This window comes from Desmodus rotundus, unplaced genomic scaffold (genome assembly GCF_022682495.2).
Source record: "Desmodus rotundus isolate HL8 unplaced genomic scaffold, HLdesRot8A.1 manual_scaffold_63, whole genome shotgun sequence".
In the NCBI taxonomy this organism is placed as follows: Eukaryota; Metazoa; Chordata; class Mammalia; order Chiroptera; family Phyllostomidae; genus Desmodus; species Desmodus rotundus.
The window spans coordinates 2,439-74,527 of NW_026527674.1; the positions used below are offsets into that span (position 1 = coordinate 2,439).

The following is a 72,089-nucleotide window of genomic DNA, read 5'->3' on the forward strand; positions in this document are numbered from 1 at the left end:
CTGGAGCTTCCACAAGACCCATGCTCTGTCCTGAAAGAGCTGACTCTACTGTGTAAGAAGTTTACATTCAGGCCCAATACCTCCCAAGGGTGCAGAATAATGCAGGAAACTTCAACTCTCTGCTCTACTTTTGGCCAGACAGGTCTGGCAAAATAACTGAATTTTCCTTCCCAGATTGTCTAAAGTCATTTGCCACTTAGGGAAGATGCCACCCTAGCTCTGACTCCCAGTTGTGAGAAACCACCAGAACTTTGGCCTGTGGGCTCCATGTGCATCCCAGGTCCCCAGGCAGTCCATGAATGGAGTGTCCTGCTGTCTCTTGTCCATGCCCACCTGCCGCTGCCTCTGCTTCTTCAAGAGGGCTGTCAGCTCCTCCTGAGTTGATGTCAGCTGGGCCCGCAGGTCTCGTACCACCTGCTGCATAGACTTTTCCTGCTCCTGTGTCTCTGTGGGGACCATGCAAGCAGAGGATGACCGGTTTAGGGGAAAAAGTCACTGGAGTGTAGTCCCTTGCCTATGTTACCAATCACACACCTCGGCCTCACACCCGCTTTTCCACTTACCGTGTACATTGACCTTGGGAAACAACTTCACCTATTGGACCCCCACTTTCCCAACTGGAAGATGGACATAATAATAGCACCTAACTGGGAGGGTTGTTTGATAATGAAACATGATCAAGCAAAGTGCTGAGCATAGTGCCTGTCGTGATGCTGAATAAATGTGAGCTCTCACTGTCATTTAACATAACGCCTTTGACAGTGCTCACACAGAGAAATGGGAGTAGAAAGGTACTAGAGCAAGAGCAGCAGAACTCCCAATAGAGCGCACACACTGACTGTGAATGGAGCGAACATGTCCATGGGTGCTGACAGCAGTCAGAGAGGAGTGTGAAGCGATGGAAGTAACTGTAGTTGTAAGTCCACTTTTTCCAATAATGGCATTTAAACCGATAGTTTGAAATTGCAAGTGAAAGAAAAGCACCATGCATTATGAATGAACATTTTAGACAAGGTTGATTTAAGTATGTACTTGAAGTTTTTTTGACTTAGAAAAGAGATTTAGAATGAATTATAACAGAACATTCTAACTAAACCACATAGTGATAAAGCAATGGGGGTTGCGGGTTAGTGAAAAAGACACCAACTGTACCTTTGTTACTTTTCAAAGTACATTTAGTAATTTTTCTTTTTTTAATTTAATTCAATTTAATTTAATTTAATTTTAATTTTTATTGTTATTCAATTACAGTTGTATGCCTTTTCTCCGCATCCCTCCACCCCACCCCAGCTGAACCCACCTCCCTCCCTCACCTCCACCCTCCCCCTTGATTTTGTCCATGTGTCCTTTATAGTAGTTCCTGTAATCCCCTCTTCCCACTGTCCCCCACCCCACCCCCGCCCCGGGGTATTGTTAGATTGTTCTTAACTTCAATGTCTCTGGTTATATTTTGTTTGCTTTTTTCTTCTATTGATTATGTTCCAGTTAAAGGTGAGATCGTATGGTATTTGTCCCTCACCGCCTGGCTTATTTCACTTAGCATAATGCTCTCCAGTTCCATCCATGGCACTGTTATGAGAACTCTAAGCCGTTCTTTGAAGAGAGAGATGGCTTTTCTTAGATTGGAGTTTTTGGAAAGAAGCACTTTTCAGATGCAATATAAATTGATTTGGGTTAATAGGTGACATGGAATGAGTGTAGAATGGGAGAGCTAAGAAGCTAATGAAAAGGTCATGAACATTAGTATAGCAAAGTTGCCTGAGGAACTTGTTTTCCCTCTACTTATTGCAATTTACGTTAAGGAAATGAGAAGGAATATGCACAAAGATTTACATACATTAATGGTCTTCATCATGTGGTTTATGACAGGGAAATCTTGGAGTAACCCATATAAATTAGGAAATAATTCCCTTGTGAAATAAATTACTGTAGCCATTTGATGAGATACTATTCAGCCATTAACAATGGTGTTTACAAAGATGATTTCATGGCATTGGAAAACACGATATATTCTTTATTGAAGATAAACGAGGTCAAAACTGCAACCTGTGCAATTATGTATGTAGAGAGAAAAATAGTAACAGAGAATGCACCAAAATAGTAACTGCAGGTATATTGTCCATGATTTTTATTTTCTCCCTTCTACCTCCTGTATTTAAGTTTTCTATATCTATTGCACTTTATTCAATTTTTTTGATTGTGGTAAAATACATGTAACACAAAAGTCACCATTCTCAACCGTTTCTAGGTGTTCAGTTCAGTGCATTAAATACTTTCATAATCTTGTGCAACCATCACCACCATCCATGCCCATGACATTTCTCCTCTTGGAAAAGGAAATTCTATAATGAGTTAACAATAACTTCTCATTCCCCCTCCCACCAGCCCATGACAACCACCATTCTACTCCTTGTTTCTATGAGGTTGATGACACTATGTACCTCATATAACTAAAACCATGACAGTATTTGTCCTTTTGTGACTGACTTGTTTCACCTAGCATAATGTCCTCAAGGCTCATCCATGTTGCAGTGTATGTCAGAAGTTCCTTTCTCTTTAAGGCTGAATAATATTTCACTATATATATATATATATATATATATATATATATATATATATACACACACACACACACACACACACAGACATACCATCTTTTGTAGATCCACTCATCTTTCAGTGGACATCTGGCTTACTTCCACATCTTAGCTACTGCCAATAATTGTGCTATAAGGATGGGCATTCAATCATTCTTTAAAGAAACATCTTTTAATGAAAACATATTGAGAAGTGGAAAACCCATTTTTCTTTAGCAGTCTCCAATGCAGAACCAAGAAGAGTTACATACATAACAACCACACAGTGATCCGGTAAATGGTGCTATTTTTAAACTCCAAGTCTATTCTTTAAAAAGGGAATTAAAGTGGGGGAAAAGTAAGAAAAAGTTTTATTATGGGATTTTTATATTTTTGTTTCCAAGTTTATATTTTATGATTTAACAGTTATTTCATATTAAATTAAAAACCATGGATATAAAACATGCAAACCTCTCCATGGGGAAAACATACAGCTTGGTACTCTTTAGGAATGTGACACAGTAAAATTAAAGTGATTTTGTCATAATCAGATTATGTAATAATCAAGTCCAAGAACTGGCCTGACTGGTCATTAACCCCATGGAAGCTCATTCATAGTTAGCATCAGAGAACAGCACATTGGCAGAAGGCAGGAGGGAAGGGCCCTTCTAATTCACTCAGGCTAACTGCCCCATTCATACTGAAAGCCACTGAGAGACTCAGAGGGGGAAGCATTGACCATAGTCACAGAACTGAAAGGGACAAAGCTAAGACTGAACCTACCTGTGTCACTCCCAGCCCTTTAGCTCTACACCCATGGTCAGAGACCCTCCCAGCCCCAAATAGGATCTCCAGGATGGATGGTGGGATCATCCCATCCTCCAATGTATGATGAGGTTCTGAGGGCACCTTAGGTGATGTATGTGCCGCCACCCACTGAATTCCAGTCAAGGTCCTTCCACAAGCCCAGGAGGGCCACCTGGACTCACCGCCTTGCGCCGTGCCCTCATGGCTCTGTTGAAGGTGGCTCCAGAGATAGGAGGCACTCAGGAACGTCTTCTCACACAGATGGCACTACACAGAGAGCAAGTAGTGGGAAGTGTAGGATTAAGTCACCTGAATCAGCCTGGGATTCTCCCTCTGTCAAAACTCCCATTACCTTGGGACTCCTGGGACACCAAAAAATTCATTTTCTGAGTAAGGCAGTCATGTCAACCCCCCACATACACATAACTGAGCTTATAACTACTACCAGTATCCTAGGGAACTGTGAACACTGACTATCCATTTGACGTACCAAGAACTTTGTGTTGTTTTTTTATGGTGTGATGATGACATTGTATTTACGTTCAAAAGTGGGGATCCTTGTCTGTTGGACATATGCACTGAAATATTTATAGAGAAAATCATATGACTAATAGACTTCAAAAACAACTCAGGAGTGGAGGGAAGTGGGTAGGGGAATAAATGCAACAACACTGCCATGAGTTGGTAACTATCGGGCTGGTTATTGTGGAGATGAAGGTTCATTATGATACTCTCTCTTTTGGTGTATATGTGTGAAATTTTCCACAATGTAAAGTTTTTAAAAGACACACTTGTCCAGGACCCACCCCAGGGTTGACAATCACCAGAGCAAGGACACTAACAACAGCATCTCTGAGTCTACCTCACTTTCTTCACGGTTTTCAGACACTGCCAATCTACCCCATCATCCTTTTCACTGTGAAATTTCAAACTTCTTCCAACACTGCACTGCGGGCTGCCATTGCCAGCCAGTAGAGGAAGGGGAAAGATTATCTGCAGTCTTTACACAAGAGCAAATATGACTGAAGTGGCCAGTGGTCTCCTAGTACCCATTTCCCTGTTTCCTTAGCAACAGAAACCGTGAGTTTTAGCTGGTCCTAAAGCTGATGAGAGTAAACACTGTATGTCCCGTCCTCCCTTGCCTACAGGTGTGGCCATGAGACTCAATCTTGTCTAATGACATGCAAGCAGAAGCGGTATATGCAACTTCTGGGAAGTGTCATTGAAGAAAGAGACACGACATTCCTCCCCCTGCCCCACCCTGCTGAATTGAATGTGGACTTGGACTTGAGAGGTGGAACATAGCCAGCTATCACGGACCATGAGGCAGAAGTCACATGATGAGGCTGGCAAAGAAACCCACAAAGAACAGGGTCCGTGATGGTTGTGTCCTTCCGCACCAGCCCCAGAATACCTCTCTCTACACTGTGCTCATAAGACGGAAAAATAGACTTAGGTCTGATTCATACAACTGAGATTTAAGGTTTTTACAACCCAAAGTCAAATGTAAGCCCCCCCCCCACCCCCCCACCCTGGGTTGACAGACTTTGCTCACTCTGGAGTTCTAAAATAACACAAATGAGTTTCTAGTTGTCAGAAGGAATGTGAGGTGGGTGGGTTGCGGAAGAGTTTAGAAAGCATCTTATGCCACATTTCAAGTCCTTCCCCTCATCGCACCCTTACCTGCTTCCCCAATTCCACCTCAAGCAGCCCACTGAAAAGACAGGTCCCTGAAGTTGGACAGCCACCGCTGCCTTCAGACTCAAATGCACTCTCTTACACAATGTTTGAGGCCACTGTGACCTGGCTCTGCTCTCCTCTCCTGCCACACCTCTCACCAGTCTCCTGCCCAAACCCACCTCAGGCCACCCAGAATCATTACCCTGAGTGTCCTTCTCACTGTGGCACCTTGGTTGCCCCTGCCCATAACATTCCTTTACAAAACTGTGCTCAACATTCAAGGCTTGTTGAAACACCACCTCAGGAAGACTCCTCCTCTCCCACCTCTGTGCTCCCACAGCTCCTCAGCCATTTACCTTAACACTTTCTCCACCTACAAAGGACATCTGTTCATTTCTGGCAGTATATTAGCCATACCCTCTTCCTCTGATAAGAGCACCCAGCTTTCTTCTGGGGAGTTACCCTTATCTTACACTCAAGGAATGGCCTTCAGTCCACCCCAGCTCCATGAAACACGTGACCGATACCAAAGCCAATCAGAGCCCTGCATTTCCAGGGCCCTGTGACTGGCTGAGGCACTGAGAGCATGAAATACTAGCTGGGGTTCTGGGAACAACTTTGGCCCTCTGGCAGAGCAACCTTAAATCCTGAAAAATGAGAAGTTGGCATTACTGTGGCCCAACTTCCTACCACAGGTAAGGATCTCTCTGAGAGTGGAATCTACCCTGAGGAAGAATTGCCAAGAGCTTCAGAGAAAGAAACGAGATTCTGGTGCCATCTTGTTCCTGGGACAAAGCCATACTTTTGTGCCACTGTAACCCTGGATTTTTCAGTTAAGTCAACCAATAAATTCCTTCTTGGCCTAACCCAACTTAGATCATTGTTTGGTCACTTAGTAGTGAAAGGGTTCTGACCCTTATGTCATAATTAGCAATTCACCAATTTTGTCAACTACCACTCTATTTTAATGATTCCTTCTGTCCCACCTACTCTCAAACTATGAATTTCTTGAAAATCTGAACCAGCATGACTTGGGACTATATCCTCAGTGTGTGGCAACAGGCCTGGCCAACATGACAATTTATTACAGGGCAACTGTCCCCAAACCACACTTTCCATGCAAATACATCCTAGTGCTCAAATGCCACTCAGGCTCATGAACTGTCACTTGATTCAATAATGGAGATCGTTTTCCACAATGGGCCTCACTCTATCAGTCCCTTGGCACACAATCATCTCTCTCACACACACACAAACACTTCTTACATACACCCTTACATGGCACTCTCTAAGTGCACACACAAAGTCCTCATGTACACACAAACATATATACTCACACCTACCACAAATACACACACCCTTAGACATACCTACACCCTGACTCATGCACACAACCATAAATACATCTTTATATGTACACTTCCACACACTCAGGGGCACACATTACACACCACACACTACACACACATACCACATACAAACGGACCTTCCAAATATTCACATATACACATTAGACACACGTAATTACACCTTCCATAAGCACACACACAAACACCCTTCATACAAACATGCCTTAGAAACAATCTCTCCATAAACACACACTCGATGCACACACATCCTTCATACACACATCAGCTACACCTGTATGATCTACACACACACACACAGTAGATATAACCTAACCAGCCATTCAGGCTCTCTGGCCATGAGCAGCATCTCTAAAATCTGCTCCTAATCAATGGCTATGGCCCATAGCAGCCTTAGGGCCCAGGGCAAGGTGTGGCCCAGGTGGACCAGTGGCTGGGCACCCAGGCCTTCCACTCCCCTTGCCTTGTTGATATTCCTCACCATATAGTAGCTCTGGCCACCTGACCATTGCAGAAGCTGCTGCAAGTGTTCTATCATCTCCCGTTGCTGGCGCCTTTCCTCCCGCAAATTTCTGATCTCTTCAGCCTGGCATTCCAGCTGCTGCTGACTCTGTGACAGCTGGCTCAGGATGGCTTGCAGGTGCACCTCCAGCATGGTCACTCTGGTAGTCAGGAAGTCCTGGCAGTGCAGCAGGTACTCGATGGAGAGCTGCGCTAGGCGCAGCACATTGAGCAGCGCCTGGTCCAAAGGCTGCGAACAGTGGCTGCACACCTCCTGGTCCAAGGTGCAGAAGGTGATGTCAATGAGGTTCTCCTGCAGGGTGGCCACATCCGTTTCCTGTGTCACACGGCCCACATCCAGGACACTCATGCGCCTCCAGTCCATGCTTCTAGTGCGAGGCTGGAACCTGAAGGGAGGGATTGTGTAGGCCCCAAAGGTGGAATAATGGGAACCCTCAACAGCTGTAAGAATGAACTGCATGGTCAGGGAAGCCCTGGGATGACCCCCTTGGGAGGGTGCCACCAAGGCCACTGCAGTCAGGGAAGGAGCTCAGATGGGATCTGAAAAACAAGAAGAGAGTCCAAGTTAGGCAAGGTGTGTGGGCTGCATGTATCAGACACCTGGCCATCAAGAGCCTAAGAGAGGCGAGGGGAAGGATTTGAACAATAGCTGCAGAATGCATGCTATGCACTGACATGGCCAGAGCCATGGAGAGCAAGGGTATGGATTTATAGTCACTCAGCTGTGGAGTCAGATCCTCCCCCTTGGGCAAGTCCCTTCGCATCTTCAAGCCTTCTTGGTCTATGGGGACTTATGGGTTCACTGTGCATGTTTGGGGTTAGGAATGAGGCAGGTGAGGTACCTAGCCTAGTGCCTGGCGCCTAGTAGGTCCTCAGTGAATCCCCCATGCCCGAGCCCACTGCCAGAGGTCTTTTTTGGGGGAAAACTGTCAATTGTAGGTGTTGGTCATATGCAACCAACCCTACACTAACCTCAGGATAAAGTCCTACAACTTGCTATGGGTGGCAGAGTCACCTAAGGTCTACCACACTCCCCAAGCTCCTTCCCCTTTTCTCCTTCAATTACTAGAACACAGTGGACAGGGCCAGGCTACAAATCCCATTTTCCCTGGCTGTAAGGTATGATCACATGACTATATGCTGTCTAAGGGCATGTAAGTGAGATGGTGTCCACCACTGCCGTGCTGGGGAGGGCATTGGGACTTAAGACAGTGACTGTGTCTCTGCACTCAGACTGAACTCAATCCTCATGGTCTTTTTTTTTTTCACACCTGATGGTTTCCTGAATATAGTTCCATTTTTGTCAAAGACTCAGATTCTAATCTCCACTTTCTAGGTAGACATGGAGATTGTTCTCTCTCTTTGAAACGTAATTTGGCAGGAGTAACAGGCATTTTAACTCAACATTGTCCTATAGATATACACATACAAGTGTGTAAACGTGCTCGTGTAAAAGTTGGCAATGTAGTGTTGTTTGTAATGGCAAAGTATAAGAAGAAGTATGAGAAAGCAAAGTACAAAGTGCAATAGAGGACACAGATGGTATCTCTATACTATGAAACACTATGAATCTCCAGATGAGAATAATGCAGCTTTACTTGTACTGATAGGGAATAATGGGATTATGTACACATGTGTGTTCACATATATATGGATATACATGTATACGGTTCTGTTTAACTGATCCATTATTATGATTTCTTTAATAACTTATTAAATAGATATGTATGTAAATATATCTCTATATGGTTATATAGAGATGTATTTGAATAGGTATAGGCATTACAATAGTGGGAAGAGGTAAATGGAAATGTGAAATGAGAATACATAAATGATTAGAAGGAGGGTCCAGACATAGGAGATGGGTAAATAGTTAGATAGATAAACAGATAGATAGATAGCCAGGCCTTACACACACAAATGATGATCATTTGTATATGAATTCTTCATATTTGCCATTCAGGTATAATAAAATTGAATACAACAAGCAACAATAAAATAATCTTAAAAATTCAATAAAATATATGAATTTGTGATTTTTGATATATTATTTCAAAAGCATAGACTATTTCTAGAAACATAGATAAATCATTATCTCTGGGCATGAGAATGGAAGTTAGGAGAACGTTGTTTTCCATTTTCCACCTCGCCATACTATTTAAAGTTCTATGCATCTACATCTATTACTTTTATAATGTTTAGGGAAAAATAGAATTTCTTCCCTGGAGGCTCTTAGAATTGGGGCCCGAAGAAGTACATATGATTATACTTAGGTTCTTTCTAGATCATGTGATTCAGACTTTTAAGTACAATAGAAAGAGAAGGGAAAGGTCACCGAGGAAGGAGAAAGGACTGGAGGAAATGGTAGTGGTGAGTTTGCAAAGAGGGCAAGGGCCTCCAGGGAAAGCCCTGACCTGCCTAAGCCTCTGTCTTCTTTTAGAAAAAAGGGGGTTGGAGCCCTGCCCTCCAGACCCCCAGGGTGCTGCGGGAACGGAGGACAGGCAAAGGGAATGCACTCTGTACTAACACCAGCTGCAGTGCAGCCAGTCCCAGCCTTGGTGCCACGTACCAGCTTTAAATACAAAACTACAAACAGCCCTTGCTATGACCGTTTTACAGACAAAGAAATTGATTTCTGGACAGCTAAGTGGTTTGTCCCAGGTGGCAAACCCGGAATGGAAGAAAGCTGGAGATGCATCTGCTTCTAACGCTTGTGACCTCTGCAACACCCAACATGATTTTTAAAACCAATTGTTCTAAAAATTTGCTTTGTTCAGATCATCATCCTTATCCCTCAAACTCATTCATTCATTCACTCACTCCCCTGCATTTATAGCATGCCTTCTTGGGCCAATCCTCCCCTGGGAGATGGCCCTCAGGTGGCCCACTGACCCACCTTTTCCATTTTGGCTCCCATGCTTCTTTCTCGGACACTCTTCCCCAAGGCACACTCAAAAAACAAAACCCTTAGCCACGAGCACCTCTAACCATGGCCATGAGGAGAAGACTGGCATATTTCTACCTAATGTGTCACAATATTTGAAAAGAAAAAAGGAAATAAAAGTCAAGGCAAGGCAAGAGAGCATAACAGAAGTGGGCAAGATGATTCCATGTTCAGCTCCAAGCTACCACGATGTCAGCCGAACCTGACACAACTGTCACAACAAGCTGCACCTTGGAGCAATAGCAGGTTACCAAGCATGCTCATGCTGTGGCCCAGGCAGGGTAACAGGACACCTGGTTTCTATCCTTCAGATCGGGAAACTCGCCTGAGAACTCACTATTCACCTAATAAAGCTTTATCCTTCAGATGTTTGCTCACAGTTCTCTCTCTAACAATGAGGCCTAGAATGATCCCTCATCAGGTCTCTCAGCTGTTCCCCGCAACTTGCTCCTTCCAGCCTCTTTCTTAAAGAGTTACCACCGTTTCACTCCTCCTTTAAGACTCAGTGTCCCAATGTCCCTGTCATATTCTGCTTCACCCACACCCATCTCTCCTTGCACTGTCTCTCCGGGGATGAGCTCACACTACCCACAGCTTCAGCTACCATAGGCCTGCTCAAAATACTCAGACACTCCCAAATCTCTTTCTTGCTGGTCAACCTGTCTCTTGGGACCATTAGAACAAACCTTCCAATACTGATTATACCACAAATTGCAAATCCAAATTCTACCAGGCCCAGGAAGGTTGCATTAAATGGAGGAAACACCAGGTATAAGAGAAACCACAGCACAAATTTGATGATAAACGGCAACTGATGCTCCATTTTGATGTCCAAGGTACAATTAGGCACCAGATTCAGCTGGGACCTGGTGAGAAGTACAGTTCTCCAGACTTATTAATTCGGAACCACTGCAGTAGGGAGTGTTGGGACAGGGAGTACTGGGCACTGTGGCAAAACGGGAGTGCATGCCCTGTTTAAAAGAGGCATCCACCACTGAGCCTCATCCACATGGGAATGGATTTTATGGGTTCCTCATGGGCTCATTCCAGATTCCTTAAGGAGACATTCACAGATTTCTTGGAACTCTTTCCAGATCAGCTTCCTAGCTGAATCTCCCACTTACCATATTCCTTGCTGTCTACCTTCTTTTTCAGGACTCGGTATTTCTTATCAAAGTCATATTCAATGTCAACAAGTGCTGCTGAATTAGTAAGTCTGGAGATCTGTATTTCTCACCAGGTCCCAGTTGAATCTGGTGCTGCTGGTCCTGGGACCACACTTGGAGAACTGCTGCCTGATTGCGTCTTGGACATGAAGATAGAGAATCAGTTGCCATTTCTCATCAAGCTTACACTGTGCTTTCCCTTTTACCTGGCACACTTCCTGCATTTCATGCCACTTCCCTGGGCCTGCTAGAACAAGAGGCCACAACTACCAAAAAAATTGCACACATTACACTCTCAATGCAAACAGTCAAATGGAACCCCACTGATGAAAACAGTAATTCAAATTACCTCAACAACAACTGAATTTTTAAAATATCTTCATACATCCACCCCCAAATTTAAATGGTTGCCAAGAAAAATACCAATTCAGAGGTCGGGCATTGATGTTTTAAAAAGGCAACCACTTAGGCATCTCTATCAATTTGAACATCAGTCACTGGGCCACTCGGCTTCCTCCCATTCATCATCCACCAGGCTTGTTCAGCCATCTCTGGTGACTCCAACTTAACCACATGGCATTCCTTGGATTTCCATTCTCCATCTTCCTGTCAGCATGTAACACATGGCCATGTTCCTTCAATTTGTCTTTTAGCATCTTCCATGCACAATCAAATGGGAGAATTCTTTCAAATATTTGGCAGGCCTTCTTGACCACCCCAGGAGCATGGGATCCAGCTTGACCCTAGGAACCTGTGAGGCTTGCTCCAGAGGTGCCATGGTCCACCTAGAGGGCAAGGTCAAAGCTGGCACTACCACCACTAACCATGGCCAGGCCCTTGCCGTCAATGCCAGCATTCAGCACCAAGCCTATGGTGGGAACCCTGCACTCCAAGCATGTGGCACCCACACACTCAAGATCCAGGTACTCCAGGTCATTGGCACCCATGTGTTCCAGGCTCATGTACTCCAGGTTGTTGGTGTCCACCTCCTCCAAGCTGGTGGCCATGTCATCCAACACTGGACCCATGTGCTTCATGCTCAAGCCCATGTACTCATGGTCTGGGTGGCCCACAAGGTCAGTGGATGACCCATGAGCTCAACGCCACAGACCATGTGGTTCGTGACCAGGTCCATGCGCTGCATCTCAGAGCCCATGTGATCCATGCTATAGTCCAAGCCTGTGTCCATGCCCTCCATACTGGCACCCCTAACGCAATCAATGCTGTGCCCAATCTCCTCCTTGCTTTGTAATGATCTCTCCTCTTTTCAGTGCATCACTTAGGATTTCCTTTATGCTGCCCATGTTCATCCCAGATACAAAGTGACCCAAATTTTCCATACCACCACCAAGGGTCCCTTCATGCCTCCTGTTTTATTTATTCCAAATCCTATGCTTTCCCTTCCCATTCCTGTGGACCCTGTGTTTCCCATGCCAATGCCTTTATTCACGCGATTGGCATTGACATGCCGCCCCCCCTGTCCTCACCACCAAATCCATGGGAAGTTGCTGTGGACGCGCAGGAAGGACAAAAATCTCCCTTTGGTAAGGCCCTCTTACCCATTTCATGTGCATTGGTCTATCCAAATACCAGTTGGTCATTAAAAATACATTTAGCTAGTACAGCTTCAGTGGACGGTTCACAAGTAACAGTGCCTATTCCATGACTTTTTCCACCTTTATCCTTAGACCACCTGCCACCAGCACCACCACACCAGCCATACTAAAAACCTCCTTCACTCTTATCAGCCGACTTCATAACCCAGATTTGCTGCACACACCGAGCTTCCAAGGCTTCCAGCCTTCCGCCCTGCTCTCCTGGCGTCTTCACCCTCAGGATCTTCTGTGGCTTCCAGCGTTCTTCCACTCACAGGAGGCTCGTTCAGCATTTTGGCAGCTTCTTTCATGCTCTCTTCCATCTAGAAACCAACAACCGCCCACCCCCCGATGTTCTTCAGCGTCCATTCAGAGCTCCACCTCCGTTACCGCACCAACCGCTTCTCCAACCAGGGCTTTGAGTGCCTGCCGTTCCACATCAAAAGGTATGTTTGTAATGAAGGCTCTGTGTCTTTTGGTTGGGTTGGCATGTGACTCAGAGCAACTGCCTCCTCTTTTTTGTTTGCTCCTTTCCCTCCTCATCGGGAGCAGGAAGTCACCGGCTCCCCGCTTTCCGGCTGAAGCCAGGTTGGCGCAGGCGCACTGTGCGCGCCGCGCTCCGCCTCCATTTTGAGTGCGGTCGCTGCCCCCTCGGCCGCGCCGGGAGCCGCACCGCCATTTTCTCCCCGTCGGGGTTTGTGTCGCTTCCTAGACTGTCTTAACTCTGGACTATTCTTTGACAGGCACTGTTTTTAGTGCTTTATAAAGAATATCGTGTCATTTCCCAACACTCCCGGAAGAGGGAGATTATTGTCTAAGCCACACAGAAGGAAGAAGCTTGTCGGAGGGGTAGAAGACGGGACCCAAACCCAATCAGCCTGGTTACAGACTCTGAGCTCCTCGCCGCTCGGAGAGGCTGCCTGTTGCTGTAGCTGGCGCTCTCCACATCCTTCTGCCCACACTGAAGGTGAGTGCACGCTTCAAGGCCTTGCTCACACGTGATCGCCATCATAAATCCGTCCCAGGCCCACAGTCAGCAACTCCTGGCCCACCTCCGGGCGCCCAGAGCACAGAGCACGCTCTCCGGGGGTCGCCCTCATCACATCCTGTCCTGTGCTGAGGTGGCTGTGCAGGGTCCCTCATCCGTCCCGTCAACAAATGACTCCTGAGCCCTGACAATGTGCCCGTTACCTTGATTCGTACTGAGGATTAATGGGGACCTCGGCGACAGGCTCAGCCATTGTCGACAGAAATAGTTAGAAGTCCTCCATGCAGAGATAATAAAGCTTTACAGGTATCATCCCCTTTAATTCCCACAACAACCCAGGATACTGGTGAAGGAACAGAAAGAGACAACAAGAAGGCAAATGACTTTCCCACAGTCATACCACTAGTAGGTGATGGTGTCTGACTCCAGAGTTTGTTCTCCAGGAAGAGGGAAAACTACACAGAAATTATTGTACAGAGTGGTGTGGGGGTAGGAGCTAGGACAGGGTGTTGTGGAAGAACCAAGAGGGGACCCAGCAGATGTTTCTGTCTCATTTCTCCCCCCACCCGACCTCCACCTCCTGCAGCTCTGAGGCCCACAAGGGCTGACGCCTTGTCTTATTCACATCTGTTGGACTCCAGCCCCTGCAATATTACCTGCAGCCCAGATGGCTATTAAACTAAAACAAAGTTGTCAAAATCTTAGACTATCTGCCTCAAAATTCTATATTCTTGGGGTCTTGCTGAAGTGAGGCTATGGACCAGCATGAATTAGGAGAAAGGATAAGAATGGAGTTTGGAATCCTTAATTTGGGCTCCTCAGAGTCAAAGGCTGTTCACACTTCGTAAAGTGATTGATTTGTTGGCCATCTGTGTCCATAGCTTAATCCTACTGACCACTAATGAAAGCTCAGGAGGCCTTGTGGGTGGGCTGAGGCTCACCAGCGAGAAGCCCCAAAGCCCACACTCACTGTCAAGATGTGAGTACAGTGTTGTCGCTTGCCTCCCGAGCAGCCCTAAATCCCTCACGTTGACACTCTGAGTGCAATCTCTAAAACTGATGGTGGCAGCCCCGATGCCCAGTTATGCAGGATTCTAAATTAGTGGTCCTAGTTCATGAGGTTTTACTAACCCCAAACGTCTCCCTCTTGTCTTCCACTGAAATCCCTACAGTGCAATTCTCAGTTGTCCTAAGGCCCTGACATCAGTGGGTGAGGAAAACTGTGGGGATTGAGGATTATGATGATGATAGCAGCCACCCTTTGCCCCGCACTTATCTATGTGCCAGGCACTGTGCCAGCCTTTCAGACTACTCTTTCTAGCCATCCTACAGCCCTGTATGTAGCTGTGATTTGCCTCAACAGATAAACATAAACACTGAGGCTCAAAACGCTGTGGGATCTCCCCGAAATCGCACAGCTTCTGAGTAATAAAGTTCTGTTTGACTCTGTTTGACTCTGAAGCTTTTGGTGTATGGTAAACGACCTCCCGATGATGGTGGTGGTGATATGTAAATAATTTCTCACGATGGAAATTACAGTACCTGAGGTTTCTTCACTGACAGCAAGCACTGAAAGGTTATAGCAAATCTCAATACAGTAAGCGCTGGAGACCTTCAATTCTCCCTGGATCTCCACAGACTCAACTTCACAGCTGAGTCCAGCCCACAAAGTCAAATGAGAATGTTTCTGGTTACCTGGAAACCACATTCCCTGTGGGGGAGGGGATGGAACCCCTAGTTTCTCCTCATGAAATTAGCAAGGACTGCTTCTCCCACATCTGGGAACAGGAACACAGGCAGACATGACTGTCATTAAAAAATCTGAAGCTTTGTCATCCATCTCTCAATGTTTTGTTGGGTCCCAAGAAACATCCCAATCCCAGACCTATGTCATCAATCAGTGAGACCCAAAAGAATGGTGCTTATGCTAGCATTTCAAAACTCATTGCCTTGTTCAAAGATTGTTTCCACCTGGGGCAGTCCACAACAAGGAAGGGAGCCCTTGCTTCGCACATTGCCAGTGAGTGGGGTTCACCACCACGCAAGGCAGCAATCCCTCTGGGAGATAATTCCTGGAGGCTTTGCAGTTCTTTGAAACCCGTCCACGAACTTCTATAAAACTGACCAAACAGCTGATTGTTAAATGGAACTCTGGCTGATTCCTAAACATCAATGGGCAGCCGTCGGGGGCATCTGGCCCTGCTAATGTTTAGCTCCAGCCACCTGAGGAACTGATCACTGGAACTGCACAGATGCTTGTCAGCTGCACCTGCCAGGGGCCTGATTCCTGTCAGTTTTCCTGAATTGCCTGGCTCACCTGTTTCTGGATCCAAGAGAGTGGGCAGAGTTCCCCATCTCCTGGCTCCCCAGCTCACCCTGGTGCCAGGTCTGGGCTGACTCAGCTGTGCTGAACAAGTCAACAGCACCCAGTAGTCTCCAACTGCCCTAGGCCATTACCCAAATCAACGTGGTAGCTCTGGCTGCTCCAAGTGTGGATGCTTCCCCAGTCTGGGAAACCACCTACTCTCGAGGGTGGAAACAGAGCTGTGTGCCACCTCATTGCTGCCAATGGGACAGGGACAAGAGAACCTCTCAGCATCAGTAGCTTGAGGCCTGAGGTGTCCTAGGAATCCCTCTCTCCAGGCAGGCGCCCCAACCCACCATCAGGAGAAGTAGAGCCTCTCCCTGCATTCCTCTGGGATGAGCTATTTTTAGATCCAACAGGAGGAGAAAGGAGAGAATGCCACGTTTAATCCCTTAGGAAAATCCAGGATCCATGTGAATGGCACTAAAGGAGGGGCATCTGCAGACTCTTAGGCAGACAACCCAGGCCACCAGCCCTAAACTAAAGGGACCTTCCTGTTTTCTGATCCGGCTCCACTCTAGTCTTTTGGGTGAGCCCTAGGCTTGGTGAGATGTCAACTATACCCCTCCCCTAACCTGCTGGCCTGTCTTGTGCATCTGGCTGTGAAGCCCAGGACCAAAGAGCCCTGTCTCTCCAATATCATCCTTGATCCTGTCCCATAGCCAGCCTTGGCTTTACTGAGACTCACATTTCTGGGAATTTTTTAAAGGCCTTTCTCCCACCTGAGCCTCAATCTGCCAAGACTGTGTCTGGGGGCAGCCAAAGCATAATCCTGTGGGAGCATGTGTTGGCAAGTGTGCAGAGACCTTGGAAGCCCGTGCATTGCTCATGGGAGTAAAAATTGGTACAGCTGCTGTGGAAAAGAGAACGGTGGTTCCTCAAAAAATTAAACATAGCATTGCAATGAGGTCCAGCAGGTCCCTTTCTGGCTGGGTATTCAAAAGCATTGAAAGAAGAAACTCTGGTATTTGCACTTACAAGTTTATAACAGCATTATTCACAATAGCAAAGGGTGAAAGCAACGCAAGTGTCCATCGACATACAAATGGATTAAAAATTGTGGTACATACATACAGAAGAATATCATTTAGCTTGAAAAAGGAATGGAATTCAGAGATAGGATGAGAGAAGATGGTGGTGAGATAGATGGGAGCGGAGTTAACTTCCCCCTGCACCTGGGTGAAACACCTACCCATTCTACTGAGAAACAAAGCGAACAGCCAAAAGCAGCCTAGCGTTTATAAAGATGAGAGACCAAAAAGTACAGAGGACACTGAGAAAACAGAAGGTAAGGGGATTGCTTCAGGACAGAAAGGTCCCTGGGACCAGCGTGGGGACCAGGGCAGCTGCAGCCCCAGGCCCTCCCGTGCGGGGCCTGCTGCAGGACTCCTGGGGGAGAGCCGGGTTAACGGCTCTGTCCCCTGCCAAACAAGGCCTGAGCAACACTGTGAGAGACCCGGTTGCCTGAAGTCGCAGGGAGGGGAATCAGGACGAAGTGGAAAACCCAGGGAGACTGTGGGCACTGGCTGAGGAGAGTTGAAAGTTGGGCTACGTGCGATCCTGACCCGGACAGCCCCCGGCCTAGCTGGAGAGGTGGGCTGTGTGAGAGGACAGGCCCTTCCTTGTAAGGAGGGAGCCACAGGATTGAGCAGGGGGATTTTTCCCAAAAAGAAAACGACCCTCTGGGGCACTTTGGGGAATTCCCCTGCAGCAACAGCTCCAGTCTCCTCTCCACCCTGCCACCTGTCGGAGGACTGTGTGCACCTCATCTCAGAGGGAGCTGAGACTACAGGCACCACCCAGGGCAGGGTGCCCAGCGACCAGGAGTGCCCCCAGCAACCGGGGACTGTGCCCATCCACCAGGGAGTGTCTGCACCTCATTTCAGAGGGAGCTTAGACTACAGGCACCACCCGGGGGAGGGTGTCCCGTGACCGGGAGTGTGTCCAGCAACCAGGGAGTGCCCACACCTCATCTCAGAGGGAGCTGAGACTACAGGCACCACCTGCGGGAGGGTGCCCAGCTACCAGGAGTGCACCCAGCGAACGGGGAGTGTGCTCATCCACCGGGGAGTGTTTGTACCTCATTTCACAGGGAGCTGACACTACAGGCACCACCCGGGGTAGGGTGCCCAGTGACAGAGAGTGTGCCCAGTGACCAGGAGTGTGCCCACCCACCGGGGAATGTCTGCACCTCATCTCGAAGGGAACTGAGACCACAGGCACCAGGGAGAGTGCAAATCAAGGAAGGCTCTGCACGCATACCCATAGCCTGGAGAAGGCCTACCATAAAAAAAAAAAAAAAGAGTGGGTAGAAGCTGGGAACACCAGGATTCCTCCTGGAAGAGGAAACCCACCAACAAAGGAAACACCAACAGATAAAAAGAGAAGAAGGTGAGGGATGGGAAGCCACATGAAGTCAACCCAGGACCTATCTGAAAATAGAAATAAATAGTGAAGAAATTACTAAAAACAAACAACGGAACAAGAGCAAGAGAAAAGCCTCATAAACTTGTACACATGGAAGAACCAGCTCCAACACAACCTGCCCACACCTGCACAGCAGAAGACAAGAGGTGGGGGACAGACTGACCCTCAGATAACCAGCTGGTGGGAAAGACCCAGCAAAGAAAGACCCAAAACCAAAGACATACATAGAGCCAACATAAACCACAGCCCAAGATCAGTAAGATCGGGAGATCAAGGAGACTGTACACTAAATCTCACAGGTATTCTATCACAGAAGTTTACACCAAAAACCCAGGGGGTCAGAACAGAGCAACTTAAGAAGCAGAGGCTAACGGGAAGAGTCTCACAAACAATGGGAAGACAAAGAAACAATCCCCAAATGAAAGGAAAGGGGGAAGTCTCAGAAACAATGCTAAATGAAAAAGAGGCAAGTCAACTACCAGATACTGAGTTCAAGGATTGGTTATGAGGAAGCTGCATGAGCTCACACAGAATTACCAAAAACTACAGGGAAACTACAATGAACTCACTGGAAACTATGTCAACATGAAAAAGGAAGTAGAAACTATCAACAAGGGCCAAGAGGAAATGAAGAATACAATTTCAGAACTGAAGAACACAGTAGAAGGAATCAAAAGCAGGCTCGATGAAGCAGAGGACCAGATCAGCGAACTGGAGGACAAGGTGGAAAAAAACACCCAGAATGAGCAAGAAAAAAAAAAAAAAGCTCAGAAAGAATGAAGAGGGATTAAGGGAAATGCAGGACAACATGAAACACAATAATATCTGTATAATAGGGATACCAGAAGGAGAAGAGGAAGAGCAAGGGATTACTCTTACTCAAATTACTGTTTGAAAAAGTAATGATGGAAAATTTCCCTAATTTGTTGAGAGAAAAAGTCACCCAAATCCAGGAATCACAGAATCCCAATCAAGAGGAAACCAAAGAGGCCTACTGTAAGACACATCATAATTAAAATGGCAAAATTCCAAGATAAAGAAAGAATCTTAAAGGCAGCAAGGGAAAAAAAGGAAGTAACATACAAGGGAGCACTGATAAGGTCACCAACTGACTTCTCAATGGAAACGTTCCAAGCCAGAAGAGAATGGCGAAAATTATTCCAAGTAATGAGAACCGGAGGACTGCAACCAAGACTACTTTATCCAGCACGGCTCTCAATCAAGATAGAAGGCCAAATAAGGAGTTTCCCTGACAAAAGAAGTCTAAAAGAATATACCTCCACCAAACCAGCTCTGCAAGAGATGCTAAAGGGGCTGCTGTAAGGAAAGGAAGGAAAAGAGAGAAAGAGGGAAGAACACAGGTACAAAGAATCATCAATGCATAAATACCTATCAATAATAACCTTAAATGTAAGTGTATTAAGTGCTCCAATCAAAAGACATAGAATAGCTGAATGGATACAAAGCATGACCTACACATGTGCTCCCTACAAGAGACCCACCTCAGGACAAAAGACCTACACAGACTGAAACTGAAGGGCTGGAAACACATGTTCCAAGCAAATGGACAGGAAAAAAAAAAAAGCTGGGGTACCAATACTCTTATCAGACAAAATAGACTTCAAAAAAAGGGCCATAAAGAGAGACCCAGATGGTCACTTCATAATACTCAAAGGAAGAATCCACCAAGAAGACATAAACATTATAAGTATATATGCTCCCAACATAGGAGCACCCAAATACATAAAGAAAATCTTGGAGGACTTTAAGAAAGATATTGACAGCAACACAATTATAGTAGGGGTTTTAGTGCCCCACTGTCAAAAACGGACAGATCTAAACAAAATATCAAGAAAGATATTGTGGCATTGAACAAGGCCTTGGATGAAATGGACTTAACTGATATATATATAGAGCCTTTCATCCCAAAGAAGCAAAATACACATTCTTTTCAAATGCACATGGACCATTTTCAAAGATAGACCACATGATAGGACACAAAACAAGCCTCAACAAATTCAAGAAAATTGAAATCATATCAGCATTTTCTCTGACCATAAGGGACTGAAACTAGAAACAAATCTCAAGGAAAAAAACCCCAAGCACTCAAAAACATGGAGATTGAATAGCATGCTATTAAACAATGAATGGGTGAAAAATGAGATTAGAGAAGAAATCAAAAAGTTTCTGGAAACAAATGAAAATGAACTCACAACAATCCAAAACCTATGGGACACAGCAAAGGCAGTCCTGAGAGGGAAGTTAATAGTGATACGGGCCTACCTAAAAAGAATAGAAACAGCTCAAATAAACAACCTAACCATACACCTACAAGAACTCGAGGAACAACAACAAAGACAACCCAGAGCAAGTAGAAGGAAGGAAATAACCAAGATCAGAGCAGAATTAAATGACATAGAGACTGAAAGCACAATTGTAAGGATCAAGGAATCCAGGAGCTGGTTCTTTGAAAAGATAAACAAAATTGACAAGCCCTTAAGCAGGCTCATCAAGAAAAAAAGAGAGAGGACCCAAATAAACACAATCAGAAATGAAAGCAGAGAGACTACAACCGATACCACCGAAATACAAAGGATTGTAAGAAATTACTATGAAGAACTGTATGCCAAAAAATTTGAAAACCTAGATGAAATGGGCAAGTTTCTAGAAAAATATAACCTTCCAAAACTCAATGAGGAAGAAGCAGAAAGCCTGAACAGGCCAGTAATGCCTGATGAAATAGAAACAGTAATCAAAAAGCTTCCGACACGCAAAAGCCCTGGACCAGACAGTTTCACAGAATTCTACAGAGCATTAAAGGGGGAGCTAACCCCCATCCTCCACAGATTATTTCAAAAAATTCAAGAAGATGGAAGACTCCCAAACTCGTTTTACGAAGCCAACATTATCCTAATCCCCAAACCAGATAAAGACATGACAAAGAAAGGGAACTTCAGGCCAATATCACTGAAGAACATAGATGCTAAAATCCTCAACAAAATATTGGCAAACCGCATCCAGCAATACATTAAAAAGAGCATACACCATGGTCAAGTGGGATTCATCCCAGGGATGCAAGGATGGTACAATATTCGTAAGTCAATAAACATAATACACCACGTAAACAAAAGCAAAGACAAAAACCACTTGATCATATCAATAGATGCAGAAAAAGCATTTGATAAGGTACAGCACCCATTTATGATAAAAACCCTCAACAAAGTGGGAATAGAGGGAGCATTCCTCAACATAGTAAAGGCCATATATGAGAGACCTACAGCCAACATCATACTCAATGGACAAAAACTTAGAGCTTTCCCACTAAGATCAGGAACAAGACAAGGATGCCCTCTCTCACCACTCCTATTCAACATAGTATTGGAAGTCCTAGCCACACTAATCAGACAGACAAGAAAAAGAAATAAAAGGCATCGAAATTGGAAAGGAGGAAATGAAACTGTCACTGTTTGCAGATGACATGATAGTGTACATGGAAAATCCTATAGACTCGACCAATAAAGTACTTGACCTAATAGATGAATTTGGCAAAACAGCTGGATACAAAGTTAATACTAAGAAATCAAAGGCATTCCTGTATACCAACAATGAAACATCAGAAACAGAAATCAGGAAAAAAAATCCCATTTGAAATAGCAACAAGAAAAATAAAGTACCTTGGAATAAACCTAACCAAGGAGGTAAAAGACCTATACTCAGAAAACTACACAACACTGAAGAAAGAAATTAAGGAAGGCACAAACAAATGGAAACATGTACCGTGCTCATGGATTGGAAGAATTAACATCATCAAAATGGCCATACTACCCAAAGCGATTTATAGATTCAATGCAATCCTTATTAAAGTACCTGTGACATATTTCACAGATATAGAACAAACATTTCAGAAATTCATATGGAACCATAAACGACCCCGAATAGCTGCAGCAATTTTGAGAAAGAAGAACAAAGCAGGAGGGATCACAATACCTGATATGAAACTGTACTACAAGGCCACTGTAATCCAAACAGCCTGGTACTGGCATAAAAACAGGCACATAGACCAATGGAACAGATCAGAGAGCCCAGAAATAAACCCAAGTCTTTACGGTCAATTAATATTTGACAAAGGAGGCAGGAGCATAAAATGGAGCAAAAATAGCCTCTTCAACAAATGGTGTTGGGAGATCTGGACAGCTATGTGCAAAAAAATGAAACTCGATCACCAATTTACACCATACACAAAAATAAATTCAAGGTGGGTAAAAGACTTAAATATAAGGCGTAACACCATAGAAGTCCTCGAGGAAAACATTGGCAGGAAGATCTCAGACATTCCACGCAGCAACATCCTCACAGACATGTCCCCTAAAGCAGGGGACATAAAGGAAAGAATAAAAAAATGGGACCTCATCAAAATTAAAAGCTTCTGCATGTCTAAAGAAGACAGCATTAAAATGAAAAGAGAACCAACAGTATGGGAAAACATATTTGCAAATGATACCTCAGACAAGGGCCTGATCTCCAAAATATATAAAGAACTCACACGACTCCACCCCAGGAAGACAAACAACCCAATTAAAAAATGGGCAAAGGACTTGAACAGACACTTCTCCAAGGAAGACATACAGAGGGCCCAGAGACATATGAGAAGATGCTCAGCACCACTAGCCATCAGACAAATGCAAATTCAAACCACAATGAGGTACCATCTCACACCGTTAAGAGTGGTCAACATAAACAAATCAACAAACAAATGTTGGAGAGGATGCGGAGAAAAGGGAACCCTAGTACATTGTTGGTGGGAATGCAGACTGGTGAGGCCACTGTGGAAAACAGTATAGAATTTCCTCAGAAAACTAAAAATGGAACGGCTCCTTGACCCAGCAATTCTGCTACTGGGACTATACCCTAAGAACCCTGAAACACCAATCCAAAAGAACCTATGAACCCCAAAGTTCATAGCAGCACAATTTACAATGGCCAAGTACTGGAAGCAACCTAAGTGCCCATCAGCAAATGAGTGGATCCAAAAACTATGGTACCTTTACACAATGGAATTCTACGCAGCAGAGAGAAAGAAGGAGCTTCTACCCTTTGCAATGGCATAGATGGAACTGGAGAGCATTATGCTAAGTGAAATAAGCCAGGTGGTGAGGGACAAATACCATATGATCTCACCTTTAAGTGGAATATAATCAACAAAAGAAAAAAGCAAACAAAATGTAAGAGACATTGAAATTAAGAACAAGTGACAATAGCCAGAGGGGAGTGGGGAGAGGATAGTGGGGAGAGGGTTCTATAGGAGCTACTATAGAGGACACAAGGACAGAATCGAGGGGGATGGTAGAGGTGGGGGAGTGAGGTTGGACTGGCTGGGGTGGGGTGGAGGGATGGGGAGAAAATGCAGACAATTGTAACTGAACAAAAATAAAAAACATTAAAAATTTATTTAAAAAGGAATGGAATTCTGATGCATGTTATATGAACATTGAATATTACTCTCAGTGAAAGGAGCCAGGCACCAAAGGACAAGTATAACATGATTTCACTGACACATCATACCTAAAATAGTCAAATGCATAGAGATATTGGGGAGACTACAATAGTGGTTACCAGGGCTGAAAGGGGATGAGTAGGGAGTGGGGCGTTAGTGTTTAATGGCACAGAATTTCTCTTTGGGATGACGGAAAAGTTCTAGAGGTTGATGGTGGTGTTTGCACAACAGTGTGAATGTAGTTAATGCCACTGATATACTCATTTTAAAATCGTTAGAATGGCAAGCATAATGGTGTGTACATTATATCACACGTTTTAAAATATTTATTTAAAACTGTGGAGGTGCACGGACCAGGACAAAGTAGGAATGTCTATGAGCATCTGGACTGGTGGGGCATGTTGCTCCACCTCCTTTCTTGGTCAGGGCAGGCTTTTCTCCCCAGGAAGTCCTCCTGCTCACTGCAGGGGAGGGAAAAGCCTGGGCTCTGGAGTGAAAGATTCATTTACATTCCGCATTCCCAGGCTGTGCAACCCTGGGAAAGTCACTTAACCTCTCTGGAAAGTGGGAAAAATGAACTCTAGTGTGCAGGGTCATTCTGAGAACCAACTTAGCTAAAGCATGTGTAGGCTCAGCCCAGGCTCTGGCCGTCAGGGAGTGTCCTTCAAGTTTAGTCCAGTTGAAATCTGTGGGGAGCATTTGCTTCCCAGATCTCTTCCCAACATATCCCTGAAGTGTGCAGAAAGTAGCTGTGAGGATGCCTGTTTGTGTTTGCCATTTCCACCAGCCTTTATCTGCCCATGTGTAAGTGTGGTGCCCACTGTGCAGGGCTCTTGTGAGAAAGAGGACTTGACATGTGCCCCAGTCCTCCTTGTCAGCGAGACCAAAGAGTAAGACTCTAGCCTCAGCTGCCACACACCTGGCACGTACTACGCTCGAGAGTTCTGGAGTGCTGCTGTGTGCCAGGCTTGTTCCATGTCCCAAGGAGACCAAGAGGTGATACAGGACTAGATCACGTTGCCCTGGGAAGCCATCACCATCTGCAGTGCCACCTCTACCATAGCACACACACATGATTTGGCGGCGCCAGGGTCAGTGCCTGACACAGAATGAGGCCAAAAGTCTTTGGGACTTGTCTATGTCAGACAGGGGAAGCTCACCCTAACTGACGTGTGGGTAAGGTCCCACACCCCTGGGGACAGAGGCCATCAAGGGAAAGTGTGGCTCTCCAGGCAGTGTGTAGTTTCCTGATGTAGCAGCAACAAACCAGCATTGGCTCTATTTGTTCCCTGGACCCAAGTCCCTAGTCACCAAGCCCACTGGGCCTTGAATCAGATCCCTGTACGTCTGGGACAGTGCTTGTGGCAGAGATTCTCCACCAGCGTGTTGGTGCCTCTAACCATGCCTCCCCCTTCCTGGTTCATGTAGTTCCACAGATGCAGGGCTTAGGAGTGGTTGAAGCTGGGGTCTGTGTCCCAGACTTCATAGCACGGCCTCTACTCTGGACAGGAGAAAGGGTGAACTCTCTGTGGGTGGAGAAAGGACAAGTTTGAACACCTGAGGTCACTAACCCCCTGGAAGTCTTCAAGTTTGCACCACAGTCTCAACATCCTCGTCATCAACTCAGGTCCCTGCTTGCCCCATATGTGTGAGTTGTAGTGTTCAACAAAGTTGTCCATGCACTCTCACGCTGAGGTGTGGCAGGGGCGGAATCCAGACATGCCATCACTAGTGTACCGAGAAGCCTGTGCAGCCAAAAAGTTCTTCTCGGTGTTGGGCCTGATGGAAATGACATCGGTTTTCCTGTAGATGCCCCTGCACTTCCAGATGACTGTAAGACAGAAGGCATCTGAGGTGACGTGCAGCCAGTTTCTTTGTGCACTGGTGTTGATCTTCAGGAGCAGGTGGGCATCAGCCCCCAGCAGCAGGGAAGTGGTCTGAGGTCACAGCAGGAGGCCAGGGCCTGGGAGCTGGGGAGGGCCCAGCAAGCCAGCTTCCCAAAACTCTAGTGGCCAAAAGTCCAATTTTGAGAGTTTACTAAACTTGCCTCTTCCATCCCATAAAGGTGACTTTCAGTAAATAGTTGCAGCAATCAGTATGCATGGGAAGACTTCAGTGGCATTTAGGATTTCGTGCAATCGTTTTATAAAAAAATGAAAGCAGTGGAAGGGGCAAACTCAGTTGCCCAATCAGGGCAGCACACGTGGTGGTCACCAGCAGCTGATGACACATTGGGCCATCCCTAACAGCTGTTCCCCACAGAACCAGCTGAGACCACACAGAATAGCAGGCACATGTGTCAGGAGCATGTGTTCCTGATTGAGTCTTTCCTGGGAGTCAGCTGAGCAGCCCAGCACCAAGGAAGAGACAAGAATCACACACAGTAACTATGCTATTCACTCAAAGTAGAACATAAACATATATTAATATCATGTTCGAACTCTTTAACTATCTAAGGGAAATATAATACAAAACAATCATTGGAAATGATAATCCCAAGTTTCATAGTCTCGGTATAAGCGTCCAGGAGGCAGCATGGTGGCAAGGAAGTGGTCAGCTTCTTGTAAAGCAGATTTCTGGAGCCAGGTTGGCAGCAGGGTAGAGTGGTGAGACCAGTGGCAGTTTATTCATCCTGCTGTCCACAATGGGCACTGCCCCAGGTCCCTCCTCACCCTCACCACTGACAGTGGTCCACCCTGTCCCGGCCCAGGGCAACACTAGTGGCCATTTGTTAGGAACCCTGTGCTGGCAACTGCAGTGAAATCCCAGTCTGGTGAGCACCTCCTCCTCGCAGGTCCCGCTCTGAGACTTCTGGGCTCTTCAGAAGAAAAGGCAGGAAGACTGGCATCTAAAGTCACATGGGGGAAGAGAGACACTGATTTATTCCATACCTGCCTCCTTTCACGAGACACATACACTCGTACACTCAGCCTTGCCTCTTAGTCTAGAAAATGTCTCCAAATGACAGTGCCTAGGGACAAGTGTGACCTCCACCCAAGGAAGCCCCAGGGGAATGAGGCAGAGAGGGTGGGAGTCTCCCTTTTTTAGACATGAATACTGAGGTAGACTGAATACTGGCCATGCAAAGGGACATGAGGTCCGGAGTCCTGGAACCTACAACTGTTACCTCTGGAAAAGGGTCTTTGCATATATAATAAATTGAGGATGTGATGGAGACTTAGAGGGGGCTCCCATTCATCTTTCCTAGCTGCCTGTCCCCTCTGTCCTCTGTGCTCCCACCACCCTGTGCTTGGCTCCGTCACATCACTGAGTCCTGTATACCAATGAAGATGGCGTGACCTGGTGCAGACCAGCCTCAACAAACACTGTGTGAAACGAATGAGTGAACGAATGAACGTTTGAGGCAGAGCAGTAGGAACTGAAATGGAAGTGTGAAAGGCAAGTTAGCAGGCAGGACAAATACCCTTCCTCTGATTTCTGGGCAAGATCAACAACTGTCCTTTCCTTAGACATTTTAAGACAACAAGTTTAAACTGGACAGACTTCCCCATATTATGGACACAATTTAGCATATTCTCATACCAAGTGTTCTGTTGTCTCTTTGACATTTTGCATAATGTGAAACTTCCTTTAAACATAAAATACCCACTTCATACTTGTCCAAGAAATAATTTCCATGAGTTCATGGATGGCTGTTAGTAATATTTTCCTAATGCACACGAACAGAAAAAAAAGTATTATAAAATTATTCATCCATGTACCAATCAAAATTATCTTTCCTATTCCTATGATACATAGGGCATACTCTGGAAAACCCCTTTGCATGAAGGGCTGTGGGTGGGCCTGCCTGGACACAGGGAGACAACAGACGTGACCTCCCTCTGGCCACATGCATCCATGGCTGAGTGGATGGGGTAAAAGGAGTTGGGGTACAACCCTGTATGGGCGGACACGGACTGACTGGAAGCCCCTCCACCCCACTCCAAGATCCAATTATAGCAGGCCCGTGGATCTGGGAATCCTCTGGAACTGGGGAGGCCCCAGAACCCAGCAACACAACTACCCTTGTTCCCAAAGTTCCCTAAGGGCGGACATTGGAGGTTACTTGCCCATGTCCTTTAACCCTCCACAAGAACCACCTGCCTTCCCTTGTCATGACATGCCAGGGCAAAGCAGCAGCAATGACCTCAGACAGGGAAAAGTCTGAGCTCCACAGGAAGCTTTGTCCAGAGGCAGGACTGGCCCAGCCTTTTGCCCTCCTGCTGCTTCAGAACAGTGTTCATTGAGTTTTACCTCTGCCTGGAGCAGCAGCTCCCGGGGCTGTGGGTCTTGTGCCAGCACTGCCTGGCCTGCTTTCTAGAGCCTGAAAACTAACAAGCAGCTCTCTCTACATTAGCAAAGTTCACCTGTGGTCAAAGCAGGTAAAGCAAAGCAGAGCTAAGCTGCCCAGCAAAGAGCCAATCCTAGGAGAAGCATTTGGGCAGGCCACCTGCTGGAACTCTGGCTGCCCTCTGCTTCCTTGAAGGACCCTGGTGTTCACCCCTGCACTCTCCATCCACCCCAGACTCTGTTTGCCCCACAGAGGCTTTCAGACTCAGTCACCTGTGAGGACCCTACCACTGTGTCACCCTTTAGAACCAACCCCCGACACATGCAAACAACCCAGGGCCTTCCCAGGTCAGTGCCCCAAGCAAGCCCTCTCACCAGCTTACCTGAAGCCTTGCTGCACCATTCAGAAAACTTCCCCTCCTTCTCGCCCCTGTGCTTCACAAAGTGTCTGAAAGTCCTTGAGGGGACACCCTTTGCATCCGAGAGAGACAACAGTTCCCCTTAGGGGACAGGGGAGCCCCTCCTTCTTGCTCCCCTAAGCCTTTAAATCTGCTGCTGCCCCAAGAGCCCTTGGGACCAGTACCTGGCAGTCTGGAAGAGCAAGACAAGAGTGGCTGAGAAGGGCAGGCAGCAGCTTCACAGGCTGCCAAAAGGGTGCTGCTTGAGGGTCTGGGTGCCTCAGCAGAACACACAGAGCAAGATGGTACAGAGGGGCTGCACACAATTCCACCCACATCACAGTGTACGAGGCTCAGAGCATGCCTTTCCACAAGCTGACTGAGTCCTCGGCTGGGAGCTCACGGCTTGCTCCTCTTTGTACTTGAGGCACTATCCTTATGATGGACGAGTCGTTCTGTGCAGCTACCAATGTTTGAAACCTACTGCCCAAAACAAATGCCAGGTACCCTTCTAAGACCTCCTGGAAGTTGCTTGGACCTTTGACATGTACCCAGAGCCCATTGGGTCTTATTAGGCAACTAAATCCAGGATGTGGATTCTTTCAAGGTTAGAAAGAAATGGTTCCTTTTTATTTATTCTTTTAGAAGTACAACTTTTTCATTGTTGACACCATTATAGATGTACCCCATTCCGTCCCTGCCCCCGCCACTGCCCACCTCACCCAGCCCCAGACTTCTCTGTCCTTCACCACATTGCTGTCTGTGTCCATGAGCTAGGCATGTGTGTGTATGTAATGTTTTTCTCATCTCTTCTAGTTCACAAAAGAAATGTCTTAAACAGGCCTGAACATAGGGAGAAAGTTAGATTAAGCAGGAGTTGGAAACAAAGGGGACAGTGTCATTGCTGAAGTAACCTAGGTGTCCATCTCTCTTCTAATCTGAATCTACACCGATAGTCTTTTCAATAACATCATGTCCATCTTTGTTAATAAGACGGGGGTATTTTATTTAACAGTATTAGGAGATTTTATCAATGACTTTAATGATAATATGCATGCTCTGGTTAAAAAGGAGCATGAGGACGCAACAGCATTGAAGCCTAGTCTGTACTTCACAGGCTTTGAGTTCCTGGATTACCAACAGCTACCTGCTCAGTGTGTGTGTCCTCTGTGCACCTGTGATGGACACTTAACTCAAGGGACCAATGCAGAGGCCAGACTGAGCCAATGAAATTCCCTCGGTCAGGAGTAGAGATCCAGTAGAAAGTAACCAATGAGGAGACTGTATGGAGAAGTCAGCACACAGGGTGGCATCTGAAGCAACCATTGGAAGAAACAGAGGAAGAGACTCCCCTGCCACCAGGATGTGAGGGGAGAAGCTGCGTGGGTTTTTACTGTTAGATACCAATGGTGGCCCCATTGCAACAAATAAGATGAAGAAGCCTTCAAATTAAGAACCACAGCACCTTCGTCAGTTTGACAGCGCCCTGTGTCCCAACGGTGGCCCTGGCACTTACTCTTTTTCTGCCTGTGCTTTCCTGTCTCTCTTGCAGGTCATTCCCCAGGGTTTCGCCCACCAACTTCAGCAAGCTGATGTTCTGTCACTGAGCTTCCAGCACCTTCTGCCGTTCATCTTGCAAATCTGTTGACTCTGTAGCAGGAGCCAATCACCAAGGTCAGCCTCGGGTGCCCGAAACCTCCATCCCCAAAGCCCCACCTCACCCACCTGGCCCTCCCTTCCCCAGGGATCCTGGGTTTTGGCTCATGCCCTCAGGGCCACTGACCCAGTCCGCGTGTCCATCCTGGGTCAGAAGCTGGGGTGTTTATGTTCCTTGGCTCCTCTGCCCAGACCCCCTAGCCACATTCAGGTCTCTCATTCCCTTCCAGCCTGGACCTCTAAGATCTGGGCTCAGTCCTGCACTCAGGACAACTTGAGGATGCAGGCTTTTGCCTCACACTTGAGTGTTGGCAGCAGCTCGTTCCCTGACTCCATTCTGATACCAGATTCCAGGCCCTGTTGGCTGCCAGCACAGCCACAGCCAGCTCCTCCTGATACCCTGAACCCACTGCATCAAATTTTATCTCTTTACGTGGATAACATGGTGTACAGGATACACAGGTTCCTGCTCTCTTTACATTTATTGTCTAGGTCAGATGTTCTCCCTCCAATTCAGATGTGGTAAACATCCAAATCCAAAGAGGTTCAAAGGCACATGCATTTCCTGCCCCCACCTCCCTCCAGAGATGCTGATTCCATAAGTCTGGGGAAGGGCTCTAGAATCTGTATTTTATGTTGCCCAGATGATTCTGGTGGAGGTGAGCCATAGACCACAGCTGAAGAAATACCCACCCACAGGGTAACCAAACTAGCAATTACAATGAAATGGGGCAACTGCTATGCAGGGGCCATCTAGGCTGACTCTGCGAATCCTCCCTGAGTGCTCTTTTTGCCCAGTGTGGGGGCCACTGCAGTTAGAACTGGACCAGCCCTTGGATTCACTGAGAAGACATTTACTGACAAGCCACATGAGTGTGAACAGGCCAGTGCTGGGTGCTGGTGCCACACAAGAAGACCCTCAAACATTCACATTGAAGATGGTAATCAACCCTGGCTGTATGTCTGAACCACCTGGGCCCCATGCCAAGCTAGTTCCTTCAGAATCTCTGGGGAGGGCCCCTGCCCTTCATATTTATATTTGAAACTCCCTGGATCTTCTAAGAAACAAGCAGGCCTGAGAACCCACGGCTCAAGAGCAGTGGTTTACAAAGTGTGAGCCACAGCACTGGCCCCAGCTGCTAAGTTACGGGAAATACAGATTCTCAGAGCCCACCCCAACCCTACTACGTACAGAGTTTGGAGTGGGGATCCCTGTAGCCTGGGAGTAAGGGGACCCCCTTCTTACTGTACAGTCCTGGCTTTCATGGCTCTAGTTCCCTTCACCCCATCAGCAAATCCGTTTCAGTGTTGGTCACCAGGGAAGGAAACGAGGTCTCACCTTGATTGGAAGAATGCATTTCCATGTTCATAGCCTTCAGACCCATAGTGCCCCCTGCGGAGAAGGAAGATTAAGTGGCTCTAGTGAATTGGACCCCACCCCAGGCTGAGAGAATGTGTGGGACCGCATGCCAGAGCCAGTCAGGACAAGTAAGGCCACTGGTCATTTCTCCACCAGAGAGGGGCAGGCAGGAGCAGTGGTCACAAACAAAGAAAATGAAGGCAGAAGGTACAGACTAGACAGGCCAGCACTGCCCCCTCACTGGCTGGCTAGGCCTCCAAACTGTCTAATTCTCAGTGTCTTCTTCTAGATCATGAAGATATCTATGCCCACCCCACATTAAACCGTGGGGACAGGATAGTGAGACAATGAATCTTAAGTGCTGACAAAGCACATAGCGCTCACCTGAGCCCCAACCCTGGGAAGTTCAGACCCACAGGAATAGTGCCTCTCTAGGCTGGTTGCAAGGCTGGGAAGGAAATGTCTAGCCTCAAGGCGGGGCATTGGAGGAGACATTTGGGTGTTCAAGAAAAGGCAGATAGGAATGGGGAGGCAGGGTGGATGGAGTACAAGGGGCCAGTTTCAAAGCGGAGGCCAAGGTCTCCAAGTGAGAGCAGTGCCCTGTACGTTACTGCCTGCTTTAGATGCCAGTACCTACAGTGCATTCCACACTCACACACTCACATGCACAGACACCAGAACACCAGAGTACCCAAGAGAGGTGAGTGATACTCCAAACAGGCCACATTCACATAGATCTGGGGTAAAGTTGCTATTCACCAGGAACAAAGTAAGGGTCGATGGCCTAAACCACAGGCAAGGTGAATTAGAAGGAGCCGGTTCATGGACCCTACCCATGAAACACTGCCCCCAGGAATCTTCCCCTACCCCATGTCTCCATCCCTCTACAGGGACGAGAAGGTCCCCCAAGAAACCCAGTCACTGCAAGGAACGCCCTCAGCACAAATGCCTGGCTGGAGCCCTGTCTGTCCCAAAGCAAAGGTCTTCTCAGCATCCTTTGCCCAGCTGGAGAGCTTGGCACCGCATGCCCTCAGCCTCATCCTAGAGACTGACTGGTGAGGGACAGGAAAGAGAAAAGGCCAAGACAGCAGCCGAGACTGGGAGAAGCCACCCCGTGCAGACTTACCCTTCACCTTCCTGCGTGACGAATCTGAGTATTCAAAGAAAGAGAACACAGCAGGTTACAAGCAGCAGGGAGCTCTCCTGTGAGCAGTGGTTCTGTGTAGCACCATGAAAAACGGACAGCCTCTTTCTCCATACCACCTATTGGAAACTGGATGGAGCTCAGAGTTCACCAGCCCAAACCCCAACACATCACATGATGTCCGTATGTGAGATGGATGGCACCAAGGTTGAATGGCAGTAACCAGAATGGCACCGTGCTTTGTGTTCCCCTGGTGGGAGGCAGGAATGCCTTCTCTTCAGAAAGGGAGAGTGGTTGGAAGGTCAGAAGCCCATGACAGCAGAGTGGGATAGTCAGTACTGGTGCCACACTGGGTGGAAATCACACCGGGCAAGTTAGGTGCACCTCCTGCAATGTGGGCCCTTTGTACTTTGCTTTCTTATACTTTACTATTACAAACACCACTACAATGGCAACCTGGACACGAGCACTGAGTCTGAGATGTGGCTCCCTAGGAGGAAGGAGGCATGATGTGGACAGTCTTGAAACTGTCTACTCACAAGCCCTTTCCAGAAAGTGCTTTTTATTCCTCCTTTGTCACAGTGAAATACAAAGGTGGTATATTGTAACCTACCCCACCATTCTTTTGACATTGTTTCGGTAAAGGCTGACTCTGACTAATCTGTAGCTTGTAGATAAACACGTGCGTGCAAAATTCCTAGGAATTGGTTTCAGAAGATACAGAGTCTGACCTTCAAACATCCCAGCTCCTGAGTTGCTGACATTCATCAATGGGGCAGGATGACACGAGGCCCCATTTGTAACGGAAACATTTACTAAGAAGAGTTCTGGGTAACATAAGGAAGAATCCTCTGGACTGAGGCCTGAGCAGCCACAGCACTGAGGATCTTACTGTTTTGGGGGTGACAGTGGAAAAAACAGTAGAGGAATGGGTAGTATACGTGACTGAGTGAAGTGTGGCTTGGAGAACAGAAAAGCTTCAACAACAAGGGAGGCAAGTAGAGAAAGAGTGGAAAGGGGGGGCAGGGTGGATGGACTACAAGGGGCCAGTCTACATGAAGAGATGACTGGACAGTGACTGTGGGTTCGCAGCCCCCAGGGAGTTGTGGGGAGGGTGTTATCAGAACCAGGGCCTGGACCTGAAGCCACAGGAAGGGATCTGCTGGGGAAAGATACACTTCTCTACACACCTGGGGCTCATGTACACACACATAGATATACCCTCACACCTACCACGAATACACAAACCCTTAGACATATGTACACCCTGACTCATTCACACAACCATAAATATATCTTTATATGTACACTCCCACATACTCCCCAGCACACATTACATACCACACACTACACACACATACCATGCACAAATGGACCCTCCACATATTCACATACACATATCAGACACAAATATTTACACCTTCCATAAGCACACACACACACACCCTTCATACATTCAAACATGCTTTAGACACAACCTCTCCATAAACACACACTTGATGCACACACATCCTTCATACACACATCTGCCACACATGTATGATATACACACACACACACATAGTAGACATAACCTAACGAGACATTCAGGCCCTCTGGCCATGAGCAGCGTCTAACCAATGGCTCCTAACCAATGGCTATCGCCCATAGCAGCCTCAGGACCCAGGGCAAGGTGTTGCCCAGGTGGACCAGTGGCTGGGCACCCAGGCCTCCCAGTCTCCTTGCCTGTTGACGTTCCTCACCATATAGTAGCTCTGGCCACTGACCATTGCAGAAGCTGCTGCAAGTCTTTGATCATCTTGCGTTGCTTGTTCATTTCCTTCCTCAAATCCCTGAGCTCCTCAGCCTGGCAGTCCAGCTCCTGCTGACTCTGTGACAGCTGTCTCAGGCTGGCTTGAAGGTGCACCTCCAGCATGGTAACTCTGGTATTCAGGAAGTCCTGACAGTGCAGCAGGTACTGGATGGAGAGCTGCGCTAGGCGCAGCACATTGAGCAGCGCCTGGTCCAAAGGCTGCGAACAGTGGCTGCATACCTCCCGGTCCAAGGTGCAGAAGGTGATGCCAATGAGGTTCTCCTGCAGGGTGGCCACATCCATTTCCCGTGTCACACGGCCCACATCCAGGACACTCATGCGCCTCCAGTCTATGCTCCTATTGTGAGGCTGGAACCTGAAGGGAGGGATTGTGTAGGCCCCAAAGATGGAATGATGGGAACCCTCAACAGCTGTAACAAGAAACTGCAGGATCAGGGAAGCCCTGGGATATAGGGCTCCTTCACTGGCACCAAGGCCACTATAGTCAGTGAAAGAGCTGAGATAGGATCTGAAAAATGAGAAGAGAGTCCAAATTAGGCAAGACGTGTGGACTACATGTGTCAGACACCTGGCCATCAAGAGCCTAAGACAGGCGAGGGGAAGGATTTGAACAATAGCTGCAGCATGCATGCTATGCACTGACATGGCCAGAGCCATGGAGAGCAAGGGCATGGATTCTACAGTCACTCAGCTGTGGAGTCAGATCCTCAGCCTTGGGCAAGTCCCTTTACATCTTCTAGCCTTCTAGGTCTACTGGGACTTCTGGGGCTCACTTTGCAGATTTGTGGTTAGGAATCAGGCAAGTGAAGCACACAGCCTAGTGCCTGGCACCTAGTAGGTCCTCAGTGAATCCCCCATGCCCAAGCCCACTGCCAGAGGTCTTTTTTGGGGAAAACTGTCAATTGTAGAAGTTGGTCCAATGCAACCCTACACTGACCTCATGATAAAGTCCTACAACTTCCTATGGATGACAGAATCACCTAAGATCTACCACACTCCCCCACACCCTTCCCCACTTCTCCTCCAATTACATGATCATAGTGGACAGGGCCAGGCTACACTTCCCAGTTTCCCTGGCGGTAAGGTGTGATGACATGAGTATGTTCTGTCTAGGGGGCTGTAAGTGAGATGGTGTCCACCACTGCCGGGGCTGGTAAGGATGGGGGACTTAAGGCAGTGACCGTGTTTCTACACTTAGACTGAACTCAATCTGGGATGCTCTCTTTTTCTCATGCCTAATGGTTTCTTGAAAAGAGTTCCAGTTTTTTGTCAAAGACTCAGATCCTAATCTCTACCTTCTAGGTAAACATATTGTTCCTCTTTTTCAAAAGTAATTTGGCAAGAGCACCAGGGATTTTAACTCAACATTTTCTTACAGATAAACACATACATGTGTGCAAAGGTGCTCGTGTCCAGGTTGGCATTGTAGTGTTGTTTGTAATAGTAAAGTATAAGAAGAAGTATAAGAAAGCAAAGTACAAAGTGCGATAGAGGACACAGATGGTATCTCTATACAATGAAACACTATGAATCTCCTGATGAGAATAATGCAGCTTTACCTGTACTGATAGGGAATAATGGGATTATGTACACATGTGTGTGCATATATATGTGGATATACATGGATACAAATCTGTTTAAATGATATGTTAGTATGATTATAGTTAATAACAGTAAATATGTATATCTCATTAATCTATATATGATTATGTAGAGAAATATTGGGGTAGATATACATATGACAATAATGTGAGGAGGGAAATAGAAATGTGAAATAAACATAAACAAATGAACAGAATGGTGGTTCATAGATAGGAGTTGGGTAAATAGGTAGATAGATAAATAGATACATAGATAGACAGGCTTTACATAGACCAGTGATGTTTATATATATATGAATGGTTCCTATTTGCCCTCATGTATAATAAAATTGAATAAAATATATGAATTTATGCCATATGATACATTTTTTCAAAAGCACAGACTATTTCTAGAAAAACAGACAAATCATTATCTCCGGGCATGAGAATGGAAATTAGGGGACCATTGTTTTCCATCTTCTACCTCTCCATACTATTTAAAGTTCTATGCATCATCATCTATTCCTTTTATAATTTTTAAGGAAAAAATATAATTTCTGCTGTTGAGGAACTCAATTTGGGGCAAGAAGTAGTACCTATGATTATACTAAAGTTCTTTCTAGATCATGTGAGTCAGACTTTTAAATGCAATAGAAAGAGAAGAGAAAGGTGACTGAGGAAGGAGAAAGGTCTTGAAGAGATGGTAGTGGTGAGTTTGCAAAGAGGGCAAGGGCCTCCAGGGAAAGTCCTGACGTGTCTAAGCCTCTGTCTTCTTTTAGAAAAAAGGGGGTTGGAGCCCTGCCCTCCAGACCCCCAGGGTGCTGCGGGAACGGAGGACAGGCAAAGGGAATGCACTCTGTACTAACACCAGCTGCAGTGCAGCCAGTCCCAGCCTTGGTGCCGCATGCCACCTTTGAATACAAAACTACAAACAGCTCTTGCTATGACCGTTTTACAGACAAAGAAATTGATTTCTGGAGAGGTAAGAGGTGTGTCCCAGGTAGCATGACCAGAATGGAAGAAAGTTGGAGGTGCATCTGCATCTAACACTTGTGACCTCTGCAACACCCAACGTGATTTTTGAAGCCATTTGTTCTAAAAATTTGCTTTGTTCAGATCATCATCCTTATCCCTCAAACTCATTCATTCATTCACTCACTCCTCTGCATTTATAACATGCCTTCTTGGGCCAATCCTCCCCTGGGAGACGGCCCTCAGGATGCCACTGACCCACCTTTTCCATCTTGGCTCCCATGCCTCTTTCTCAGACACTCTTCCCCAAGGCACACTCAAAAGGCAAAACCCTTCAGCCACAAGTACCTCTACCATGCTCTTCTCCATGACGAGAAGACCAGCACATTTCTAATTAATGTGTCATATTATTTGAAACAGAAAAAAGGAAATAAAAGGCAAGGCAAGACAAGGCAAGGCAAGGCAAGAGAGCATAACAGAAGTGGGCAAGATGATTCCATGTTCAGCTCCAAGCTACCACAATGTCAGCAGAACCTGACACAACTGTCACAACAAGCTGCACCTTGGAGCAATAGCAGGTTACCAAGCATGCTCATGCTGTGGCCCAGGCAGGGTAACAGGACACCTGGTTTCTATCCTTCAGATCGGGAAACTCGCCTGAGAACTCACTATTCACCTAATAAAGCTTTATCCTTCAGATGTTTGCTCACAGTTCTCTCTCTAACAATGAGGCCTAGAATGATCCCTCATCAGGTCTCTCAGCTGTTCCCCCCAACTTGCTCCTTCCAGCCTCTTTCCTAAACAGTTACTACCCTTTCACTCCTCCTTTAAGACTGAGTGTCCCAATGTCCCTGTCATATTCTGCTTCACCCACACCCATCTCTCCTCACACTGTCTCTCTGGGGATGAGCTCACACTACCCACAGCTTCAGCTACCATAGGCCTGCTCGAAGTACTCAGACACTCCCAAATCTCTTTCTTGCTGGTCAACCTGTCTCTTGGGACCATTAGAACAAACCTTCCAATACTGATTATACCACAAATTGCAAATCCAAATTCTACCAGGCCCAGGAAGGTTGCATTAAACGGAGGAAACACACCAGGTAAGAGAAACCGCAGCACAAATTTGATGATAAACGGCAACTGATGCTCCATTTTGATGTCCAAGGTACAATTAAGCACCAGATTCAACTGGGACCTGGTGAGAAGTACAGTTCTCCAGGCTTATTAATTCGGAATCACTGCAGTAGGGAGTGTTTGGAGAGGGAGTGCTAGGCACTGTGGCAAAACGGGAGTGCATGCCCTGTTTAAAAGAGGCATCCACCACTGAGCCGCATCCACATGGGAATGGATTTTATGGGTTCCTCACGGGCACTGATTTAAGTGCTTTACAGAGAATATCGTGTCATTTCCCAACATTCATGGAAGTGGGAGATTATTGTCTAAGCCACACAGAAGGAAGAAGCTAGTCACAGGGGCAGAAGGCAGGACCTAAACCCAGGCAGTCTGGTTACAGACTCTGAGGTCCTGGTCACTCTGCCATGCTGCCTCTTGATGTAGCTGGACTTCTCCACATCCTTCTGCCCACACTGAAGGTGAGTGCACGCTTCAAGGCCTTGCTCACATGTCATTGCCATCATAAATCCTTTCCAGGCCCACACTCAGTAATTCCTGTCCCTCCCCCAGGCGCCCAGAGCACAGAGCATGCTCTCTGGGGGTTGCGCTCATCACATCTTGGCCTGTGCTGATGTGGCTGTGCAGGGTCCCTCACTCATCCCGTCGACAAAAGATTCCTGAACCCTGACAATTTGCCAGTTACCTTGATTCATACTGAGGATTAATGGGGACTTCGGCAACAGGCCCAGCCATTGTTTGCAGAAATAGTTAGCAGGCCTAGACTGTGTGCTCCACACAGACATAAAGCTTCACCGGTATCATCCCATTGAATTCTCACAACTGAGGACACTGATGAAGAAACTGAGAGGTAGACAAAGAAGGCAAATGACTTTCCCACAGTCATACCACTAGTAAGTGATGGTGTCTGGCTCCAGAGTTTGTTCTCCAGGAAGAGGGAAATCTACACAGAAATTATTGTACAGAGTGGTGTGGGGGTAAGAGCTAGGACAGGGTGTTGTGGAAGAACCAAGAGGGGCCCTAGAAGATGTTTCTGCCTCATTTCTCCCCCCACCCAGCTTCCATCTCCTCAAGATACGGGATCCACAAGGACTGACATCTTGTCTTATTCACATCTCTTGGACTCCAGCCCCTGCAATATTACCTGCAGCCCAGATGGCTATTAAACTAAAACAAAGTTGTCAAAATCTTAAATTATCTGCCTCAAAATTCTATATTCTTGGAGTCTTGGAGAAGTGAGGCTATGGACCAGCATGAATTAGGAGAAAGGATAAGAATGGAGTTAGGAATCCTTAATTTGGGCTCTTCAGAGTCAAAGGCTATTCACACTTCGTAAAGTGATTGATTTGTTGACCATCTGTGTCCATAGCTTAATCCTACTGACCACTAATGAAAGCTCAGGAGGCCTTGTGCGTGGGCTCAGACTCACCGGTGAGAAGCCCCAAAACCCGCACTCACTGTCTAGATGTGAGTACACTGTTGTCGCTTGCCTCCCGAGCAGCCCTAAATCCCTCACGTTGACACTCTGAGTGCAATCTCTGAAACTGATGGTGGCAGCCCCATGCCCTGGTATACAGGATTCTGAATTAGTAGTCCTAGTTCATATGGTTTTACTAAGCACCAAAAGTATGACTCTTGTCTTCCACTCAAATCCCTAGAGTCCAATTCTCAGTTGTCCTAATTCTCTGACATCAAAGGGTGAGCAAAGCCGTTGGGATTGAGGATTATGATGATGTTAGCAGCCACCATTTATTACTTATCTATGTGCCAGGCACTGTGCCAACCTTTCAGAGTACTATCTAGCCCTCATACAGCCTTGTATGCAGCTGTGATTCGCCTCAACTGAAAAGTGTTTAAACTCAGGCTCAAAAACTAAGGGAACTCCCTTAAATCACTCAGCTACTAAGTAATAAGCTTCAAGTCAAGTTCTGTTAGACTCTGAAGCTTTTGGACTATGTCAAACTACATCCAGATGATGATGAATGATACATAAATTATTTCTCGCTATGGAAATTACAGTACCTGAGGCTTCTTCACCAGACTGTGAGGACTGAACATTTAGAGAGAATCACAATACAGTAAGTGCTGGAGACCTTCAAGTCTCCCTGGATCTCCACAGACTCAACTTCACAGCTGAGTCCAGCCCACAAAGTCAAATGAGACACCTCATTTGACTTTGGTTTCCTGGAAATCACATTCCCTGAGGCGCAGGGGATGGAACCCCTAGTTTCTCCACATGGAATTAGCAGTGCACTGCTTCTCCCACATCTGGGAACAGGAACACAGGCAGAAATGACTGTCATTAGAAAATCTGAAGTTTGTTAACCATGTCTCGACGTTTTCATGGGTTCCAAGAAACATCCCAATCCCAGACCAATGTCATGAATTAATAGGACCCAAAAGAATGGGATTTATGCTAGCATTTCAAACCGTCAGCCTTTTTCAAGAGATTGTTTCTACCTGGGGCAATCCACAGCCAAGGAAGGGAACCCTTGCTTTGCATATTCCCAGTGAAGGGTGTTCACCACCGCAGGAGGCAGCAATGCCACTGGGAAACAATTCCTAGGGGCTTTGTAGTTCTTCTCAAACCTGCCCACCAACTTCTACAAAGCTGGGCATACAGGTGATTTTTTAATGAAGATATGGCTGCTTTTTAAATATAAATTATTAGTGCCGTGAGGGTGTCTGCAACAGGTGATGTTTAGCCTCTTGCCACCCGAGGCACAGATCACTGGAACTGCACAGATGCTTCCCACCTGGGGCCTATCTCCTGGCGGTTTTCCTGTGCTACCTGGCTAACTTACGGGTTCCCGGAGCCAAGAGAGTGGGCAGAGTTGCCACAGTACTGGCTCCCCAGCTCAGCTGGTCCCCACCTCTGGGCTCACTCAACTGTGCTCACCTACTCAGCAACACCCAATAGCCTCCAACCACTCAGGGCACTGCCAGGAATCACATGGCTGCTCTGTGTGGGGATGCTTCCCCAGCCTGGGAAGCTTGTGCTCTCGAGGGTGTGAAAGATCCCTATGCCGCCTCCTTGCGACCAGTGGGACAGAGAGAAGAGAACTTCTCCCCAACTGTAGCTTGAGGCCTGGGGTGTCCCAGGAATGCCACCTGCTCCCTGCCTGGGCAGGTGCCCCACCAACTATGAGGAGAAGTGGAGCCTCTCCCCTCATTCCTCTTGGATGAGATATTCTTAGACCTGATAGGAGGGCAAAGGAGGGAATGCCACGTTTAATCCCTTAGGAAAATCCAGGATCCATGTGAATGGCACAAAGCTGGGGCACCTGTAGACCCTTGGGCAGACAGCCCAGGCCACCAGACCTAAACCAAAGGGACCTTCCTGATTTTTCATCTGGCCCCACTCTAGTCCTTTGGGCGAGTCCCAGGCTTGATCAGATGTCAGCTATCCTCCTCCCCAAACCTGCTGGCCTATCCTGTGCATCTAGCTGTGAAGCCCAGGACCAAAGTGCTCTGTCTCTCCAATATTAGTCCATAATCCTGTCCTACAGCCAGCCGGCTTAACTGAGACTCCCATTTCCGGGAATTTCTTTAAGGCTTTTCTCTCACCTGAGCAGCAGCCTGCCAAGCTCTGTATCTTGGGGCATAAAGTAAAATCCTATAGGAACACGTGTTGGGAAGGGTGCAGAGACATTGGAAGCCTGTGCATTGCCGATGGGTGTGAAAATGGTACAGGTGCTGTGGAAAAGAGAACGGCGACTCCTCAAAAAATTAAACAGAGAATTGGCACAGGGTCCAGCAGGTCCCTTTCTGGCTGTGTATTGAAGAGCACTGAAAGCAGAAACTGGTATTGGCACATACAAGTGTATACAGCATTATTCACAATAGCCAAAGGTGAAAGCAACCCGTGTCCATCGACCTACAAATGGATTAAAAAATGTGGTACATACATACAAAAGAATATTATTTAGTTTTAAAAAGGAATGGAATTCTGATGCATGTTACATGAACCTTGAAAACATTATGCTAAGGGAAGTGAGCCAGGATCCAAAGGGCAAATATAACCTGATTTCACTACACATCATACCTGAAATAGTGAAGTCCACAGAGATATTCGGGAATCTACAATAGTGGTTACGAGGGCTGAGAGGGGGTGGGCAGGGAGTGGGGCGTTAGTGTTTAATGGCAGAGAATTTCACTTTGGATGATTGAAAAGTTCTAGGGGTGGATAGTGCTATTGTTTGCACAATAATGTGAATGTGCTTAATGCCACTGGATACACACTTTAAAATGGTTAAAATGGCAACCGTTATGGTATGTACATTTTTATCACAATTTTTAAAATGTTTATTTAAAAATGTGCTGGCACAGTGACCAGGACCAAGTAGGAAGGCCTATGAGAACCTGCCTTGATGGGGCATCTTGTGCCTCCTCCTCTTCAGGTCAGGGTGTACTTTTCTCCCCAGGAACTCCTCCTGATCACTGCAGGGGAGGGAAGAGCCTGGATCTCTGGAGTCAAAGATTCATTTACATTCCATATTCCCAAGCTGTGTAACCCTGGGAAAGTCATTTAACCTCCCTGCAAAGTGGGTAAAATGAACTCTACTGAGCAGGGTCATTATGAGAACTAACTCAGCTAAAGCATGTGTAGGCTCAGCCCTGGCTCTCGCAGTCAGAGAGTGTCCTCCAAGTTCAGACCAGTGTGAAATCTGAGGGGAGCCTTTGCTTCCCAGATCTCCTCCTAAGGTACTCCTGAAGTGTGCAGAAAATAGCTGTGAGAGTGCTTGTTTGTGTTTGCCATCTTCACCAGCCTCTATCTCCCCATGTGTAAGTGTGGTGCCTTCTTTTGCAGGGCTGTTGTGAGAAAGTGGACTTGACATGTGCCCCAGTTTTTCTTGTCTCTGAGGCCAAAGGGAAAGACTCCAACCTTGGCTGATACAGACCGGCCACACCCTACTCTGGAGAGTTCTGGAGTGCTGCTGTGTGCCAGGCATTCCAGAGGAGACAAAGAAGTGATAGAGGACTTGATCGTGTTGCCCTAGGAAGCTGTCACCCTCTGTGGTTCCACCTCTGGCATAGCACACACACGATTTGGAGGCATCAGGGTCTGTGCCTGACCCAGAATCAGGCCAAAGGTCTTTGGCACTTCTCTATTTCAGACAGGAAGCTAATTGTAACTGATGAGTGGGTAAGGCCCCACACCCCTGGGGAAAGTGGCAATCAAGGGAAAGCCTGGTTCTCCAGGTAGTGCTTAGTTTCATGATGTAGCAGCAATGAACCAGCTTTGGCTTTATTTGTTCCCTGGACCCAACTCTCTAGTCACCAAGCCCACTGGGCCTTGAATCAGGTCCCTGTAGGTGCTGGGACAGTGCTTGCAGCAGAGATTCTTGAAGCTTGGATCATTGTCCCTGACCTCACAGTAGCGCCTCCTCTGTGGGTAGGAGATGGGGTGAAATCTTTGGGGGTGTAGAAAGTATAAGTTAGAAGTCCTGAAGTCACTCATCCCCTGGAAGTCTTCAAGTTTGCACCACAGTCTCAACATCCTCATCAATTTGGGTCCTTGGTTGCCCCAAATGTGTGAGTTGTAGTGTTCAACAAAGTTCTCCATGCAGTCCCACAGGAAGGTGTGGCAGGGGAGGAATCCTAACACACTGTTACTAGCATACTGAAAGCCTCTGCAGCCAAAACGTTCTCAGAGATGGGCCTGACAGATATGACATCGATGTCCATGTAGATGCCCCTACACCTCCAGATGATGGCCAGGCGGGACACATGTGAGCTGGCCTGCAGCCAGTTTCTCTCTGCACTGGTGCTGATCTGCAGGAGCAGGTGTGCATCAGCCCCCAGCAGCAGGGAAGGGGGTGGGGGTCACAGTAGGAGGCCAGGGCCCAGTGGGGGCTGGGGCGGGGCCAGTGAGCCAGCCTCCCAAAGCTCTATTTGCCAAAAGCCCAATACTGAGAACGTACCAAACTTACTCCTTCCATCCCCAAAAGTTGACTTTTAGTAAATAGTTGACAGCAATCAGCTTCCATGGGAAGACATTAGTGGATTTTAAGGATTTCATGAAATTGTTTTTTAAAAATCTATAGCAGTGGAAATGTAAAGTAGAAACACAGGAGGGATGTCACCATAAACTCTATGAGTCAATCTCAGTGTGTTGTACAGTGTCTGCAAATATGAGACCATGGAGGAAGAAATGTTTTAAAGTCCTAAAAATGCTAAAAAGTGACAGAGAAAAGATAAAGTAGAAAACTATTCTAAAAACCAGCAGGTACGCTATTTGAAAAATTCGCAACAATGCAGGCAGGCATGTATGTTTTCATTCACCAATTAATTCCTTTAATATTTCAGAAGGTCCTGCTTATTATGGGCCAAGCTGTGTAATAGCTGCCAAAGGTACACATGAACAAAGACAAAATGTCTATGGGAGGAGACAGACAATAAACAAAGAAACATATAACATGTTGGGTGTTCGTAAGGACTGTGAAGGAGAAAAGCTGGGTGAGAGGGCTATGAAGGGGCAGGGTAGAGCACAGTCATATTCGGTTCCAGCAGAAACTGGAGGGAGCGGGTAGGTGATCTATGCTGACACCTCTTAGGAGGTTCTAGATAGGGGGAAGGGCTAGTGCTAGGGCCCCGTGAGGCAGGAGCAGGAGGCAGGCACTGTGGCCAAAACAGACCAGTGAGGGAAGAGGAATGGGAGATTAGATCAGAGAGGCTGGGGGGCGGGGCGGGGGGGGGCGGGTCGTGGTTTGAGAAGGAGGGCGGATTACGTGGGCTGGGTAAAGACTGAAATGATTTGGGAGATTTGGAGGAAAGGAGGGATATGATCTGAATTAGTCTTCAAAGGGCCCCACTGAATACTCTGTGAAAAACACACAGGGTGGGGGTTGGGAGGTGGCAAAGGCAGAAGCAGAGAGGCAAGTTAAGAGGTTGTGGAAATAATCCATCAAGAGGTGGTGGTGGAATTGCTGGGTCAAAGAGCAGGTCCATTTTTAGTTTTCTGAGGAAATTCCATACTGTTTTCCACAGTGGCATCACCAGTGTCCATTCCCAACAGCAGTGCACTAGGGTTCCCTTTTCTCCGCATCCTCTCCAACATTTGTTTGTGGATTTGTTTCTGTTGGCCACTCTGACTGGTGTCACATGGTACCTCATTGTTTTAATTTGCATCTCTCTGATGGCTAGTGATGCTGAGCATCTTTTCATGTGTCTCTGGGCCCTCTGTATGTCTTCTTGAAGAAGTGTCTGTTCAAGTCCTTTGCCCATTTTTTAATTGGGTTGTTTGTCTTCCTGGAGTGGAGTCGTGTGAGTTCTTTATATATTTTGGAGATCAGGCAGCAGCACAATTTACAATAGCCAAGTACTGGAAGCAACCTAAGTGCCCATCAGCAAATGAGTGGGTCCCAAAACTATGGTATATTGACACAATGGAATTCTATGCAGCAGAGAGAAAGAAGGAGCTTATACCCTTTGCAACAGCATGGATGGAACTGGAGAGCGTTATGCTAAGTGAAATAAGCCAGACAGTGAGGGACAAATACCATATGATCTCACCTTTAACTGGAACATAATCAACAAAAGAAAAAATCAAACAGAATATAACCAGAGACTTTGAAGTTAAGAACAATGTAACAATAGCCAGAGGGGAGAGGGGAGGCGATAGTGGGGAGAGGGGTTTACAGGAGCTACTATAAAGGACATATGGACAAAATCAACGGGGAGGGTAGAGGTGGGGGAGGGAGGTGGGTTTGGCTGGGGTGGGGTGGAGGGATGGGGAGAAAATGCAGACAACTGTAATTGAATAACAATTAAAAAAAAAAAAACCATGGTATATTTACACAATGGAATTCTAGGCAACAGAAAGAAAGAAGGAGCTCCTACCCTTCGCAACAACATGGATAGATCTGGAGAGCATTATGTTAAGTGATATAAGCCAGGCAGTGAAAGACAAATACCATATGAACTCACCAATAAGTGGAAGCTAATCAACAAAAGAAACAAGAAAGCAAAATATAACAAGAGACATTGAAATTAAGAACAAACTGACAGTAACTACATGGGAGCTGGGAGGGAATAATGGGGTGAAAGCAGGAAGGGTTGTCAAGGAACAGGTATACAGGACACATGGACACAGCTAAAGGTGGGTAGGATCCAGGGTAGGAGGTGGGGATGGCTGGGGCGGGGGGAAGTGGTCGGGGGAAAATGGAGACAACTGTGCTTGAACAACAATAAAAAAAAAAAAAAACAGGAAGAGATTAGAAAATCAATCAATAAAACTAAAAAGCCAAATGAAACAGGTTAACTAAGACTTTGCAGAAATCTTCACAAGAGTTGTTCACATCAGCCTATTACATGTAATTGCTGAAGACCTGGTAACTAATCATGGCTAAAATTGATCAAAAGCTGTCCAAAGTTTTTACAACCTACACAAAGTATTAAAGATAGGCATGATGATTATTCCCATTTTTCAAGGGAAAAACCAAAAGGATCAAGAAATTCAGTAATTTGTCCAAAGTCAGACAGGCAGAAATTGACTTTGAGCCCAGGCAATCTGGCTCCAGATATCTACTTATTTCTTTTTTTTTTTTTTTTTTATTTTTTTTATTAGATTGGTTTCTTTTTTTTTTTTTTTTTTTTTTTAATTGTTATGCAATTACAGTTGTATGCCTTTTCTCCCCATCCCTCTACCCCACCCCAGGTGAACCCACCTCCCTCCCCCCTCTCCACCCTCCCCCTTGGTTTTGTCCATGTGTCCTTTATAGTAGTTCCTGTAATACCCTCTTCCCACTATCCCCGCCCCCACCCCCCACCCCCGCCCTGGCTATTGTTAGATTGTTCTTAACTTCAATGTCTCTGGTTATATTTTGTTTGCTTTTTTCTTCTATTGCTTATGTTCCAGTTAAAGGTGAGATCATATGGTACTTGTCCCTCACTTCCTGGCTTATTTCACTTAGCATAATGCTCTCCAGTTTCATCCATGCTGTTGCAAAGGGTATAAGCTCCTTCTTTCTCTCTGCTGCGTAGAATTCCATTGTGTAAATATACCATAGTTTTTGGATCCACTCGTTTGCTGATGGGCACTTCGGTTGCTTCCAGTACTTGGCTATTGTAAATTGTGCTGCTATGAACATTGGGGTGCACAGATTCTTTTGGATTGGTGTTTCAGTGTTCTTAGGGTATAATCCCAGCAGCGGAATTACTGGGTCAAAGGGCAGTTCCATTTTTAGTTTTCTGAGGAAATTCCATATTGTTTTCCACAGTGGCCTCACCAGTCTGCATTCCCACCAACAGTGCACAAGGGTTCCCTTTTCTCCGCATCCTCTCCAACATTTGTTTGTGGATTTGTTTATGTTGGCCATTCTGACTGGTGTGAGATGATACCTCATTGTGGTTTTAATTTGCATCTCTCTGATGGCTAGTGATGCTGAGCATCTTTTCATATGTCTCTGGGCCCTCTGTATGTCTTCCTTGGAGAAGTGTCTGTTCAAGTCCTTTGCCCATTTTTTAATTGGGTTGTTTGTCTTCCTGGAGTGGAGTCGTGTGAGTTCTTTATATATTTTGGAGATCAGGCAGCAGCACAATTTACAATAGCCAAGTACTGGAAGCAACCTAAGTGCCCATCAGCAAATGAGTGGGTCCCAAAACTATGGTATATTGACACAATGGAATTCTATGCAGCAGAGAGAAAGAAGGAGCTTATACCCTTTGCAACAGCATGGATGGAACTGGAGAGCGTTATGCTAAGTGAAATAAGCCAGACAGTGAGGGACAAATACCATATGATCTCACCTTTAACTGGAACATAATCAACAAAAGAAAAAATCAAACAGAATATAACCAGAGACTTTGAAGTTAAGAACAATGTAACAATAGCCAGAGGGGAGAGGGGAGGCGATAGTGGGGAGAGGGGTTTACAGGAGCTACTATAAAGGACATATGGACAAAATCAACGGGGAGGGTAGAGGTGGGGGAGGGAGGTGGGTTTGGCTGGGGTGGGGTGGAGGGATGGGGAGAAAATGCAGACAACTGTAATTGAATAACAATTAAAAAAAAAAAAACCATGGTATATTTACACAATGGAATTCTAGGCAACAGAAAGAAAGAAGGAGCTCCTACCCTTCGCAACAACATGGATAGATCTGGAGAGCATTATGTTAAGTGATATAAGCCAGGCAGTGAAAGACAAATACCATATGAACTCACCAATAAGTGGAAGCTAATCAACAAAAGAAACAAGAAAGCAAAATATAACAAGAGACATTGAAATTAAGAACAAACTGACAGTAACTACATGGGAGCTGGGAGGGAATAATGGGGTGAAAGCAGGAAGGGTTGTCAAGGAACAGGTATACAGGACACATGGACACAGCTAAAGGTGGGTAGGATCCAGGGTAGGAGGTGGGGATGGCTGGGGCGGGGGGAAGTGGTCGGGGGAAAATGGAGACAACTGTGCTTGAACAACAATAAAAAAAAAAAAAAACAGGAAGAGATTAGAAAATCAATCAATAAAACTAAAAAGCCAAATGAAACAGGTTAACTAAGACTTTGCAGAAATCTTCACAAGAGTTGTTCACATCAGCCTATTACATGTAATTGCTGAAGACCTGGTAACTAATCATGGCTAAAATTGATCAAAAGCTGTCCAAAGTTTTTACAACCTACACAAAGTATTAAAGATAGGCATGATGATTATTCCCATTTTTCAAGGGAAAAACCAAAAGGATCAAGAAATTCAGTAATTTGTCCAAAGTCAGACAGGCAGAAATTGACTTTGAGCCCAGGCAATCTGGCTCCAGATATCTACTTATTTCTTTTTTTTTTTTTTTTTTATTTTTTTTATTAGATTGGTTTCTTTTTTTTTTTTTTTTTTTTTTTAATTGTTATGCAATTACAGTTGTATGCCTTTTCTCCCCATCCCTCTACCCCACCCCAGGTGAACCCACCTCCCTCCCCCCTCTCCACCCTCCCCCTTGGTTTTGTCCATGTGTCCTTTATAGTAGTTCCTGTAATACCCTCTTCCCACTATCCCCGCCCCCACCCCCCACCCCCGCCCTGGCTATTGTTAGATTGTTCTTAACTTCAATGTCTCTGGTTATATTTTGTTTGCTTTTTTCTTCTATTGCTTATGTTCCAGTTAAAGGTGAGATCATATGGTACTTGTCCCTCACTTCCTGGCTTATTTCACTTAGCATAATGCTCTCCAGTTTCATCCATGCTGTTGCAAAGGGTATAAGCTCCTTCTTTCTCTCTGCTGCGTAGAATTCCATTGTGTAAATATACCATAGTTTTTGGATCCACTCGTTTGCTGATGGGCACTTCGGTTGCTTCCAGTACTTGGCTATTGTAAATTGTGCTGCTATGAACATTGGGGTGCACAGATTCTTTTGGATTGGTGTTTCAGTGTTCTTAGGGTATAATCCCAGCAGCGGAATTACTGGGTCAAAGGGCAGTTCCATTTTTAGTTTTCTGAGGAAATTCCATATTGTTTTCCACAGTGGCCTCACCAGTCTGCATTCCCACCAACAGTGCACAAGGGTTCCCTTTTCTCCGCATCCTCTCCAACATTTGTTTGTGGATTTGTTTATGTTGGCCATTCTGACTGGTGTGAGATGATACCTCATTGTGGTTTTAATTTGCATCTCTCTGATGGCTAGTGATGCTGAGCATCTTTTCATATGTCTCTGGGCCCTCTGTATGTCTTCCTTGGAGAAGTGTCTGTTCAAATCCTTTGCCCATTTTTTAATTGGGTTGTTTGTCTTCCTGGAGTGGAGTCGAGTGAGTTCTTTATATATTTTGGAGATCAGGCCCTTGTCTGAGGTATCGTTGGCAAATATGTTTTCCCATACTGTTGGTACTCTTTGTAATTTGGTGCTGTTTTCTTTAGCCATGCAGAAGCTTTTTATTTTGATGAGGTCCCATTTGTTTATTCTTTCCTTTATGTCCCTTGCTTTAGGGGATGTGTCTGTGAGGATGTTGCTGCGTGGAATGTCTGAGATTTTCCTGCCAATGTTTTCCTCAAGGACTTTTCTGGTGTTACGGCTTATATTTAAGTCTTTTATCCATCTTGAGTTTATTTTCGTGTATGGCGTAAGTTGGTGATCGAGTTTCATTTTTTTGCACGTAGCTGTCCAGATCTCCCAACACCATCTGTTGAAGAGGCTGTTTTTGCTCCATTTTATGCTCCTGCCTCCTTTGTCAAATATTAATTGACCATAAAGACTTGGGTTTATTTCTGGGCTCTCTGTTCTGTTCCATTGGTCTATGTGCCTGTTTTTATGCCAGTACCAGGCTGTTTTGATTACAGTGGCCTTGTAATACAGTTTGATATCAGGTATTGTGATCCCTCCTGCTTTGTTTTTCTTTCTCAAAATTGCTGCAGCTATTCGAGGTCGTTTATGGTTCCATATGAATTTCTGCAATGTTTGTTCTATATCTGTGAAATATGTCATGGGTACTCTAATAGGGATTGCATTGAATCTATAAATTGCTTTGGGTAGTATGGCCATTTTGATAATGTTGATTCTTCCAATCCATGAACATGGTACATGCTTCCATTTGTTTGTATCTTCCTTAATTTCTTTCTTCAGTGTTGTGTAGTTTTCTGAGTACAGGTCTTTTACCTCCTTGGTTAGGTTTATTCCTAGGTACTTTATTTTTCTTGTTGCTATATCGAATGGGATTTTTTTCCTGATTTCTGTTTCTGCAGTTTCGTTGCTGGTGTACAGGAATGCCTTTGATTTCTGGGTATTGACTCTGTATCCAGCTGTTTTGCCAAATTCATTTATTAGGTCGAGTAGTTTTTGAGTGGAATCTATAGGGTTTTCCATGTACACTATCATGTCGTCTGCAAACAGTGACAGTTTCATTTCCTCCTTTCCAATTTGGATGCCTTTTATTGCTTTTTCTTGTCTGATTGCTGTGGCTAGGACTTCCAATACTATGTTGAATAGGAGTGGTGAGAGAGGGCATCCTTGTCTAGTTCCTGATCTTAGTGGGAAAGCTCTAAGTTTTTGTCCATTGAGTGTGATGTTGGCTGTAGGTCTCTCATATATGGCCTTAATTATGTTGAGGACTGCTCCCTTTATTCCCACTTTGCTGAGTGTTTTTATCAGAAATGGGTGCTGTATCTTATCAAATGCTTTTTCCGCATCTATTGATATGATCATGTGATTTTTGTCTTTGCTGTTGTTGATGTGATGTATTATGTTTATTGATTTGCGAATATTGTACCATCCTTGCATCCCTGGGATGAATCCCACTTGGTCATGGTGGATGATCTTTTTAATATATTGCTGGATGCGGTTTGCTAATATTTTGTTGAGAATTTTAGCGTCTATGTTCATCAGCGATATTGGCCTGAAGTTTTCTTTCTTCGTTGTGTCTTTATCTGGTTTTGGGATTAGGATGATGTTGGCTTCATAAAAAGAGTTTGGGAGTCTTCCATCAGTTTGGATTTTTTCGAATAGTCTGTGAAGGATAGGGGTTAGTTCTTCCTTAAATGCTTTGTAGAAATCTCCTGTGAAACCATCTGGTCCAGGGCTTTTGTGTGATGGGAGTTTCTTGATGACTTCTTCAATTTCCTTTGCTGATATTGGTCTGTTCAGGTTTTCTGCTTCTTCTTCATTCAGTTTTGGAAGATTATATTTTTCTAGAAATGTGTCCATTTCATCTAGGTTTTCAAATTTCTTAGCATACAGGTCTTCATAGTAATTTCTTACGATCCTTTGTATTTCTGTGGTATCAGTTGTAATCTCTCCACTTTCATTTCTAATTCTGTTTATTTGGATCCTCTCTCTTTTTTTCTTGATGAGCCTACTTAAAGGCTTGTCGATTTTGTTTATCTTTTCAAAGAACCAGCTCCTGGATTCATTGATCCTTACAATTGTGCTTTTAGTCTCTATGTCATTTAGTTCTGCTCTGATCTTGGTTATTTCCTTCCTTCTGCTTGCTCTGGGCTGTCTTTGTTGTTGTTCCTCCAGTTCTTGTAGGCGTAGGGTTAGGTTGTTTGTGTGAACTGTTTCTAACTTCTTAAGGTAGGCCTGTATTGCTATGAACTTCCCTCTCAGGACTGCCTTTGCTGTGTCCCATAGGTTTTGGGTTGTTGTGAGTTCGTTTTCATTTGTTTCCAGGAAGTTTTTGATTTCTTCCCTAATCTCATTCTTGACCCATTCATTGTTTAATAGCATGCTATTCAGTCTCCATGCTTTTGAGTGTTTTGGGTTTTTATCCTTGGCGTTGGTTTCTAGTTTCAGACCCTTGTGGTCAGAGAAGATGCTTGATATGATTTCAATTTTCTTGAATTTGTTGAGGCTTGCTTTGTGTCCTATCATGTGGTCTATCTTTGAAAAAGTTCCATGGACACTTGAAAAGAACGTGTATTTTGCTTCTTTGGGATGAAAAGCTCTGTATATATCAGTTAAGTCCATTTCCTCTAAGGTATTGTTAAGTGACACAATATCTTTGTTGATCTTTTGTTTGGAAGACCTGTCCATTTTTGATAGTGGGGTGTTAAAATCCCCTACTATAATTGTGTTGCTGTCAATATCTTTCTTGAAATCCTCCAAGATTTTCTTTATGTATTTGGGTGCTCCTATGTTGGGTGCATATATATTTACAATGTTTATGTCTTCTTGGTGGATTCTTCCTTTGAGTATTATGAAGTGACCTTCTGGGTCTCTCTTTATGGCCCTTCTTTGGAAGTCTATTTTGTCAGATATGAGTATTGCTACCCCTGCTTTTTTTTCCTGTCCGTTTGCTTGGAAGATTTGTTTCCAGCCCTTCACTTTCAGTCTGTGTAAGTCTTTTGTCCTGAGATGGGTTTCTTGTAGGCAGCATATGTGTGGGTCATGTTTTCTTATCCATTCAGCTGTTCTATGTCTTTTGATTGGAGCATTTAATCCATTTACGTTTAAGGTTATTATCGATAGGTAGTTATTCATTGCCATTATTTCCTACCTGTGTTCCTCTGTCTTTCTCTTTTCCTTCCTTTCCTTAAAGCAGTCCCTTTAGCATCTCTTGCAGAGCTGGTTTGGTGGAGCTGTATTCTTTTAGACTTCTTTTGTCTGGGAAACTCTTTATTTGGTCTTCTATCTTGATTGAGAGCCTTGCTGGGTAAAGTAGTCTTGGTTGCAGGCCTCTGGTTCTCAGTACTTGGAATATTTTTTGCCATTCTCTTCTGGCTTGGAGCGTTTCCATTGAGAAGTCAGTTGCTAACCTTATTGGGGCTCCCTTGTATGTTACTTCCTTTTTCTCCCTTGCTGCCTTTAAGATCCTCTCTTTGTCTTGGAAATTTGCCATTTTAATTATGATGTGTCTTGCAGTGGGTCTCTTTGGGTTCCTCTTGTTTGGGACTCTCTGTGATTCCTGGATTTGGGTGACTTTTTCTCTCCTCAGATTAGGGAAATTTTCCATCATTACTTTTTCAAACAGGTTTTCTATCCCTTGCTCTTCTTCTTCTCCTTCTGGTATTCCTATTATACGGATATTGTTACGTTTCATGTTGTCCTGCATTTCCCTTATTGCCTCTTCATTCTTTCTGAGCTTCTTTTCCTTTTCTTGCTCCTTCTGGGTGTTTTTTTCTACTTTGTCCTCCAGCTCGCTGATCCGATCCTCTGCTTCATCAAGTCTGCTTTTAATTCCTTCTACTGTGTTCTTCAATTCAGAAATTGTATTCTTCATTTCCTCTTGGCTCTTGTTGATATTTTCTATTTCCTTTTTCATGTTGATATAGTTTGCAGTGAGTTCATTGTAGTTTCCTTGTAGTTTCTGGTAGTTCTCTTTGAGCTCAGAGAGCTCAGTGAGTTTCCTGATGACCATTGCTTTGAACTCAGTATCTGATAGTTGACTTGCCTCTTTTTCGGTTAGTATTCTTTCTGAGACTTCCTCCTTTCCTTTCATTTGGGAATTGTTTCTTTGTCTTCCCATTGTTTGTGAGGCTCTTCTTGTTGGCCTCTGCGTCTTAAATTGCTTTGTTCTGACTCCCTGGATTTATGATATGAACTTCTATGGTAGAATGCCAATGGGATTCGGTGGTGCTGTCTCCTTACTCTCCTGTGCTCACTGGTCTTGAGCTGACGTTTATGTGTTTAACACGGTCTAACTCTAGTCTTTTCAGCACTCCAGGTTTTGTTGTCTCACCTGTGGGAAAAAGAGAAAGGGGGGGCAAAAGAAAAGAAAAAAAAAAAACACACACACACACACAAAACAAACCAAAACAAAGATGGGAAGGAGGGAAAAAGGAAATAGGAAAGGAGGAAAGGAAGGAAGGAGGGAAGAAGGAATAAAGAAAGATCGGAGGCAAGATAAGAAGGAATTTTAGCAAAAATTAAAACATAGAAATAGATAAAAGAAGGCAGGAAGAAGACATAAAAATGGTAAAGGATGGGAGGAAGAAGGAATGAAAAAAAAGAAAAAAAGAGAGAGGAAGAAGGAATTCAGGGGGAAAGGAAAAAAAAGAAAAAGGATAAAAAAAAAAAAATCTTCTGTTGGCTTTAAACTGGTCAGGTTATTTCTGCTGGTGTCCTGTCTGTGCAACGGGAGGGGGTGGTTGGAAGGATTGGTTTCACTTTTCTCTCTTCCTGGGTCACACTCTCCGCTGTTTTGTAGGTGTGGTCCCTGGCAGTCAATCAGTCCGTTGATCAGCCAATCCAGCCGCTTTGGCTTGTGACGCGTGCGTGCGCGCGCAGCAGGGGAATCCAGCCGCTTTGGGTCTGTGACGTTATTTTGTGCCCTGAGCGCGCAGCCGGCGGACCAATCGAGCCGCCAGGGCTTGGAACGCTGGCGCGCAGGTGGCGGATTCAGCCGCCTTGGGGTTAGGACACTCGCCAGCAGCTTTGTATTTGGAAAACAGGCACCCAGCCGGCCCTGTGCTTGGTGAGCGCGCGCAGCCCGCTGAGCCACAGGCTCCGTGCTTGGGGGCCCGATCCAGCCGCCCTGGGCTTGAGTCTCTCGGGCGGGCGGGGCCGCCCTGGGACTGAATCACGCGGCACTCGGTTCCGAGGTTTTGGGTCTGTGGGTGGAGCAGCTAGTCTCTGCTCCAAATTATCTCGGAGGTTTCAGGTGTGGGCGCCCCTCCGGGGTTTCAAGTGTGGGTCCCGTTCGCTAATCTGCTCGCGCGCGCGACCGGACCTCAGGTGAGCATAGCAGTCCAGGGGTGGAGGGGGAGGGGCGCCAGGGGCCTCGGCTACTACCGAGAGTTCTCTAATTAGCCCCTGAGTGTCTCTATTTTCTTTTTCTTTTTGAGAAATTCCTCCTTTTCAAGCCCCCCTGGTCTAATCAAGCACCTGGCTGCTCACAGCGCAGCCTGGCCCTCTCCCAAGACTCCTGCAGGAGCCCCTGCGCCAGGGCTGGCGCTTCTGCCGCCCTTGTACCGCGCGGTCCTGGGTCCCGTGGACCTTATTGTCCTTGAGCACTCTTCTTACCGTCAGATCTTTCAGTGTCCTCTATCTTTGGTCTCTGATCTTCGTATATGCTGGAATACTGTTGGCTGTTCGCTCTGCTCCTCAGATCAGCTAGGTATTTCCCTGGCATTGAGGGGAAGTGGACTCCGCTCCCACCTATGTTGCCGCCATCCGGGTAAATCTTTCATATGTACTTTTTAAATGATCAATTGTTTATTTCTCATGATACAACAGCCAGATGAAGAGGCACTGGGCAGTGTCGTGAACAAAGGCGCGTCCCAGATATCTACTTATTTCAACAAAACGGTTTTGGTAGAAACTGTGCTGATTAGTGGATAAATTGGTGATGGTTAATGAACTGACCCAGAGACACAGAAGCCTTCCTCAATGTGGGCATTGGACTGAGATCAGCCTAAAACCCAGGGACTCCCCCAGGGTGAGCCCCAGACAGGGAATTAGGATTCTGGATGCTCACCCCATCTCTCCCCCAAAGTACTCAACCCTGGGCATCCTCAGGGGCTACGGTTGCCAAATCACTGCAGCACAGCTGGTCGTCACCAGAAGCTGATGATACATTGGGCCATTCCTAACAGCTGGCTTGAGGTGACCTGTCTGGGTCAGCAAATGGCACACCAGTCCCTCCCTCTAAGGTAGTGATGTAGTGCCCAGCAGGTTTGGATGGGGCAGACACTGAAGAGCCTGGTCCCAAGGCTGAACTTGTCCCTAACACCCAACATAGCAAAGTTGAGGCACAGCTTAGAGAAACCCAAACTGAATTTCATGAAACATTGCTTCCCAGAAAATATTTACATCATCCTCAAAGGGGTTCCATGCTCAAATCAGTTAAAAACGAATGCAAGTATGAATCAAATCAAAGTCTCTTTGGTTGAGAACTACACAGAGCCTTTAAGCTCCTCAGGTGCACGATTAGTTTGTGAGAAATGAATGCAGTGTGTAGCGCCTGCCAGCACAATTTGAGTAGAGGTTTCTTTTCCCAAGGAGGAACCAGTTTGGGTAACCTCAGTAGAGCCCAGGAGTGGGGAAGCAGGTCCCTGAGGCAGCAAGCAGGCTGGTATTGTACGGTCCTGGAGCGCCCTCTAGCAGTCTGGCACTGAGACCGCAGGCACCCAGCAGGCACATGTGTCAGGAGAACCTGTTCCTGAAACAGTCTTTCCTGTCAGTGAGCTGAGCAGCCCAGCACCACGGAATAGACAAGAGTCACACACAGTAACTATGCTATTCACTCAAAGTAGAACATAAACATATATTAATATCATGTTCGAACTCTTAACTATCTAAGGGAAATACAACACACAGCACAATCACTGGAAATAAACCCTGTCCCAGAATCTGGTATAAACGTCCAGGAGGCAGCATGGTGGCAAGGAAGTGGTCAGCATTTTGCAGTGAAGATCTCTGGGGCCAGGTAGGCAGCAGAGCAGACTGGTGAGACCATTGCCAGTTAAGTAGTCCTGCTGTGCACAGTAGGTCCTGTTCCAGGTGTCATCTTATCCCCATCCCTGCCCCGGCCCAGAGCCACACTAGTGGCCATTTGTTAGGAACCCAGTGCTGGCAACCCCAGTGAAATCCCAGTCTGGTGAGCTGCTCCACCTCCTCCTCACAGGTCTTGTTTGAGATTTCTGGGCTCTTCAGAAGAAAAGGCAGGGACACTGGGATCTAAAGTCACAGGGGGGAAGAGAGACACTGATTAATTCCCTACCTGACACCCTTCCCACACACATGCTTCTACACTCAGTCCTACCCCTTAGTGTAGAAAATATCTCCAGATGACAGCACCTCAGGGAAGTGTGCCCTCCACCCAGGAAAGCCCCAGGCGAGTGAAGCAGGGCAGTCAGGACTCTCCCTTTTCATGCATGCATAGTGCAGTAGGCTGAAAAAGGGCCATGCAAATAGACATCAAGGCCTGAGTCCTGGAAGCTGCAACTGTTACCTCTGGAAAAGGGTCTTTGCACATGTAATAAACTGAGGATGGTGGGATGGGGACTCAGAAGGGACTCCCATTCATCTTTCCTAACTGCCTGTCCCCTCTGTCCTCTGCGCTCCCACCACACTGTGCTTGGCTCCGTCACATCACTGAGTCCTGTATCCCACCGAAGATGGCAGTTCCTGGTACATATCAACCTCAACAAATACCGTGCAAAATGAATGAGTGAATGAATGAACGTTTGAGGCAGAGGGCTAGGAACTCAAATGGAAGTGTGAAAGGCAAGTTAGCAGGCAGGACAAATACCCTTCTTCTGATTTCTGTGCCAGACTAAGAACTGTCCTTTCCTTAGACAATTTCAGACAAAATGTTTAAACCGGACAGACTTTCCCATATTATGGACACAATTTAGCATATTCTCATACCAAGTGTTCTGTTGTCTCTTTGACATTTTGCATAACGTGAAACTACCTTTAAACATAAAATACCCACTTCATACTTGTCCAAGAAATACTTTCCATGAGTTCATGGATGGCTGTTAGTAATAATTTTCTAATGCCCATGAACAGAAAAAAAGTATTAAATTGTAAAACTATTCATCCATGTACCAATCAAAATTATCTTTCCTATTCCTATGATACACAGGCCATACTCTGGAAAACTCCTTTCCATGAAGGGCTGTGGTTGGGCCTGCCTGGACACAGGGAGACAACAGATGTGACCTCCCTCTGGCCACATGCGTCCATGGCTGAGGGGACCACGCTGTGTGGGGGACACAGACCCACTGACCCCTCCACCCCACTCCAAGTTCCAATTATAGCCACCCCGTGGATCTGGGAATCCTCCAGAACTGCGGAGGACCCAGTACCCAGCAACACAACTACTCTTGTTTCCAAAGTTCCCTAAGGGTGGACATTGGAGGTTCCTTGCCCTCCAATGTCCTTTAACCTTCCCCAAGAACCACCTGCCTTCCCTCTTCATGACCCGCCAGGGCACAGCACCAGCAGTGACCTCAGACAGGGAAAAGTCTGAGCTCCGCAGAAGGCTTTGTCCACAGGCAGGACTGGCCCAGCCTTTTGCCCTCCTGCTGATTCAGAACAGTGTTCATTGAGTTTTACCTCTGCCTGCAGCCGCACCTCCCAGGCTGTGGGCCTTCTACCAGCGCTGCCTGGCCCGCTTTCTAGAGCCTGAAAACCAACGAGCTGCTCTCTCTGTGAAAGCAAAGTTCAAATTGTGATCAAAGCAGGTAAAGCAAAGCAGAGCTAAGCTGCCCAGCAAAGAGTCAAACCTAGCAGGAGCATTTGGGCAGGCCACCTGCTGGAATTCTGTCCTGTGCTATCCTGAAAGACCCTGGTGTCCACCCCTGCCCTCCCCACCCCAAACTCTGTTTGCCCCACAGAGGCTTTCAGACTCAGTCACCAGTGAGGATCCTACCACCATGTCACCCTTTAGAACCCCCCCACCCCCCACCACATGCAAACAAACCGGGACCTTCCCAGGACACAGTGCCCTGGCAACCCCTCTCACCAGCTTACCTGAAGCCTTCCTGCACCATTCAGAAAACTTCCCCTCCTTCTTCTTCCCACTCTTCTTCAGGAAGTGTCTGAAAGTCCTCGTGGGGACTTCCTTTGCATCCTAGAAGAGTCAGAAGTTCCCCTTAGGAGACAGAGGAGCCCCTCCTTCGTGTTCCCCTAAGCCTCTAAACCTGCTGCTGGCCCAGGAGCCCCTGGGACCTGTTGTGGGCACAATCTGGGCGAGCAGGACATGAGTGGTCCAGCAGGGCGAACAGCAGCTTCACAGGCTGCGCAAAGGGTGCTGCTTGAGGGTCTGGGAGCCTCGGCAAAACACGCAGAGCAAGACGGTACAAAACAGCTGGGAACAATTCCACCCACATCACAGCATACTAGGCTCAGAGTAAGCCTTTCCACCGACTGACTGAGTCCTCAGATGGGAGCTGACGGCTTGCTCCTCTTTGTACTTCAGGCACTATCCTTATGATGGACGAGTCGTTCTCTGTGGCTACCAATGTTAGAAAACCTACTGCTGAAAACAAATGCCAGGTACCCTTCTAAGACCTCCTGAAAGTTGCTTGGACCTTTGACATCTACCCAGAGTCCATGGGAAGTTCTTGGGAGGCATCTAAATCCAACATGAGGATGCTTCAGAGGTTAGAAAGAAATGTTTTATTTTCATTTTTTTTAGAAGGACAACTTTTTCATTGTTGACACTATTACAGATGTACCCCATTCCCTCCCCGCCCCCGTCATAGCCCACCTCACCTAGGCTCCGTCTTCTCTGGCCTTCACTTCATTGTTGTCTGTGTCCATGAGCTATGTGTACATGCACATGTGTTCTTTTTCTCATCTCTTGTAGTTTCACAAAAGAAATGTTTTAATCAGGCCTGAACATAGGGCCAGACTTAGATTAAGCAGGAGTTGGAAACAGCCAAAGGTTACTTCAGTAACCTAGGTGCCCATCTTTCTTCTCATCTGAGCCTACACAGATAGTGTGTTCAATGACACCATGTCCGTCTTTGCTAATAACAAGGGGTGTTTTCATTTAACAGTATTAAGAGATTTTATCAATGACTTTAACAACAGTATGCATGCCTTGGTTAGAAAGGAGCATGAGGACACAACAGCATTCAACCCTAGTCTGTACCAGACAGGGCTTTCAGTGCCCAGCTCACCCACAGCCACCTGCTCAGTGTGTGTGGCCACCTGTGCACTGGTGATAGACACTTAACCCAAGGGACCCATGCAGAGGCCAGAATGAGCCAATTAAATTCCCTTGGTCAGAAGTAGAGATCCGGTAGAAAGTAACCAATGAGCAGACAGCCCAGAGAGGTGAGCACACAGGGTGGCATCTGAAGCAACCACTGGAAGAAACAGAGGAAGAGACTCCCCTGCCACCAGGACGTGAGGGGAGAAGGTGCGTGGGTTTCCATTACTAGACACCAAAGGCACCCTCGTTGGAACAAATAAGACGAAGAAGCCTATAGGGTAAAGTACCACGGTGCCTTCATCCGTTTAAGAATGCCCAGTGTTGGAACAGCAGCGCTGGCACTTACACTCTTTCCTCGTGTGCTTTCCATTGTCTCTTCCAGGTTGTTCCCCTGGGTTTGCCCGAATAGCTGCCACAGGCTGATGTTTTGCCCCTGAGCTTCGAGCACCTTCTGAGGTTCATCTTGTAAATCTGTTGACTCAGTAGCAGGAGACAATCACCAAGGTCCATCTCGGATACCCGAAACCTCCATCCCCAAAGTCCCACCTCACCCACCTGGCCCTCTCTTCCCCAGGGGTGCTAGTCTTTGGCTTGTGACCTCAGGGCCACTTATCCATTCCGCGTGTCCATCCTGGGTCAGAAGCTGGGGTGTTTCTGTTCCTGGGCGCCTCTGCCCAGACCCCCTAGCCACATTCAGGACTTATTCCATTCCAGTCTGGACGTCTAAGATCTGGGCTCAGTCCTCTCCCAGCACAACTCTGGGATGCAAGCTTTTGCCTCACCCTTGAGTCCTGGCAGCAGCTCTTTCCCTGACTCCATTTGGATCCCAGATTCTAGGCCCCGTTGGCTCCCAGCTGCAGCCTAATACTAGCCCCTCCTGATACCATCACCCCATTGCTGCATGAAATTATTTCCCCTTACTGGGATATCATGGTGTACACGATAGACAAGTTCCTGCTCTCTTCAAGTTTACTGTCTAGGTCAGATGCTCTCCCTCCAGTTCGGATGTAGTAAACACCCAAATCCAAAGAGGTTCAGAGGCACATGCAGCCGCTGTCCTCAGCCTCCTCCAGACATGCTGATTCCATAAGTCTGGGGAAGGGCTCTGGAATCTGCATTTTTCGTTGCCCTGATGATTGTGGTGGACGTGAGCCATAGACCACAGCTTAAAAAACACCCACCCAGTGGGAAATAAAACTGGCAATGACAATTACATGTGGTAACTGCTAGGAAGGGGCCATCCAGGCTGAGTCTGGGAAGCCCCCCGAGTGCTGTGTTGCTCCAGTGTGGGGGCCACTGTAGTTAGAACTGGACCAGTCCTTGGATTCACAGAGGGGACATCCAGTGACAAGTCACATGAATGTGAACAAGCCCATACTGGGTGCTGGGGCCACACGAGAAAACCCTGAAAATGTCACAGTCTAAGGTGGCAATCAACCCTGGCTGTATGTCTGAACCACCTGGGCCTCATCCCAAGCTAGTTCCTTCAGAATCTATTAGGGTGGGCCCCTGGCCTTCATATTTATTTACAAAACTCCCCAGATCTTCTAAGAAACAGCCAGGCCTGAGAACCCACGGCTCAAGAGCAGTGGTTTTCAGAGTGTGAGCCACAGCACTGGCCCCAGCTGCTAAGTTGTGGGAAATGCAGATTCTCAGACCCCACCCCAGCCCTACTGCATCCACAGTTTGGAGTGGGGATCCCTGCAGTCTGGGAGTAAGGGGACCCCCTTCTTACATTACAGCCCTGGCTTTCATGCCTCTAGTTCCCTTCACCCACGGGTCAGGTGGCCAGATATACTTAACAAGAGACCATGGAAACAAAGAAGAGGGCAGCAAATCTGTGTCACCATTGGTCAGCAGGGAAGGAAATGAGGTCCCACCTTCTTTGGAGGAGTCCTTGTCCATGTTCACAGACTTCGGGCCCCTAGTGCTCCCTGAGGAGAAGAACACTTAGTGGGCTGCAGTGCACTGGACCCCATCCCCGGCTGAGAGAACGTGTGGGACAGCACGGGAGAGTCAGTCAGGAGAAGTAAGGCCACTGGTAATTTCTCTACCATAGGGGGCAGGCGGGAGCAGTGGTCACAAACAGACACTGGAGGCAGAAGGTACAGAGTTCACAGTCTAGTCCTGCCCCTCACTAGGTGGCCAGGCCTTCAAACTGTCTAAGCCTCAGTGTCCTCTTCAGGAAAATGAAGATATCCAAGCTCACCCCACAGTAAACTGTGGGGCCAGGGTAATGAGACAATCAATCTGAAGTGCTGATGAAGCACATAGAACTCATCTGAGCTCCAGCCCTGGGAAGTTCGGTCGCATAGGAATAGTGCTTCTCTGAGCTGGTTGCAAGTCTGGGAAGGAAATGTCTGGCCTCGAGGCAAGGCATGGGAGGAGACTTGTGGGTTTGCAAGCAAAGGCAGAAAGGGAGCTAGCCAGATAGGACAGGGGAGGCAGGGTGGAGTACAAGGGGAGTTCATAATGGGAGGCCAAGGTCTCCAAGTGAGAGCAGTGCCTTGTGGGTTACCGCCTGCCTTTTAAGGCCAGCACCTGCACTCGATTACACACTCACACACTCACATGCACACACACCAGAACACCAGGGTATCCAAGAGAGGACAGAAATACTCCAAGGAAGCCATATTCACATAGTTCTGGGGTCAACTTGTTATACACCAGGAACAAGGTAAAGGTAAACGTCGATGGCCTAAAACACAGGCAAGGTGAATGAAAAACAGTCAGTTCATGGACCCTGCCCAGCAGACACTGCCCTCAGGATTCCTCGCCTCTCCTGTTTCCATCTCTCCACAGAGAAGAGACGGCCAGGCAAGAAACCCAGCTGCTGGAAGGGACATTTTCAGCACAAATGCTGGGCTGGAGCCCTGTCTGTCCCAAAGCAAAGGTCTTCTCATCGTCCCTCGCCCAGCTGGAGACTCTGGCACCACATGCCCTCAGCCTCATCCTAGAGACTTATGGGTGAGGGACAGGAAAGAGAAAAGGCCAAGACAGCAGCTGAGATTGGGACAAACCACCCCATGTAGACTTACCCTTCAGCTTCCTGCTCGACGAGGTCTGCTTCTGCAAAGATGGAGAACATAGCAGGTTACAAGCAGCAGGGAACTCTGCTCTGAGCAGTGGTTCTGTCTAGCACCATGAAAAAGGGACAGCCACTATCTCTCCATACCACCTATTGGAAACTGGAAGGAGCTCACAGTTCACTGGTCCGAAGTCCAACATATCTCATGACGTCCACATGTGAGACGGATGGCACCAAGTTGAATGGCAGTAACCAGAATGACAGAGTGCTTTATGTTCCCCTGGTGGGGAGGCAAGAATGCCTTCTCTTCAGAGAGGGAGTGTGGTTGGAAGGTCAGAAGCCCATGGAAGCAGAGTGGGACAGTCAGTACTGGTGGTACACTGGGTGGAAAAATGCAGGGCAAGGTAGGTGCCCCCCTGCAATGTGGGCATCTGAGATGATGCCCCCTAGGAGCTTGGAGGAGTGATGAGGACAGTCACCAAACCTTCTACTCAAACCCCCTTTCCAGAAAGTGCTTCCTATTCCTCCTTCTGTCACAGTGACAATTGCAATGGTGGGATATTGAAACCCACCCCACCATTCTTTTGACATGGTTTCTGTAAGTGCGGACTCTGACTAATCTGTAGCTGGTAGATAAACAACATGTGCACATAAATATCCTACGATCTAGTTTCAGAAGGTACAGACTCTGACCTTCAAACATCCCAGCTCCCGAGTTGCTGACATTCATCCATGGAGCCAGGAGACATGAGGCCAGGATGACGTGAGGCCAAGATGATTAAACCAGGATGGTGCACACCGGACCATCACTTACCTTACCGGAATGGATTGCACACCAGCAATGCCTCTTGAGTATTCGCTTTCATAGCAACAGGCAGCTGGACCTGCTTTCAGCTCCATTTGTATGTGGGTAGGGCAGACACAGGTAACAGCGTGACCCCACACCACATCCAACGAGACTGTCCAGGACTGGGGAGGGAATTCTGGACTGGTAATGTGTAACCCCAACAGATGATGGCAGCCAACTGGTTTAGGTTAGGGTTTTTTGTTTGCGTCATCCCGTATTTGTTTTTGTCACATGGAACACATAGGGAATGGAAGCTGATCTTCAGAAAAACATGAAAAGGGATATAGGTATGCGGGAAGGAACAAGACACCAGCAGAGGAAAACTCTTGACCATCTTCATGTCCATGGTTCTAGCTTATTCTCACACTCAGATGCCCCATTGCCTTAAGTTCTTGGGGACAATATATCTACCCTCATCAAAGATCCCCTCTTCTCTTAAATTGAGTTGTTTTCTATGACATACTGTTTAAGATTTATGCAACTATTTCCCCTTTTGCTAACCCCTAGCAGAAATATTTTCTTTCATTTTCCTTTATTTTTATTTTCTTACATTCATTTTCTAAATTTATTTATTTATTTTTATTCAGTTACAACTGTCTGCACTTTCTCCCCTTCTCAAATCCATATTTGTTGACCGTACATTGGTAGCATGAAATCGGCCTCAGTGGGAACACTGACACCACAGAAAACTGCAAATGCTACAAATGAAGAATTTTCTAGTTCCATAGAGCCAGTTGTGAAATACCACCACACCGCTACCTCCATCCCAAATATTTTCAAATCCAGCAGTTTGTTACACTTTCTAAGCGTTGTTTTCAACTTGGTTGGAGTCAGGACGAGGGCAAGGTTGTTCAAGAAGAGACAGCTGTGTGTATTTTGAAAAAGATCCCACGCAAATCTGATGTTGTACACATATATATCACCAGTCTCCCTCAGACATCCCCAAAACCCCGTCGTGTGTTTCTTGTATTGGCATATGGTCTGAAAATATAGAAATCTGGATGTCTTTAAACTATCCTACACCATGGAAGAGAAATTGAAACTTTGTAAGAGGATCCAGGGCTGTTGGGTGGCTTTGGGAGGACAGGCACAGAGGATTGTCTCACCTGAATTTTCCTGTCCTTGAGAAATCTCTGGGCCTCATACTCCTCTGTCTGCCTGAGCAGTTCCTCGCACTCGGCATTCTGCAGAGCCCCCAGTTTGGAGCACACAGCACTGGGGGAGTGCGGGGCCGCTCGTTTCTGAAAAGGCCAGGACATGGTTTTGTGCTTTTGTCTTTCTTTCAGTCTTTTTATTCCTGTTCATGCTATTTTTAATTAGTGCAGCTTTTACTCATCCTATAATTTCTTTAGTGTGTTTCGGAGAAGTTATGGGAACTTTGGTTTAAGATAGCTGCCTGTCACACAATAGCTGCTCAATAAATATTCATTTGTTGAATACATTCAGTGAATGTATATGAATGAGTCTTGACTCTTTAACACTTTTTGTACGTCTTTTAACCCCTAGCAGAATTATTTTCTTTCATTTTTCTTTTATGTTTATTTTCCTTTATTTATTTTTAAATTTATTCATTTATTTATATTCAGTTACAATTGTCTGCACTTTCTCCCCTTCCCAATTCCATATTTGTTGACCGTATGTTGGTAGTATGAAATCGGCCTCGGTGGGAATACTGACAGCACAGAAAACTGCACATGCTACAAATGAAAGATTTTCTAGTTCCGTAGAGGCAGTTGTGAAATACCACTACACCGCTACCTCCATCCCAAATATTTTCAAAACCTGCAGTTTGTTACACTTTCTAAGAGTTGTTTTCAACTTGGTTGGAGTCAGGACGAGGGCAAGGTCCTTCAAGAAGAGACAGATAGCTGTGTGTACTTTGAGAAAGATCCCACGCAAATCTGATGTTGTACACGTATATATCACCAGTCTCCCTCAGACACCCCCAAAACACCACTGTGTGTTTCTTGTATTGCAGATGGTCTGAAAATATAGAAAACTGGATGTCTTTAAACTATCCTACACCATGGAAGAGAAATGGAAACTTTGTAAGAGGACCCAGGGCTGTTGGGTGGCTTTGGGAGGATAGGCTCAGACGATTTGCTCACCTGAATTTTCCCGTCCTTGAGAAATCTCTGGGCCTCATACTCCTCTGTCTGCCTGAGCAGTTCCTCGCACTCGGCATCCTGCAGAGCCCCCAGTTTGGAGCACACAGCACTGGGGGAGTGCGGGGCCGCTCGTTTCTGAAAAGGCCAGGACATGGTTTTGTGCTTTTGTCTTTGTTTCAGTCTTTTTATTCCTGTTCATGCTATTCTTAATTAGTGCAGCTTTTATTCATCGTATAATTTCTTTAGGGTGTTAGGGAGAAAAGTTATGTGAACCTTGGTTTAAGATATCTGCCTGTCACACAATAGCTGCTCAATAAATATTCATTTGTTGACTACATTCAATGAATGTATATGAATGAGTCTTGACTCTTTCTCACTCTTAGTATGTCTTTTAACCCCAAGCAGAATTATTTTCTTTCATTTTTCTTTCATGTTTATTTTATTTTATCTATTCTTTAAATATATTTATTTATTTTTATTCAGTTACAATTGTCTGCACTTCCTCCCCTTCTCAATTTCATATTTGTTGACCGTACGTGGGTGGTATGAAATCAGCCTCGATGGGAATACTGACACCATAGAAACTGCAAATGCTACAAATGAAAGATTTTCTAGTTCCGTAGGGCCAAGTTGTGAAATACTACCACACCACTAAGTCCATTCCAAACATTTTCAAATCCACCAGTTTGTTACACTTTCTATGAATTGTTTTCAACTGGGTTGGTATCAGAACGATGGCAAGGTGGTTCAAGAAGAGACAGCTGTGTGTATTTTGAAAAAGATCCCATGCAAATCTGATTTTGTACAGCTATATATCACTAGTCTCACTCAGACATCCCCAAAACCCCATTCTATGTTTCTTGTATTGGCAGGTGGTCTGAAAATATAGAAATTTTACTGTCTTTAAAGTATCCTACACCACTGAAGAGAAATGGAAACTTTGTAATAAGACACAGGGCTGTTGGTGGCTTTGGGACGATAGGCACAGAGGGTTGGCTCACCTGAATTTTTCCCTCCTTGAGAATTCTCCGGGCCTCATACTCCTCTGTCTCCCTGAGCAGTTCCACGCACTCGGCATCCTGCAGAGCCCCCAGCTTGGAGCACACAGCACTGGGGGACTGCCGGGTCGCTGGTTTCTGCAAAGGCCAGGGCATGGTTTTGTTTAGATGAGGATTTAACCTTGGTTTTGTCTTTTACATTTGGAGCAGAATCAGTTTTGTTCATCTTACCCCTACCACAAACCCCTAACGTGCTCATTAGTTATCAGCGCAGCTGTGAGCACCACACTAGTCTGGTTCTCCTTCTCTAGTGTTTTCCCGAGGGCTCAGGGCTGGCCCCAGATAAGGACGTTCACACAGATGGGTAGAAAATGTACCGTCTTACAGTATTTTTCACAATCACTGGAAATGGAATCTTACCTGATGTCTTTCCTTGAGAATTAAGAAATGTATTCATGAGCTTGTTATCCACCTACACAGAATTTTGTATTCAGTTTGGCTCCTATATTTAATAACATTAAAATTTAGGAGAATGTGATTCAAGTTCAAAGGAAACTGACTATGTAAAAATTATGTTCTCATTTACCAAAACTCAGAATTTCCTAACTGAAAGTCACCCTTTGACCTTTGATGAAGGGGTTTCTGAACAACCCAAAATCCAATCAGGGCCTATGTATGGAATGCCTGGTCGGCCAGCAGTGTCAGGGTAAGTGTGGAGTCAGGAAGTGTTAGATGAGCTCAGGAATGAGGGTTGAGGAGCTGGGGTTGGAAGCGTGAGGCCGGTTTGGGGAAGCAGCACATAACTTTCCCCAAATCATCCCTGACCACACTGGGGAGGTAGTGAGGACAGGAGGGTCCTGGATACTATAGTGAACACACACAGAGCTGTCATTTCAACCCCACCCCCTCGCACCCTCCACTTGCCGACTCGGAGTGTCGGGACTGAGCCCCCCAAATTCCAGCCATACCCATGACAATCCCCTTCCAGAAAAGTTACCTTTATAGGCAAAATGTGGAATGATTGTGAGAAACACCACTAGTCATCTTCAAAAACTAGATTTTCCTTGATGTTCAGAGGCCCAATAGGAGCTAAATTCATTCTGAAGATATTTCTCCTTAAACCTTTTCCCCTGACACAGTTTTAGTCATACAGGTTTACATGCCAAGATACAGTCCTGGGGTAAGTTGAATAAAGTTTCCCTGAACAGACTCAATAATATACCCATGAGAAAAGCTGGAACTTTGAGGTTTAAAGAGCTAGGTTCCAACCCCAGCAAGGTTCTGTCTCTTAGTAGCTGTGTGACCTCGGGCAAGCCATGTGGCCACAGTGTCCTGACCTGAAGAGGAGGAATGTTAAATAGCTTTAAAAATACTTGAAAGATGAAATTAATAAGCTCATGAGGTGCCTACTTTGAGTGTTATGTTGTGTGATATTTAGGAGCGCTAAAAATTAACGTATGTAAGGTGCTCTGCACAGGAGCTGGAAAACAGCAGATGCAGTTGATAACTGTGAGCTATTTGTGTGAGCTCCACAGAACCCTCAGTCTTCCTGTCATGCAGCCAGCACTCAGCAGATACGTGCTGGAAGAAAAACATTCGTTTAAATGTTGCCTCATTTCTTGTCCAGGGACAAAAGTCCTTTGCATTAATAAAATAATGTCTAGGAAGTTCTTACTAAATAGTAGATAATGTTAAGTGCTCTGTGCTAGTTTAACCCTCTCAGCAACCCATCTTACTGAAAAGAAACTGAGGCACGGGAAGGTTAAGTAACTTGCCTGCTGTCACAGGGCCAGTGTGGCATAGAGCAGAGATGCAATCCCAGACACTGGTCTGCAGCATCTGGCCTCACGGTACCTGAGCCCCCACATGGCAGAGGAAAGACAACTAGCACAAAACAAGCAAATGAATTTTGAGACCACAGAAGCACATTTTCAACAAAGGAAATTTGAAAAGTCTTTTCCACTGGGTACCTCTTCTGACGGAAAGTCAGGGAGGACGGAACTTTTCAGCTCATCCCAAAGTACTTCTTTTTGTTGGTCTATTTCTTCAGATAGCTCTTCTTTCCACTCCTCAAACATGGCTTTAGTGTCTCTTTCCCTCTGACAGGTGGTCTTTGCTTCCTACAAAGAACATCAGGAACAGTAGAATCATTAATTCCGAACAATAGAATCATTAATCATGGCAAATATTTACTGAGAAAATACTAGGGCCCTGTGTCTTGCAGGTCACCATGGAGACCCACAGAACATTTGTCCCACAGCCCCCGTTGCTTGCACTTGGAGTGGGCTGACTTTGAGCTGAACTTTCCAATCCCTTGAGGATAGAGATTGTGCTGTTCCTGTCTTTCAGCTCCTCAGAATGGACTGGGCCTGGCACAGTTGATGATCATTGAATAGGTGCTGAGAGATGGAAGGGTGAATGAAGAAAGGAAGGAATGAGGAAGAGAATTTATGGGTTTTCCTTTTACAAATATTCACTGAGAACCTCCTCTGGGCTGGATTCTGGAGCTTCCACAAGACCCATGCTCTGTCCTGAAAGAGCTGAGTCTACTGTGTAAGAAGTTTACATTCAGGTCCAATACCTCCCAAGGGTGCGGAATAATGCAGGAAACTTCAACTCTCTGCTCTACTTTTGGCCAGACAGGTCTGGCAAAATAACTGAATTTTCCTTCCCAGATTGTCTAAAGTCATTTGCCACTTAGGGAAGATGCCACCCTAGCTCTGACTCCCAGTTGTGAGAAACCACCAGAACTTTGGCCTGTGGGCTCCATGTGCATCCCAGGTCCCCAGGCAGTCCATGAATGGAGTGTCCTGCTGTCTCTTGTCCATGCCCACCTGCCGCTGCCTCTGCTTCTTCAAGAGGGCTGTCAGCTCCTCCTGAGTTGATGTCAGCTGGGCCCGCAGGTCTCGTACCACCTGCTGCATAGACTTTTCCTGCTCCTGTGTCTCTGTGGGGACCATGCAAGCAGAGGATGACCGGTTTAGGGGAAAAAGTCACTGGAGTGTAGTCCCTTGCCTATGTTACCAATCACACACCTCGGCCTCACACCCGCTTTTCCACTTACCGTGTACATTGACCTTGGGAAACAACTTCACCTATTGGACCCCCACTTTCCCAACTGGAAGATGGACATAATAATAGCACCTAACTGGGAGGGTTGTTTGATAATGAAACATGATCAAGCAAAGTGCTGAGCATAGTGCCTGTCGTGATGCTGAATAAATGTGAGCTCTCACTGTCATTTAACATAACGCCTTTGACAGTGCTCACACAGAGAAATGGGAGTAGAAAGGTACTAGAGCAAGAGCAGCAGAACTCCCAATAGAGCGCACACACTGACTGTGAATGGAGCGAACATGTCCATGGGTGCTGACAGCAGTCAGAGAGGAGTGTGAAGCGATGGAAGTAACTGTAGTTGTAAGTCCACTTTTTCCAATAATGGCATTTAAACCGATAGTTTGAAATTGCAAGTGAAAGAAAAGCACCATGCATTATGAACGAACATTTTAGACAAGGTTGATTTAAGTATGTACTTGAAGTTTTTTTGACTTAGAAGAGAGATTTAGAATGAATTATAACAGAACATTCTAACTAAACCACATAGTGATAAAGCAATGGGGGTTGCGGGTTAGTGAAAAAGACACCAATTGTACCTTTGTTACTTTTCAAAGTACATTTAGTAATTTTTCTTTTTTTAATTTAATTCAATTTAATTTAATTTAATTTTAATTTTTATTGTTATTCAATTACAGTTGTATGCCTTTTCTCCCCATCCCTTCACCCCACCCCAGCTGAACCCACCTCCCTCCCTCACCTCCACCCTCCCCCTTGATTTTGTCCATGTGTCCTTTATAGTAGTTCCTGTAATCCCCTCTTCCCACTGTCCCCCACCCCACCCCCGCCCCGGGGTATTGTTAGATTGTTCTTAACTTCAATGTCTCTGGTTATATTTTGTTTGCTTTTTTCTTCTATTGATTATGTTCCAGTTAAAGGTGAGATCGTATGGTATTTGTCCCTCACCGCCTGGCTTATTTCACTTAGCATAATGCTCTCCAGTTCCATCCATGGCACTGTTATGAGAACTCTAAGCCGTTCTTTGAAGAGAGAGATGGCTTTTCTTAGATTGGAGTTTTTGGAAAGAAGCACTTTTCAGATGCAATATAAATTGATTTGGGTTAATAGGTGACATGGAATGAGTGTAGAATGGGAGAGCTAAGAAGCTAATGAAAAGGTCATGAACATTAGTATAGCAAAGTTGCCTGAGGAACTTGTTTTCCCTCTACTTATTGCAATTTACGTTAAGGAAATGAGAAGGAATATGCACAAAGATTTACATACATTAATGGTCTTCGTCATGTGGTTTATGACAGGGAAATCTTGGAGTAACCCATATAAATTAGGAAATAATTCCCTTGTGAAATAAATTACTGTAGCCATTTGATGAGATACTATTCAGCCATTAACAATGGTGTTTACAAAGATGATTTCATGGCATTGGAAAACACGATATATTCTTTATTGAAGATAAACGAGGTCAAAACTGCAACCTGTGCAATTATGTATGTAGAGAGAAAAATAGTAACAGAGAATGCACCAAAATAGTAACTGCAGGTATATTGTCCATGATTTTTATTTTCTCCCTTCTACCTCCTGTATTTAAGTTTTCTATATCTATTGCACTTTATTCAATTTTTTTGATTGTGGTAAAATACATGTAACACAAAAGTCACCATTCTCAACCGTTTCTAGGTGTTCAGTTCAGTGCATTAAATACTTTCATAATCTTGTGCAACCATCACCA

The 72,089-nt window shown here is 45.9% G+C and overlaps 3 pseudogenes; all 3 read right to left on the bottom strand.

Annotated features, from left to right (window-relative positions):
- Positions 1-11,527: 11,527 nt before the first annotated feature.
- On the bottom strand, positions 11,528-13,127 carry LOC128780163 (heterogeneous nuclear ribonucleoprotein M-like; annotated as a pseudogene).
- Positions 13,128-25,209: 12,082 nt separating this feature from the next.
- On the bottom strand, positions 25,210-25,874 carry LOC128780164 (alpha-1,4-N-acetylglucosaminyltransferase pseudogene; annotated as a pseudogene).
- Positions 25,875-43,153: 17,279 nt separating this feature from the next.
- LOC112301053 (alpha-1,4-N-acetylglucosaminyltransferase pseudogene) lies at positions 43,154-44,104 on the bottom strand (annotated as a pseudogene).
- Positions 44,105-72,089: the final 27,985 nt, after the last annotated feature.